The 72,089-nt window shown below is 36.9% G+C and overlaps 1 protein-coding gene across 5 annotated transcripts; it reads left to right on the top strand.

The window, feature by feature from the left end:
* The first annotated feature begins 42,513 nt into the window (after nucleotides 1–42,513).
* Nucleotides 42,514–61,645, top strand: MBIP (MAP3K12 binding inhibitory protein 1). Of its 5 annotated transcripts, none has more exons than XM_065906238.1 (9): nucleotides 42,514–42,710; nucleotides 46,347–46,466; nucleotides 48,221–48,445; nucleotides 48,535–48,631; nucleotides 50,976–51,041; nucleotides 51,269–51,421; nucleotides 53,903–54,000; nucleotides 59,079–59,117; nucleotides 61,112–61,645. In XM_065906238.1, exons 1-9 carry the CDS (start codon nucleotides 42,582–42,584, stop codon nucleotides 61,214–61,216), a joined length of 1,032 nt encoding a protein of 343 aa, XP_065762310.1. In that variant the 5' UTR covers nucleotides 42,514–42,581; the 3' UTR covers nucleotides 61,217–61,645. The 5 variants fall into 5 exon arrangements, with proteins under 5 accessions (XP_065762310.1, XP_065762309.1, XP_065762308.1 ...); XM_065906237.1 differs by having other exon boundaries at nucleotides 61,109–61,645; XM_065906236.1 differs by having other exon boundaries at nucleotides 61,103–61,645.
* The last annotated feature ends 10,444 nt before the right edge of the window (nucleotides 61,646–72,089 follow it).

Below are 72,089 nucleotides of genomic sequence, written 5' to 3'. Positions count from 1 at the left end.
ATCTTCTGGGCTGTGTGTATAAAAGTAGAAAGAAGAAAAAGGAAACTGTAGTTCCAACTAAAAAATATAAAACAGCAGAACATTTATAAAATCTGTCATTGAAGTGGTGGTGTTTTTTTCCTCATTCCTCTTCTCTTGACATTTTTTGGGATGGGGGAGGTATAGATTTTTTTGTTTGTATGACATAGCAGCACTCATGTCTAATTACAGAGGTCTTTTTTCATCACTCACTTATTAAATATATTTGCCCCAAATCCCCTTCACACATCAATGCTGAAATACTTATCTGGTACAATGGAATCACAAAGAATTTACTTTATCACCTTAGGCATTTTTTTTTTTTAACACAGACACGCACATACATTCCATTTTAAGGTCTGTGATCAATAATGCAAAAGTGGTTATTGGCTATATGATTTTCCAGTAAAGTAGAAATTCTGGACCAACTCCTGAGAAACCACCAAGATAAATACTTCAAGAGAATGATTACCATTGCTCATTTCTTCATAACTGCTTCAACTAACAACATTAACTCCACACTGCTGATCTATCCAGTTAGAGGAAGTATCAGACCTCAATACTCCATTAAGTCAGTGGCCCCATTATCATATATACAGGACGTTTTCAAATTAAATTAAATCGAAATTTAGCAAGACATTTTAAATTAAAATTTTGTGATTACTGCCTTAAGGTTGTTAAATATGAATTTCTATTTTATTTCATTTTCACTTCCATATTCTCACATCTATACTCAAAGTATGGAGCAGCTATAATGAAAAAACTAGGAACACGACTTAACAAAGTCATTAAATCCTCAGGGACTTTAGATTGACTAAATATGGCCCTTTAGATACAGTTTGAAGATGACCACACTGATGACCATAACTTTTCCACTGAAAGTCCAGGTACCATAAAACTCCTGGCAACAACAAAATCTGTAAACGAAATGCTTTGAGTTAAAGTACTAATTTTTCAACTAATTTCTTGAGTGCTACTTACTATGTTTGCTGCTGCTTCTTAAATAGATTGCATTGCGTACCACAGACAGTTTGGGGAAGTAGTTATTGTTGATAGTTTTTACCCTTAGGGTAGGAAGAGAGAGCTTCTACTAAGTGGAGTAATACAAACCAAGGACAATGAACACTTTAGAAATATAACACTACATTCTCTGAATTAACATTTATTTTCTTCTTTATTTCTTCTTTTTTTAATTTCTAGAATACAAATAAAATTATGAGGTTGACTTTAGTTAGTAGTTAGTGCATTGATTTATTAGTTTTATAATCCTTACGAATGTAAAGACAAGCTTTCCTTAAATTTAATTCAATTCAGTATTTAGTAACTGCTTATATGCAATCATTGCCATTATTGCTATCCTGCCTATTATATGCTAAGGATGTTATATGTGTTTTATTGTTTAATTTTCATAACAATTCTCTTAGGCAGATATAGTCATCTTCACCATTGAGGCTGCAAGATACAATAGTTGAACCTTCTTTGTTTCTCTACTAAGTTGTAGAGCTTGAATTGGAACACAAATCTGTCTCCTTCTAAAGATCATGCTTTTTCTATGAAGCCCTGCGCTTGCGCATTAAGTCATGTCAGTTGTGTCCCGACTCTTTGCAATCCTATGTACTGAAACCCTGGTTCATATTTTAACTAGTAGAACATGATATTTTTTACTTATTCATGATTTGAGAACACAATATGTTCTTTTATTAAATAGCATATTTATATTTTATTATAAATGTATGTGTTCAATCATTCTAAGTTAAACCAACTTTTGTCTTCAGGTAGAATCACCAAAACTTTTTGGATAGTTGAATTAGAATATTATTTATTGTTTTACCTAGGGAAAGAATTTCCATCAATAATCAAATTTATATTTGAAAAATTGAACCAAAGACTGCTTTTACCTCAAAGTCACAGTCTATCTCCCCAACCACATAGAAATGCCTTAAAGGTCTAAGAGGAACTCTGTATGTTGCCTGCTTCCTCAAGATGTTTTTGTGACAAAACATAACCTCTTAGGAATTTCTTCTTTAGGTATATCCTAAAAATTCCAACAACTTAAAGCACTTTTATTCTTTGGTTTAAGCCACCTGATGCTACCCATCAGGTCAAATATAAACACTTTAGCTTGATGTTCAAGTTCATAGAAAACCAGTCCCAAACCCCTAATCCCACCCTATGTTCCAGCTGAGCAAATCTCATCTCTTCTTCTTTCCTCATCCTCTTGTCTGGCCTCTTTGCTTTGTTGCTTTGTTTCTTTCTAAAAACACCCTCTTCCCTTCCTTCTATAAGTCTAAACCTAATATTCCATGTCCATCTAATGTTAGACATTCTCTAAGGAAATTTTCTCAACTCACTCTGCTCAACACTGATCTTTAAGTTAATTTCATCTGCCCCATTACATTATTATGTGGCCTGTCACCATTTGCTTGAATGATATGATAGAATGCCTCAATCTCCATTTGTTTCATGGACACTAGACCTGTAATTGTTTCCTTTTTCCACCAAATGATAACCTCCTTGGGGGCAAAAGAAGACTATAAATCCATAGACAAATGAATGAAGAGTAAAACAACTTACCCTAATGCTCCATGTAATATTCTCTCACATTTAGTCTCCAAAGAAAGTTGTCATCCATTGATATCCCTTCTAGTTCTACAGCTGAGAAAGGAATCCACCCTCCAATCTGGCTTGAACAGAGAATGAGTTAGAAGAGTTGCCATCTCCAATCTCTTATAGGTAGCTGTAGAACTACTGAATGTGCTAAATATTTTTGGTTTTTCTCCTTCTGAGCACGTGAGAGGATTACCCATGACCCTATTTGAAGTTAGTATGGCCATGTGGTTTGCTTTTGCCAACAAATGTGATTAGAAGTGACAAATATCACTTATAGGGAGAAGCTTCAATAGCTTGTGCTATTTGCCATTTTACTTTTTCTGCAGTGATTGTGAAAGAATGGAGGTAGAGCCCTTCCCTCAGCCAGGGTCTCTAAATGAGGATAATATATAGCAGAGTCTCCAGCCAACTCATTCAACAAGAGACTAAACACACTTGTCTTGTTTTAAACAACTAAGTTTTATTATTGCAGCATAGCTTACTCTATGCTCCCTTAGTAACAGCTTACTAAGTTCAAGATGCGGCTCAGAATGTCGTGATGAGAACAAGAGTGAAAGATAGAATGAGTGTCTAAATGAAAACATCTACAAATAGGAACCAGAAGTATGTAAGATTAGTCATTTCATTTCTTAAACTGATGGGTGAAGAATCAAGTTCAGTAGATCCTTAAACATCTTGTTGTTGAGTTGTTTACAATTTCTTTCCTTTCTCCTCTTTGGTATCCATTTTGCCTTTGAACTCAGCACATAATTTTGAAACCACTGACTCCACTAAAATCTTAATCACCACAAAGTTCAGTGATAGATTTCTATAACTTTTATGTATGTAATTATTCTTATTGAATATTAAAATATCATTAGTGTCCTTGTAGGTCCAGCTACAAAATGATATGCATATTTTGGCATTATTTTGCTGTTGGTGTTGTCCAGAGAGTCAAAATAAGAAATCACAGATCTGGCTTTACTAATCGACTTAAGAGTAGCTTTCACCTAGTTATGGCATAAATACACATTTAAAAATATTTATTGTTTTCTTATGTTTGTTTCAAAAAAGGAAAATTTATAAAAAGTCTCAAATATGAAGTATGAGAACATACTGAGTCTACTTATTTTGTTTTTACTTTTATTCTTTTTAATATACCAATATACTGACAGATACATTCTCCAATGAATACATTCTTCACCACACATAAGTACTGTATAGTTATGAATAATGAAATGATTAAAAAGTATAATGAAAGAACAGTACAACTGTTTTTTATTTCTCACTCTTGAGGACTCATTGCAATATTTCCTGCTCCATATTAAGTTTGAGAGCTTCTGAGAAGTATTCTTAGAATTCCAATCTTTTAGAAAGAATAATGATTCAATTAGAGTTTTTTTAATCATGATGATTACTTTATGATAATGATCTTATATGGCTAAGATGCTACACTTATATCGCACTTAGATGCAGCCTTTCATTTTAGCAAGTTCTAAGAACCATCCATGATTTTTTTATGTACCTGAATTTTACAAATTCTTTATCTAAGAATTTCTTCTTTCTTTGTTGAAGTGAGGATTCTATTTGATAAAGTACAGTGATAACCAGTACCAGCCAAAAAACATACAAAATGAAAAATAGAACTATTTACAAGCAAACCAGAAATCCCCATTTATAGTCTTAGTAATCCACTTTAGAATTATCTCAGAAACCAGTGTTTCAGAGGTAGTTTGCAATTCCCTTGATGTTTCATTGAAGAAATTGAGACTTTAATAACCTGTGTAATATTAAGGCATTAGTTTCCTCCCATAGTAGAGGAAGGGAACTAAGGCTATGTTCTAATATCACTATTTCTAACAATATTCTGCGAGCTAAAGATTGAAGCTAGCCAAATTGCTGACCATTTTATTCATTTGAGTAGCAAGACATGAGTAGAAGTAACATTAAAATGAATTGTTTGTTAGAGTGATTATAGAAAAAAAAGTTCATTTTGTAAAACGATAACTTTAACCATTTTACTCCTTTTGCCACCATGGCATTGCACAGAAGTGGAGGGAGGGGGCAGGTTAGGATGTATGTCATAGGGTCGGCACTGGCAATTCTGGCTCGTTCAAGGAAGCTATCAGTTAACAGGCCAGAGAAGGCTTAATGGGAAAGATGAATCTTAAGCTGAGTCTTGAAAAATAGGCGAGATTTCAGTTGGTATAGATAACATTAGTCAAATAGACAAAATGAATGCAAGGGAGCAGTGTGGGTGGCAAGAAGCTGAGTATACTGTAGTAATTGCAGACCACTTTAAGTATGAATATAGGATGTTTGTAGTCAGCAGTGTCAGAATTTTAACATTTGCTAATGACGCTGATGAAGGTTTCGGCAGGGAGAGGTGTATTTAAGTATTGTGAAGTTGTCCCCCTTTGAGAGTTGAATCAAGTTCACAGAGGAAGCAGAAAGGAATGGTATGAAGAGTTTAGACTTGGAAATAAAAAATACCTTTCCCTTTGAAATAGGAATCATCCTCCTTTTGTTGTTGTTGTCCAGTTACTCTTGTGTCCAACTCTATGCAACTCCATGGACTGCAGCACGTCAGGCTCTTCTAAGAAAGAATTCCTAGGGTCATAATATCTATTCTGTATTTTCCCTCTCTTCTTGAATGGTATTTTCTTTAGGAAATACATCCTATAGCATCTTAGTCTTTAGACCTATCTTTCCATCAATATGTACATTCATTTAGACATTTTTTGAGCACCTACTGTGTGCTGGGAACTGTGCGGGGCATGGTGCATACAAAGATCAGCCAACTACATCATTTTTGGCATATGATTGCCCAAGCACAGTGCCTGGCACGTGGTTGATACTCTATAAAATTTTGCTGCTTTAAGGTGGGAATAAGGAAAAATGAGAAAGCACAATCGATTATCTGTAAATTTCTCTGTAAAGTAGGATGGTTATTATCTGGTGATAATGGAATGGATAAGCAGTGAATGAGATGAGTGAGCAGACAGATGTGAAGCACCTGCTAAGGGAAGTGTGCTGGGGAATAAATGGGAGATCAATATCAAGACTGTCAAGCAGCAATGAGAAGCCAGTTGGAGTAGCACGGATTGATTTTGCAGTGGGCCAGGGGTATACATAGTGGTATGACTTTCTCTAAGAATACTATTTTAACAAAATTCTCTATAGTACAGGAGAAGACTCGGGGAAACACAAGGGGTAGGGTGGTGACTGATGGTGAGGAATGGCATGGCATAAAGATAGGAGTTTAAGGAATGCAAAATAGAGTTTCTCATTTTGCTAAAGGCAGGCCTCCTGTCCTCCATACAACTTGATTTGATATCACATGATACTTCCCTCATATTCTTAAACCATAAACAATTGCTTTGTTCTAAACTGACTACTCTAAACTGATTTCTGAAATAGTTGTACCATCAGTAAACCTGTTTTAGAATTGTTTTATTTATATCAGAGTGCCCATAGAATTATCCTCTTATGATAGATTCCTATCTTAAAGTTTCATAAAACTATGAATGAAGTTGAATGCAAGATGTTTTAAAATTAATATTAAATAAAAATACTTACCTTTCCATTGTGAGATTTTGGAAATTCCATACTATAAATTCTTGTTTTGAATAAATGGGAGACCCTTTCAGAGGACATTAAATCTGTTCAAATTAAAGAACAGCCTCTACTGATTTAGCTGCTATCGTGTTGATTTATGCTGCTCGTCATCTGGTCAGATTTATGTATTCCATGTGTCTGAATCAGGCTTCCCTGGTAGCTCAGCTGGTAAAGAATCTGCTTACAATGCAGGAGACCCTGGTGTGATTCCTGGGTCGGGAAGATCCCCTGAGGAGGGCATGGCAACCTACTCCAGTATTCTTGCTTGGAGAATCCCCATGGACAGAGGAACCTGGCAGGCTGCAGTCCATGGGGCCGCAAAGAGTCAGACATGACTGAGCAACTAAGCATAGCATATATGTGTCTGAATATTTGAAATGACTCTAAGAAAATATGACAAAATGGTATTCATTAGCTTATTAAAAAATGATATGGTTGAATACATCACTGTTCTAAAGCCCAGAGCCGAATCAGTATCTTTTATTTTAAGCCAATTTTCTGACACCAGAATTTTCCTCAGTTTAGATGGGTTCCTAGCCTTTGACGGAAAGAAGTTGACTGACTCTCAATTCCTGTCTTAAGGAAGCCAGATTGGTGGTTAATATAAATTGTTATGTAGTAGTCAAGAAAACATTCAGAAGGATAAGAACTCATGAAACTCTTCAAGTATAGGGAGTATGTTTTCCACTGGAAACCCTCAAATTCTCAGAATAGGACTGGACTCATACCAGACACTCAAATATGTGTGTGACTAGGCTCCATGCCACCCAAGGAGTCTGTGTCTGGCTTGTTCTCAGCTACATCTCCATTACCTACCAAAGGATCAGATATACAATTGGTGTTGAGAAGGAAGGAAGCCAGGAGGCCCAGGAATCAATTCAGTCGTTCAGTTGTGTCTGACTCTTTGCGACTCCATGGACTGCAGCACGCCAGGCATCCCTGTCCATCACCAACTCCCAGAGCTTGCTCAACCTAATGTCCATTGAGTCAGTGATGCCATCGAACCATCTCAGAAATGGTCCAGAGATGGTTACTTTCAATTGTAAGTAATATCATTCTCTGAGGCAGTATCTTAATGGATCAGGCACTGAACAAAACATCTGCATTTTAACAACTATCTTAATAATAGCGCATGTTATTAAACACCAAAGAACTTTTGGAACTACTCACATTAAAAAAAATTTAGAAAATTGCATTCAAATTATAGGCAATCTACATAGGAAATCACTTGCAGTTAATGTGTTGCTTAATAGGCATATGTTTCTTCATGTAAATTTTTGTATTTTCCTTGCCCATGATTTAACCAACTCACCTTTTAAAGAAAGCTGTTGTAAAACTGTATTTTAAATCTCAATAGTTTTAGCTTGTGGGGGGTGGGTGCTGCTGCTTCTGGGGTATAAGAAGAGGAAATAAAACCAGGTTAAAGAGTTTCGTTTATTGTCATCACTGTAATAGTTCAAAGCAAAACTAAGGAGATAATACCATTTTTATTATCTTCAGGGAGATTTTCCAAGTGTTTTGGAACCCCATCTATATTGACAAATATAAATTAGATGAAATTGACCAAAAAGAGAGCTCTCCAAATGAGAGTTCAGAAGATGAATTATATGACACTTCACTTATTGATAATAACAATAATTTACCTTACTACTTTATAGTTTACAATGTACTTTCACATACTTTGTCTCAATTGATTTGAGCAACTTTTAAGTTAAGTCATGCAACTAACCCTAGCCGATTGATTTTTTTCTATTTCCTTGATTATTCAAGCAATTCATAGTCATTGTAGAGAATTTAAATACAGGAAAATACATAGAAACCATCACTCTAAACCAATCATAGTCAATATTTTGGTGAATTTCCTTCAGTCTTCTTTTTCTATGTGCTATTCCAGTATTTAAGCTAACACTCCATACAAGTTTATTATTCCATTGTTTTCTTTTGACATTGTAACAGCCATTTTCCATTTCCTCTGAGTCTTTAAATATCATTTGAACAACTGCATAAGATAATTCTGATTTTTAAACATGTATACATAAAAAAAAGTTTTGGATATCTTTATGCTCAAAACATTTTTTGTGTGTGTTTCAGGGTACTTTTTCAGGGCAGATTACAAGATTATATTTATCAAATACTAGAAGCAGGCACAGGATCAGAAGGGGTTTGATTTGATGTAGCTAATCTTACTGCCTTTGAGAACAGTTCTAATTTTACAGTCCTTAAAAATCTATAGAAAGTTTTCTTTGCATCTTTTTTAAATGTTAGAGACAGGAGCCCTCAAATCACTCTTTTCATTATGTTCTCTGGTGAAGAAAAAAAAACCCAAGTTGTTATATTAGTAGAATGACTTATTTAAAGAATATTATTAATTTTAAGTATCATTCCCTTTAAAAAGATGAAGATGTTAATAATAACAGCCAACTTTACTGAGAACCCACTATGTGCATGGCATAGTGTTCTAGCATTTTACATGCATTCATTCAATATAAGATAATTGCATGATTGAGAAAAAAAGTAATTCATTTCAGCTAGGCATGAGAAATCAGTTTATTAACATGGTAAGTAGGTTTAGGTTTCCCTTAAATAAATGTAGAATATAAGAAAAGCTGCTGCTAGTCAATCAATAGATATACCAATAGACACTTTCTGATCTTGAGAAATGTTGTAGAATCTCTCAGAGGCAATTAAAAATGGAAGAGGGAAACAATTGGGAGGAGGAATGAGTGACGTGTACTTTTCATTTCTTTCTTTATAAAGTAATAGATGGCTGAAAAAGAAAGATTAGGATGTGAATACTAGAATCAAAGAAAGGAATATAGTAACATAACTTGAGAAAAATGTTTAAAAGAACATAGTAGACTGATTGTATGTACTAGCCACTTGCCTGAGAAAATTTTTATATTATCTAATTTCATGCTCACAACTCTATAAAGTAGGTGAAATTATCCCCATACAATCCAAGGGAGAAACTAACCAGCAGATGCTTGACAGAGTATAGAAGTCTAGGTTAGAAAATGTTAAATAAATACACTTAATATTTTCAAAGAGAAAAACAAAATCAACAAAAATAGGTGTTGAAACACACACATTAACCTAGTAAAGCAAAATAGCAAAAAAAAAAAAAAATCTTAGAAATAAAAACTACATTTTAAATTTAAAAACCTCAGCAGATGGGCTAAATGGCAGACAAAATACAGATGAAATGCAAATTAATGAACAGGAAGATGGAACTAAAGAAAACTCCCAGAACCAAGCTATTAAAAGACATAAAATATAAAAGAAATTTTAAAAGACACTTAGGACACATATTTTCAGGAAGAAAGACTAGAGAGAATGGGCATTATCTGAACGGAAAGTAACTATCAATGTGGGAGAAAAAATTGTTTTAAAGACCTATGCCTTCGTATTTTAAAAGCTTATCTAATGCTAAATGACATTAATTTTTAAAAACTTATATAAAAACTCATAATGAAACTTGTGAAAAGTAAAATAAATCATTAAACTACCATAAAGAAAACATAGAACACTATAAGGAATGAGAAAATATTGTCATTAGATTTCTCATCCATAACAATAGTTCTAGAAAAAAGTCCAAAAAAAAAAAAAACTTTCAAAGCACTGGGGGGGTGGGGGGACTTTGAACACAGAAATTTGATAATTCAAACTGTCAGTCAAGAGTGATGACAAAGACATTTTCAGATATAAGAGGATAGAAACTAACTCCCACAGAGCCTTGCTTTAAGATATTTGGAGAAGTGGACTTGTAGTTGAAGCAAACTTGGTATCAGAACCGCTCTTTTAAATGGTGTTAAATCAAACGCATGAACTTGGACATGAATTTGAGCAAACTCCAGGAGAGAATGCAGGACAGAGGAGCCTGACTGGCTGCAGTCCATGGAGCTGCAAAGAATTGGACATGACTTAGCAACTGAACAACAACAGCAAAATCAGCAAAATCAAAGTCAGGGAATGAACTTTTTAGAACAGTAGGAAATTAAAGGTAGAGATGTTGTCTGGGACATCCAGGAACTGTCTGTGTTTTGCCTAACACCCTCTTCCTACTCTTAGGAGAATGTAACCCTGCTGGTTCTATTGGCTGAGCTGGAACTTAGCTTTCTCCATTCTGGAGGATATTACTTTGGAGAATGTCAACCCACTGCCTGACTGCTAAGAGAACCAAAAGGTCAATAAAAGCTGTGATAGGTCTCTACTTCTGACCAAGATGGAGTAACAGGGTTCAGATCTATCCTGCCAAGTAAATACCTAGAAAAGAAATAAAATGCAGTAAAAAAGAAGCAGATACGTTCAGATGTTGGACAGTAGGAATCATAGGACTGTGATCCATGAAAGAAAGGAAGCAAGCAAGTTGAGCCCTACAATTGCACCAGTTTACTAGTAACCAGATAGTTTCTATATATATATTTTTTTTTAAAATAATTTTTACTTTATTTTTGGCTGTGCTAGGTCTTTGTTGCTTCATGGGCTTTTCTCTAATTGTGGCGACGGGGGCTCCTCTCTAGTTGCGGTGCTCCATCTTCTCAATGTGGTGGCCTCTCTTCTTGTGGTGAGGACATGCTGGTTTCTGTAGCTGTAGCACATGGGCTTAGTAGCTGCAACTTTGGGGCTCTGGAGAACTACTCAGGTTCAGTAGTTGGTGGCATATGGGCTTAGTTGCTCCATGGTATGTGGGATCTTCCTGGACCAAGGATCAAACCTGTGTCTGCTGCATTGGCAGGTGGATTCTTTCCCACTGAGCCACCAGGGAAGCCCTAGACAGTGTCTAGTCTGCAGCACAGGAAGGTGGAATGCAAATAAGTCTGATTTTTTCACTGGGTTGAAGAGACAATGAGCAGTGTTTGGGGAGGAAAGGAAGCTAGAGTTTGTAGGATGGAGAACCAGAAAAAAGGGAGTTCTGCAGAAGAGAGTTCTGGAGATCTACAGATCTTTGGCTGAGTATTGATCCAGGTACATGTGAGAGAGAACTATCCAAGCTTTTAAAGTAGTAGAGTACAGGATAGACAGTAATAGAACACAGGACTCACACAGGAATGAAAATATAATTGTTTGTGTTCTCATAGCATGAGTGGAAAGCTCTTGCAATATAAGAGGTCTTGATTAGAATACTCAGAATGGGTATCACCTTAGTTGTGGGGCTAAGTTAGTCCTGGCCTAAGGCTGCTCTGGACATGCCAAGACAGAGTTTAAAGACAATCCTCAAAAACATTAACTTATTATATGTACCTTAACTGCATATCAAAATCAAATCCTAATTAAATGGATGCTTCAAAATCCAGAAACCAACAGTGTAAAATTTACAGTGTATGGCAATCAAAAAATCAGGAAAATATGACCCATAGCCATAATAAAACTCATTCAGTAGGAACATACTCAGAAATAAGAGATGATGTAACTAACCAATGAAGATATTAAAATAAGGTCAGCTTTTAAAACATAAAAGTAAGTGGTTTAACTAGCAAAATCCACTTTATTTGGGAATAACAGAGAAATTGAAATTTGGGACATGGCAATTCATAGGCAAGTCCAGAGAACAAAGAAAAAGCATCATTTTTTACATAGGAAAGGAAGATGGGAGGGGCTGTTTTGAGTTAAAGCTCATTGGAAGAGAACAAGAGTTCAGGATTGTGGCAGCATCTTATTGGTTGAGTTGCCTGGGGTTTTATTGGCTGGCTGTTGCTGGGCAAGGAGAATATTTTCCTTCTTTCTGTTGGGGTATGTAAAGTAAGCTTCCTGCTGAGGTATGCTGTAAGGAATGGTATCTGTGTGAGAGCTCCCCATTCAGGATTTCCTGACTCAATTTTGAATGAGGTTTCCCTTTATTCATTTTCATATTTCACCCTTTTGATCTTTCGTCTAAAGCATCACTGATCAAGAGTCAGGTTTTCCATATTTAGTGGTTTTATTCATTTGATGCCAGAAAGAACCTTTCCTGGTTGTCATATCCTACTTTGGAGGGAAAGGATACTCTTCACACTTGGGTAACAAGAAAGGGTAGGAGAGAGAACTCTCAGGCATTTCTTATCAAAAGTCTGTATCTTATAGAAGTCATGTTGGAGATCGTCTTGAAGCACTAAGCTAGCATCACCTTGTTAGTACATTGTTTCTATAAGGGTTTGACAAGCAGTAGGTACAAAACTTAACAACAATTATGCAAAGCAAAATTAAAAGTTTATGACAAATCCAGAGTATATTATGGTTTTAAACCAGGACTCTAGACTTGAAGGTAGCGAACTGAAAACTGTTGTAACCAGTGCGCTATTCTCTGATCTTGGGTTTCTGCCCCTCCAGGGGCATCTATCCATGTGCAACAGGTAGTATTTGTTATTACACAAATGCTTCCTTGTTCACAAAGCAGGTAATCAAGAGCTGTGTGATCATCTAAAAATATTTTAGCCAACAGTTCAGTTCAGTTCAGTTGCTCAGTCATGTCTGACTCTTTGTGACCCCCATCAACCACAGTATGCCAGGCCTCTCTGTCCATCACTAACTCCTGGAGTTCACCCAAACCCATGTCCATTGAGTCGGTGATGCCATCCAACCATCTCATCCTCTGTCATCCCCTTCTCCTCCTGCCCTCAATCTTTCTGAGCATCAGGGTCTTTTCCAATGAGTCAACTCTTTGCATGAGGTGACCAAAGTATTGGAGTTTCAGCTTCAACATCAGGCTTACCAATGAAGACCCAGGATGGATCTCCTTTAGGATGGACTGGTTGGATCTCCTTGCAGTCCAAGGGACTCTCAAGAGTCTTCTCCAACACCACAGTTCAAAAGCATCAATTCTTCAGTGCTCAGCTTTCTTCACACTCCAACACTCACATTCATACATGACCACTGGAAAAACCATAGCCTTGACTAGACAGACCTTTGTTGACAAAGTAATGTCTCTGCTTTTTATTTTTTTATTTTTTCATTTATTTTTATTAGTTGGAGGCTAATTACTTTACAATATTGCAGTAGTTTTTGTCTTACATTGACATGAATCAGCCATGGGTTTACATGTATTCCCAATCCCGATCCCTGCTCCCACCTCCCTCTCTACCCGATCCTTCTGGGTTATCCCAGTGCACCAGGCCTGAGCACTTGTCTCATGCATCCAACCTGGGCTGGTGATCTGTTTCACCCTAGATAATATACATGTTTCAATGCTGATCTCTCGAAACATCCCACCCTCGCCTTCTCCCACAGAGTCCAAAAGTCTGTTCTGTACATCTGTGTCTCTTTTTCTGTTTTGCATATAGGGTTATCGTTACCATCTTTCTAAATTCCATATATATGTGTTAGTATACTGTAATGGTCTTTATCTTTCTGGCTTACTTCACTCTGTATAATGGGCTCCAGTTTCATCCATCTCATCGGAACTGATTCAAATGAATTCTTTTTAGTGGCTGAGTAATATTCCATGGTGTATATGTACCACAGCTTCCTTATCCATTCGTCTGCGGATGGGCATCTAGGTTGCTTCCATGTCCTGACTATTATAAACAGTGCTGTGATGAACATTGGGGTGCACGTGTCTCTTTCAGATCTGATTTCCTTGGTGTGTATGCCCAGAAGTGGGATTGCTGGGTCAATGGCAGTTCTATTTCCAGTTTTTAAGAAATCTCCACACTGTTCTCCACAGCAGCTGTACTAGTCTGCATTCCCACCAACAGTGTAAGAGGGTTCCCTTTTCTCCACACCCTCTCCAGCATTTATTGCTTGTAGACTTTTGGATAGCAGCCATCCTGACTGGCGTGTAATGGTACCTCATTGTGGTTTTGATTTGCATTTCTCTGATAATGAGTGATGTTGAGCATCTTTTCATGTGTTTGTTAGCCATCTGTATGTCTTCTTTGGAGAAATGTCTGTTTAGATCTTTGGCCCATTTTTGATTTGGTCATTTATTTTTCTGGAATGAGCTTCAGGAGTTGCTTGTATATTTTTGAGATTAATCCTTTGTTTCTTCGTTTGCTATTAGCTTCTCCCAATCTGAGGGCTGTCTTTTCACATTGCTTATAGTTTCTTTTGTTGTGCAAAAGCTTTTAAGTTTCATTAGGTCCCATTTGTTTATTTTTGCTTTTATTTCCAATATTCTGGGAGGTGGGTCATAGAGGATCCTGCTGTGATTTATGTTGGAGAGTGTTTTGCCTATGTTCTCCTCTAGGAGTTTTATAGTTTCTGGTCTTACATTTAGATCTTTAACCCATTTTGAGTTTATTTTTGTGTATGGTGTTAGAAAGTGTTCTGGTTTCATTCTTTTACAAGTGGTTGACCAGTTTTCCCAGCACCACTTGTTAAAGAGGTTGTCTTTTTTCCATTGTATATCCTTGCCTCCTTTGTCAAAGATAAGGTGTCCATAGGTTCATGGATTTATCTCTGGGCTTTCTATTCTGTTCCATTGATCTATATTTCTGTCTTTGTGCCAGTACCATACTGTCTTGATGACAGTGGCTTTGTAGTAGAGTCTGAAGTCAGGCAGGTTGATTCCTCCAGTTCCATTCTTCTTTCTCAAGATTACTTTGGCTATTTGAGATTTTTTGAATTTCCATACAAATTGTGAAATTATTTGTTCTAGTTCTGTGAAAAATACCATTGGTAGCTTGATAGGGATTGCATTGAATCTATAGATTGCTTTGGGTAGAATAGCCATTTTGACAATATTGATTCTTCCAATCCATGAACACGGTATATTTCTCCATCTGTTTGTGTCCTCTTTGATTTCTTTCATCAGTGTTTTATAGTTGTCTATGTATAGGTCTTTTGTTTCTTTAGGTAGATATACTCCTAAGTATTTTATTCTTTTTGTTGCAATGGTGAATGGTATTGTTTCCTTAATTTCTCTTTCTGTTTTCTCATTGTTAGTGTATAGGAATGCAAGGGATTTCTCTGTGTTAATTTTATATCCAACAACTTTACTATATTCATTGATTAGCTCTAGTAGTTTTCTGGTAGACTTTAGAGTTTTCTATGTAGAGGATCATGTCATCTGCAAACAGCGAGAGTTTCACTTCTTCTTTTCCTATCTGGATTCCTTTTACGTCTTTTTCTGCTCTGATTGCTGTGGCCAAAACTTCCAAAACTATGTTGAATAGTAGTGGTGAGAGTGGGCACCCTTGTCTTGTTCCTGATTTTAGGGGAAATGCTTTCAGTTTTTCATCATTGAAGGTAATGCTTGCTGTGGGTTTGTCATATATAGCTTTTATTATGTTGAGGTATGTTCCTTCTGTTCCTGCTTTCTGGAGAGTTTTTATCATAAATGGATGTTGAATTTTGTTAAAGGCTTTTTCTGCATCTATTGAGATAATCATATGGCTTTTATCTTTCAATTCGTTAATGTGGTGCATTACATTGATTGATTTGCGGATATTAAAGAATCCTTGCATTCCTGGGATAAAGTTCACTTGGTCATGGTGTATGATCTTTTTAATATGTTGTTGGATTCTGTTTGCTAGAATTTTGTTAAGGATTTTTGCATCTATGTTCATCAGTGATATTGGCCTGTAGTTTTCTTTTTTTGTGGCATCTTTGTCTGGTTTTGGTATTAGGGTGATGGTGGCCTCATAGAATGAGTTTGGAAGTTTACCTTCTTCTGCAATTTTCTGGAAGAGTTTGAGTAAGATAGGTGTTAGCTCTTCTCTAAATTTTTGGTAGAATTCAGCTGTGAAGCCATCTGGTCCCGGGCTTTTGTTTCCTGGAAGATTTATGATTACAGTTTTGATTTCCTTGCTTGTGATGGGACTATTAAGATCTTCTATTTCTTTCTGGTTCAGTTTTGGAAAGTTATACATTTCTAAGAACTTGTCCATTTCTTCCAAGTTGTCCATTTTATTGGCATATAGTTGCTGATAGTAGTCTCTTATGATCCTTTGTATTTCAGTGTTGTCTGGTGTGATTTCTCCATTTTCATTTCTAATTTTGTTAATTTGGTTCTTCTCCCTTTGTTTCTTAATGAGTCTTGCAATGGTTTGTCAATTTTGTTTATCTTCTCAAAGAACCAGCTTTTAGCTTTGTTGATTTTTGCTATGGTCTCTTTTGTTTCTTTTGCATTTATTTCTGCCCTAATTTTTAAGATTTCTTTCCTTCTACTAACCCTGGGGTTCTTCATTTCTTCCTTTTCTAGTTGCTTTAGGTGGAGAGTTAGGTTATTTATTTGACTTTTTTCTTGTTTCTTGAGGTAAGCCTGTATTGCTATGAACCTTCCCCTTAGCACCACTTTTACAGTGTCCCATAGGTTTTGGGTTGTTGTGCTTTCATTTTCATTCATTAATATGCATCTTTTTATTTTTTGATTTCTTCTATGATTTGTTGGTTATTCAGAAGTGTGTTATTTATCCTCCATATGTTGGAATTTTTAAAATTTTTTCCTGTAATTGAGATCTAATCTTACTGCACTGTAGTCAGAAAAGATGACTGGAATGATTTCAATTTTGGCCCAGGATGTGATCTATTCCGAAGAAGGTTCCGTGTGCACTTGAGAAAAAGGTGAAGTTGATTGTTTTGTGGTGAAATGTCCTATAGATATCAATTAGGTCTAGCTGGTTCATTGTGTCATTTAAAGTTTGTGTTTCCTTGTTAATTTTCTATTTAGTTGATATATCCATGGTTGTGAGTGGGGTGTTAAAGTCTCCCACTATTATTGTGTTACTATTAATTTCCCCTTTCATACTCGTTAGCATTTGCCTTACATATTGCAGTGCTCCTATGTTGGGTACATATATCTTTTTAATTGTTATATCTTCTTGGATTGATCCTTTGATCATTATGTAGTGTCCTTCTTTGTGTCTTTTCACAGCCTTTATTTGAAAGTCTATTTTATTTGATATGAGTATTGCGACTCCTGCTTTCTTTTGGTCTTCATTTGCATGAAATATTTTTTTCCAGCCCTTCTCTTTTAGTCTGTATGTGTCCCTTGTTTTGAGGTGGGTCTCTTGTAGACAACATATATAGGGGTCTTGTTTTTGTATCCATTCATCCAGTCTTTGTTTTTGGTTGGGGGCATTCAACCCATTTACATTTAAGGTAATTATTGATAGATATGGTCCCGTTGCCATTTACTTTGTTGTTTTGGGTTCACATTTATACAACCTTTCTGTGTTTCCTGTCTAGAGAAGATCCTTTAGCATTTGTTGAAGAGCTGGTTTGGTGGTGCTGAATTCTCTCAGCTTTTGCTTGTCTGTAAAGCTTTTGAATTCTCCTTCATATCTGAATGAGTTCCTTGCTGGGTACAGTAATCTAGGTTGTAGGTTATTCTCTTTCATTACTTTAAGTATGTCCTGCCATTCCCTTCTGGCCTGAAGGGTTTCTATTGATAGATCAGCTGTTATCCTTATGGGAATCCCTTTGTGTGTTATTTGTTGTTTCTCCCTTGCTGCTTTTAATATTTGTTCTTTGTGTTTGATCTTTGTTAATTTGATTACTATGTGTCTCGGGGTGTTTCACCTTGGGTTTATCCTGTTTGGGACTCTCTGGGTTTCTTGGACTTGGGTGGCTATTTCCTTCCCCATTTGGGGGAACTTTTCAGCTATTATCTCCTCGAGTATCTTCTCATGACCTTTCTTTTTGTCTTCTTCTTCTGGGACTCCTATGATTCAAATGTTGGGGCGTTTCACATTGTCCCAGGGGTCCCTGAGGTTATCCTCATTTCTTTTGATTCTTTTTTCTTTTCTCCTCTCTGCTTCATTTATTTTCACCATTTTATCTTCTACCTCACTTATCCTATCTTCTATCTCTGTTATTCTACTCTTGGTTTCCTCCAGAGTGTTTTTGATCTCATTTATTGCATTATTCATTTTTAATTGACTCTTTTTTATTCCTTCTAGGTCCTTATTGAACATTTCTTGCATCTTCTCAATCTTTGTTTCCAGGCTATTTATCTGTAACTCCATTTTGTTTCCAAGATTTTGGATCATTTTTATTATCATTATTCTAAATTCTTTTTCAGGTAGATTCCCTATCTCCTCCTCTTTTGTTTCACTTGGTGGGCATTTTTCATGTTCCTTTACCTGTTGGGTATTTCTCTACCTTTTTATCTTGTTTAGATTGCTGTGTCTGGAGTGGGCTTTCTGTATTCTGGCGGTCTGTGGTTCCTTTTTATTGTGGAGGTTTCACCCAGTGGGTGGGGTTAGACGATTGGCTTGTCAAGGTTTCCTGGTTAGGGAAGCTTGTGTCGGTGTTCTGGTGTGTGGAACTGGATTTCTTCTCTCTGGAGTGCAATGGAGTATCCAGTAATGAGTTTTGAGATGGGTCTATGTGTTAGGTGTTACTTTGGGCAGCCTGTATGTTGATGCTCAGCGTTATGTTCCTGTGTTGCTGGAGAATTTGCGTGGTATGTCTTGCTCTGGAACTTATTGGCTCTGGGGTGGTGATTGGTTTCAGTGTAGGTATGGAGGCTTTTGGATGGTCTCTTATTACTTAATGTTCCATATAGTCAGGAGTTTTCTGGTGTTCTCAGGTTTTGGGCTTAAGTCTCCTGCCTCTGGATTTCAGTTTTACTCTTCTAGTAGTCTCAAGACTTCTCCAACTATACAGCACTGATAATAAAACTTCTAGGTTAATGGTGAAAAGATTCTCCACTGTCAGGGACACCCAGAGAGGTTCACAGAGTTACATGAAAAAGAGGAGAGGGAGAAGGGAGATAGAGATGAGCAGGAGAAGAAAAAGGGGGACTCAAGAGGAGAGAGACAGATCTATGCAGTTCTCTGTTCCCAAAGTGTTCTCTGTAGCCCAGACACTCACAAAGAGCCACAGAATTGGATTGGGAAGAGAAGGGAAAAGGAGAAAATAGAGGTGTTCTGAGGTAGAAAACGGAGAGTCAAAAGTGGGAGAGAGTAATCAACACACTCCTGAATAAAACTGGGAACTGAATATTGGATTCTTAAATGTCCAAAATTTGTATCACATACTGAAAAACAAATATTAAAAATCTAGAGTAGAGGTTAGACTCTTAAAAATACAATATTAAAAACAAAAACACACAAAAAATTTTAGAAATATATATGAAGTTCGGTTTAAAAATAGGGCTTCTCTCTCTTTTTTTGCAAGGTTATAGTGAAATGAAGATGAAAATTAGGGAGTAATAGAGGACTTTAAAAGAAAATAAGAGAAAAAAAACCAAGAAAAAAAATTTTTTTCCTAGTTAAAAAAAGTCATAAAAATAAATGAAAATGAAAGTTAAGGAGTAATAAGGAATTTTAAAAGAAAATAAAAGAAAAAATAAGAAAAGAAAAAAATTTTTTAATTAAAAAAAAAAAAGGTGAAAATATATCTAGGAATTTCTCTGGAGCTGTTGCGGTCAGTGTGGGTTTGGTTTAGTTTCAGGTAGCTCCTCATTCCAGCTTACACGTCTCAATATCTATAGGTCCCTTCCTGTGTAGTCAGTGTTACCTACAGGGATTTTAATCTGTTGCACCAGTCCCTTCTGAATCAGTTCCCTTTGTTTATTTGGCTTCTGTTTGCTGGTCTCTTCAGTGCCTCATTTCCGCCCTGACACAGGCAGGCGGTCTCTTGTTCAGGTTCGCTAGTTCAGTCCTGCTGCGGGGAGGGACGGGCGCTGCAGACAGATATCGCTGTGTGTGGGGAGCTCTCACAGTGTTCCGGCCACATTGGTTTTGCCCCCGCTCACGGGTGTGTGCTCTCCCCGTCTACACTGCTCAGGCTCTCGGCTGCTCTATATGGAGCGTGCCCTGCGTTGCATGCAGTTCCAGTTTTCAGGCACTCCACAAAAGCGTGGACTTGGTTGCGCCTGCGTTTTGTGCCTTCCCCAGCCCAGGCAGCTCAGGCAGCCAGGAGCTTGATGGGCGCACTCTCCCCTGGTGCGGCGCCTTCTCCCCTCCGCGGTCCCAGCCTCAGTTTCCACCCGCACAGGTTGGGTGTGTGCGCCTTGTGTTTAGCCGCGTCCCTCCCGGCGGATGTCGACCATCCAGAATCTCAGGAAGTCTTTGGTTAGAAACTGGAGGCCTGTTTGCATTGTGGTAGGGGATGCCGTCTCTGGGGCAGAGTTTGCCCCTTTCCCCTCCCCCCTGCCTTCTGCCTCTGGCAGGGATGGGCCAGCTTGCTCTTCTCTGGACTTGCTCAGTCCCTTTGTCCTGTGAACAGCCGGCAGTGTGTTCCGCCGGTTAATTTTCTCTCTCTCTCTCGCTATCCCACAGTTTAAGTTGCTATCTCACGTTAGCTCCCTCCGATTGCCCTCAGGGCATTCAGGCCGGGTCCTTACCCTAAGCAATGCCGCCCGCTCCTCTCCGTTCCGCCCCCACTTGCTGGTGGCAGATGTGGGCGTCTGGGGTACTTTTCTGCTGGGAGTTGCTTTTAGGCACGTAATCTGTGGTTTTTATTTTTCCTCCCAGTTAGGTTGTCCTCCGAGATTCGAAAACTTCCCCCAGACCTGCCAGTGCGATGGTTTCCTGGTGTTTGGAAATTTCCTCTATTAAGACTCCCTTCCCGGGACGGGTCTCCGTCCCTAGCTCTTCTGTCTCTCTTTTTATCTTTTATCTTTTGTCCTACATCCTTTCAAAGACAATGGGCTGCTTTTCTGGGCGCCTGATGTCCTCTGCTAGCGATCAGAAGTTGTTTTGTGAAGTTTGCTCAGCATTCAATTGCTCTTTCAATGAATTGGTAGGGGAGAAAGTGGTCTCCCTCTCTATTCCTCCACCATCTTGGCTCCTCCCTCATGTCTCTGCTTTTTAATATGTTGTCTAGTTTCCTCGGTGTGTATGCCCAGAAGTGGTATTGCTGGGTCATATGGCAGTTCTATTTCCAGTTTTTTAAGAAATCTCCACACTGTTTTCCATAGTGGCTGTACTAGTTTGCATTCCCACCAACAGTGTAAGAGGGTTCCCTTTTCTCCACACCCTCTCCAGCATTTATTGCTTGTAGACTTTTGGATAGCAGCCATCCTGACTGGCGTGTAATGGTATCTCATTGTGGTTTTGATTTGCATTTCTCTAATAATGAGTGATGTTGAGCATCTTTTCATGTGTTTGTTAGCCATCTGTATGTCTTCTTTGGAGAAATGTCTGTTTAGTTCTTTGGCCCATTTTTTGATTGGGTCATTTATTTTTCTGGAATTGAGCTTCAGGAGTTGCTTGTATATTTTTGAGATTAATCCTTTGTCTGTTTCTTCATTTGCTATTATTTTCTCCCAATCTGAGGGCTGTCTTTTCACCTTACTTATAGTTTCCTTTGTAGTGCAAAAGCTTTTAAGTTTCATTAGGTCCCATTTGTTTAGTTTTGCTTTTATTTCCAATATTCTGGGAGGTGGGTCATAGAGGATCCTGCTGAGATTTATGTCAGAGAGTGTTTTGCCTATGTTCTCCTCTACCACTTCTGGGCATACACACCGAGGAAACCAGATCTGAAAGAGACACGTGCACCCCAATGTTCATCGCAGCACTGTTTATAATAGCCAGGACATGGAAGCAGCCTAGATGCCCATCCGCAGATGAATGGATAAGGAAGCTGTGGTACATATACACCATGGAATATTACTCAGCCGTTAAAAAGAATTCATTTGAATCAGTTCTAATGAGATGGATGAAACTGGAGCCCATTATACAGAGTGAAGTAAGCCAGAAAGATAAAGAACATTACAGCATACTAACACATATATATGGAATTTAGAAAGATGGTAACGATAACCCTATATGCAAAACAGAAAAAGAAACACAGAAGTACAGAACAGACTTTTGAACTCCGTGGGAGAAGGTGAGGGTGGGATGTTTCAAAAGAACAGCATGTATATTATCTATGGTGAATCAGATCACTAGCCCAGGTGGGATGCATGAGACGAGTGCTCGGGCCTGGTGCACTGGGAGGACCCAGAGGAGTCGGGTGGAGAGGGAGGTGGGAGGGGGGATCGGGATGGGGAATACGTGTAACTCAATGGCTGATTCGTGTCAATGTATGACAAAACCCACTGAAATGTTGTGAAGTAATTGGCCTCCAACTAATAAAATAAAATTAAAAAAAAAAAAAATATGTTGTCTAGGTTGGTCATAACTTTCCTTCCAAGGAGTAAGTGTCTTTTAGTTTCATGGCTGTAGTCACCATCTGAAGTGATTTTGGAGCCCAGAAAAATAAAGTCAGCTACTGTTTCCACTGTTTCCCCATCTATTTGCCATGAAGTGATGGGACCGTATGCCATGATCTTAGTTTTCTGAATGTTGAGCTTTAAGCCAACTTTTTTGCTCTCTTCCTTCACTTTCATCAAGAGGCTCTTTAGTTCTTCTTGACTTTCTGCCATAAGGATGATGTGATCTACTTATCTGAGGTTATTGATATTTCTCCTGACAATCTTGACTCCAGCTTGTGTTTCCTCCAGCCCAGCGTTTCTCATGATGTACTCTGCATATAAGTTAAATAAGTAGGATGACAATATACAGCCTTGACGTACTCCTTTTCCTATTTGGAACCAGTCTGCACCAGTTTAGCCAACAAGTAATTTTTGTTGAGTCATTTTTGCTTTGACTGGGGAATCAGACAGCTCTCCTAATGTTAGGGAAGGATTTCTGATAATATGTTCACTGGCACTTACTGTAACCTAAGGGAGAAACACTCTCCCTTCAGAGGCAATCTGGAGTCATGAATGCCTCCTAGAAGTTTCCATTTAAGACAGCCACAGAGGCTTAATAGGGTGGGACAGTAAGAGACTTCTGATTTGTTATGTATGTTAACGGAGACAGTTAAATGTCCTAATAAGCACTGGCCTCCAGTTCACCAGTTATATAAACATTCATATTCCCATGGGAGATGCTGTTCACTGAAGACAAAAATGAAACCAGTTGTAGTGCAGAGAACCCTAGCTAAGATCTAGTTATTGATAAACCCATTAGCTGTAATTTCTTGATTAACCTTTTAAGCCAAAGATCAGAGGAAATGGGATGACATTCTGTGAGATGCCATTCCATCCTAAAAGATCTTTCCTGGAAGCCTTTTAAAGAAGAGTTAGCCTGTTTGTATTTCCCTTGGATGCAGGGGGGACACATCATGTTTACATAAAGGAAAGATGTGGGGGAACAACAGTTATGTAATTAACAAGGGTGGAGGTGTTTAGTTGAGCTAGTATGGTTATGACTGGGGAAAGATTAAACCAAGCTTTGATCATAACAGCCTAACCTAGTAACTAACATCCATAGGCTCACAGGTATAACTGGCATTGGCATGTGGTACTAAAGAGAAATTGACTACATGAAAAACCAAGTGGTCTATGCCATAGTGAACAGAGTTTCTGGTGACTGATCTAACATTCAGGAAGATTCCTCCCTTTTGCAGTAGATTGGGAAAATGTGGATAAGAGCATTGTCTTTCCAAGAAAGAAAGGGAGAAAACAAGGTAAGAAGCAATAGTGAGGAGAAAATGTATGCAGATCTGGTACAGTCACCTTGCAAGAGCCACCTCCTTCAGCTGTCATCTGCTTCAATTCTCAAAAATCTTTATTTTCAGGTCAGCACTTGGTATACAGGCTCAGTCAAGGTTTGGTGCTCTGTTTAGATGTGACTCATGAGTCCACTCCCAGGAATGTACCAACATAAGGATTGGTTATCAGTATCCCACAGGGGTCTTTCCACTGGGGTTGATGAGAATTTTTCTGGAGGTATCTTTTCCGATAGATGAAACCTTTAGGCTGCAAAATGTGGTATTTGAGGTCTTCCTCTTTTGGGAGCATACTGTGGAAAGATTGCTGTGGAAAGATTGTTCTGCTAAAGCCTGGTTATTTTTAGTGCATGTGATTAGACCTTTGCAATATTGAAGTCTATCTCCTTTTATTAGTTGTGGACCAAAAGAGGCAGGACCTAGATGCATGGGGAACCCAGCAATTATCTCAAAGGGTGGGAGTTTATGAGTTCCAGAGAGGGTAGATCTGAGATTTAGAAGGACCAGTAGCAATGCCTTTGGTCAACGGATTTGGAGGGTTTCTATAAATTTTGTCAACTGCATTTTGATGACATCATTAGTTCTTTCATCTAGTCTTAAAGAATAATTTAAGAATGATTATAAGCACAGTGGAAAGTGCTATATAACTGGCCAAACAACACAGACTTGAAATAATATTTGACTAGTAAAATTGGTTCCCCAGTCACTATGGAGCTCAAGAAGGGTTCCGCAGCTAGGGATAACCTTTTATGATAGTATTTTAGCCACCAAAGTGGTAGTAGCTTATCTACATGGAAAGATTAACACCAAGTGGAAAAACAAACTGTGACTAAATCATATATTTATATCCCTGAGACAAAGAAGCTGCATAAAATCCATTTGCCAAACTTCAGATGGTCCATTTGGCAATTTACTCAGCAGCAGTGTGGACATGTTTCCCTGGATTATATTTTGGGAAGGCAGAGCAAGCAAAGTAGGCACTCCTTCCAGCCTTATTAATATTTCCCCACCAGTATTAATTCATAAATGTCATCACTTTATCCACAGACTAATGGTTTAATGTATGTGCAATGATCAGTAATGAGAATCTTAGAGTCTCTGGAAGGACTGGGTTAGTATTTGCCTCAAATCAGAGTTCTCTTTTTATTAGATTTCCAATAAATTCCAATAATTTTTTTTTTCTTTTCTGGGGTTGACTTTTGGGCGTGAAAGTGAAAGTGTTAGTCGCTCAGTTGTGTTCGACTCTTTGCAATTCCGTGGACTGTCGCCTGCCAGGCTCATCTGTCCATGGAATTCTCCAGGCAAGAATACTGACGTGGGTAGCCAGTCCCTCTTCCAGGGGATCTTCCTGATCCAGGGATCGAACCCAGATCTCCTGAATTACAGGCAGATTCTTTACTGTCTGAGTCACTAGGGAAGCCCCTAATCAAATTTTCTAGATTATCTAGAAATATCCCTTTGGACCATAATAGAGTTTGGTTGTTGGTTCCTTTGCGAGCAGAATGCTTGGTGGAAATATCAGTGAGGTGGTTTCCTTTAGCTTCCAGGGAGTTAAGTTTGGAATGCCTAGGGGCCTTAATAATAGCCAAAATGCCTAGTAAGATAGTGGCATCTAATAAGTTTTGGACATAAGAGCATTTTTTTTTTTTCCATTTTATTCCCATTAGAAATGAGGTTGAAACCTGTTTCCATAGCATTCTGAAGCCATGGGCTACTCCAAAGGCATACAGACTACTGGAATAAACATGTCTTTGCCCAGGGCTAGAATACAAGCTCAAGTGACAATATATGATTCAACCTATTGGGCCAAGATAGCCAAAGGCAAAGATGCTGCCTCTGTGACTTCAAAAGTAATTGCATCAACATATCCAGCTCGAAGTTTACCACTTTTCCACGTTAAATACAGAGCATTGGTAAACCATGAGAACTCAGCATTGGTTAGCCAAGTTTGCTGTAAATCATTGTGAGGGGTCAAAAAGTGATCTGTTAGAGTCTACCAGTCACAAGGAGTATAATTTTTAGAAGAGGGAAGGAGGAGGGCAGGGTTAAAGTATTACAGTGAGTTACATGAGGAGTGGTTAGCAAGAGGTGAGGAAGCTGGCTGAAAGGTGTTGAGTGTGCTGAGAATTCAAGAGGGCTTCTACTGCATGGGATACAAAGATGGTTAGAGAGGATCCATGGCTATTTCTTCAGTGGCCTTAACTAAAAGGACAGTGGCAGGAATGACTGAAATGAAGGGGGTATCCTTGAACCAATGCTATACTCTAGTACTTAATAGTGTACCTAAGAGCAGTACTTAACTGCTGACTGTAGTACTCTATGGGGCAATGGTAACCCACATGTTTTTGGGTAAATACTCCAAAGGTGCTTCCATCCTTCTCATATATGAAGAGGAGAGGGGGACGTTGATAATTAAGGTGTTCAAGGGCAGGAAATTTTTTTTTTCATTTTTACCACTAACTTTATTGAACAACGCATTCACGGCTTTGTTCCACTACCTTGTGCCATTTTTCAGGCAACTTCATAATTCCATCTTCCCAAAACTTTCTTTTTTTAAAAATTTATTTATTTTAGTTGGAGGCTAATTACTTTACAATATTGTAGTGGTTTTTGCCATACATTGATATGAATCAGCCATGGATTTACATGTGTCCCCCATCCTGAACCCCCCTCCCACCTCCCTCCCCACCCCATCCCTCTGGGTCATCCCAGTGCCCCAGCCCTGAGTACCCTGTCTCATGCATCAAACCTGGACTGGCAGTCTGTTTCATATATGATAATATACATGTTTCAATGCTATACTCTCGGATCATCACACCCTTGCCTTCTCCCACAGAGTCCAAAAGACTGTTCTATACATCTGTATCTTTTTTGCTGTCTCACACAGAGGATAATCATTACCATCTTTCTAAATTCCATATATATGTGTTAGTATACTGTATTGTTGTTTTTCTTTCTGGCTTACTTCACCCTGTATAATAGGCTCCAGTTTCATCCATCTCATTAGAACTAATTCAAATATATTATTTTTAATGGATGAGTAATATTCTATTGTGTATATGTACCACAGCTTTCTTATCCGTTCATCTGCTGATGGACATCTAGGTTGCTTCCATGTCATGGCTATTATAAACAGTGTTGCGATGAACACTGGGGTACATGTGTCTCTTTCAATTCTTGTTTCCTCGGTGTGTATGTCTAGCAGTGGGATTGTATGGCAGTTCTATTTCCAGTTTTTTAAGGAATTCCCACACTGTTCTCCATAGTGGCTATACTAGTTTGCATTCCTACCAACAGTATAAGAGGGTTCCCTTTTCTCCACACCCTCTCCAGCATTTATTGTTTATAGATTTTTGGATAGCAGCCATTCTGACCAGCATGAGGTGGTACCTCACTGTGGTTTTGATTTGCATTTCTCTGATAATGAGTGATGTTGAGCATCTTTTCATGTGTTTGTTAGCCATCTGTATGTCTTATTTGGAGAACTGTCTGTTTAGTTCTTTGGCCCACTTTTTGGTTGGGGCATTTATTTTTCTGGAATTGAGCTTCAGGTGTTGCTTTTATATTTTTGAGATTAATTCTTTGTCCGTTGCTTCATTTGCTTTTATTTTCTCCCATTCTGAAGGGTGTCTTTTCACCTTGCTTATAGTTTCCTTCATTGTGCAAAAGCTTTTAAGTTTAATTAGGTCTCATTTGTTTATTTTTGCTTTTATTTCCATTACTCTAGGAGGTGGGTCATAGAGTGTTTTGCCTATGTTCTCCTCTAGGAGTTTTATAGTTTCTGGTCTTACATTTAGATCTTTAATCCATTTTGAGTTTATTTTTGTGTATGGTGTTAGAAAGTGTTCTAGTTTCATTCTTTTACAAGTGGTTGACCAGTTTTCCCAGCACCACTTGTTAAAGAGATTGTCTTTTCTCCATTGTATATTCTTGCCTCCTTTGTCAAAGATAAGATGTCCATAGGTGTGTGGATTTATCTCTGGGCTTTCTATTTTGTTCCATTGATCTATATTTCTGTCTTTGTGCCAGTACCATCTGTTTTGATGACTGTAGCTTTGTAGTATAGTCTGAAGTCAGACAGGTTGATTCCTCCAGTTCCATTCTTCTTTCTCAAGATTGCTTTGGCTCTTCGAGGTTTTTTTGTGTTTCCATACAAATTGTGAAATTATTTGTTCTGGTTCTGTGAAAAATACTGTTGGTAACTTGATAGGGATTGCATTGAATCTAGAGATTGCTTTGGGTAGTATACTCACTTTCACTATACTGATCCTGCCAATCCATGAACATCCATTTGTGTCCTCTTTGATTTCTTTCATCAGTGTTTTATAGTTTGCTATATATAGGTCTTTTGTTTCTTTAGGTAGATATACTCCTAAGTATTTTATTCTTTTTGTTGCAGTGGTGAATGGAATTGTTTCCTTAATTTCTCTATTTTCTCATTGTTAGTGTATAGGAATGCAAGGGATTTTTGTGTGTTAATTTTATATCCTGCAACTTTACTGTATTCATTGATTAGCTCTAGTAATTTTCTGGTAGAGTCTTTAGGGTTTTCTATGTAGAGGATCATGTCATCTGCAAACAGTGAGAGTTTCACTTATTTTCCAATCTGGATTCCTTTTATTTCTTTTTCTGCTCTGATTGCTGTGGCCAAAACTTCCAAAACTATGTTGAATAGTAGTGGTGAGAGTGGGCACCCTTGTCTTGTTCCTGACTTTAGAGGAAATACTTTCAATTTTTCACCATTGAGGATAATATTTGCTGTGGGTTTGTTATATATAGCTTTTATTATGTTGAGGTATGTTCCTTCTGTTCCTGCTTTCTGGAGAGTTTTTATCATAAATGGATGTTGAATTTTGTTGAAGACTTTTTCTGCATCTATTGAGATAATCATATGGTTTTTATCTTTCAATTTGTTAATGTGGTGTATTACGTTGATTGATTTGTGGGTATTAAAGAATCCTTGCATTCCTGGGATAAAGTCCACTTGGTCATGATGTATGATCTTTTTAATGTGTTGTTGGATTCTGTTTGCTAGAATTTTATTAAGGATTTTTGCATCTATGTTCATCAGTGATATTGGTCTGTAGTTTTTTTTTTCCCCATGGCATCTTTGTCTGGTTTTGGAATTAGGGTGATGGTGGCCTCATAGAATGAGTTTGGAAGTTTACCTTCTTCTGCAATTTTCTGGAAGAGTTTGAGTAAGATAGGTGTTAGCTCTTCTCTAAATTTTTGGTAGAATTCAGCTCTGAAGCCGTCTGGTCCTGGGCTTTTGTTTGCTGGAAGATTTCTGATTACAGTTTCGATTTCCGTGCTTGTGATGGGTCTGTTAAGATCTTCTCTTTCTTCCTGGTTCAGTTTTGGAGAGTTATACTTTTCTAATAATTTGTCCATTTCTTCTATTTTATTGGCATAGAGCTGCTGGTAGTAGTCTCTTATGATCCTTTATATTTCTGTGTTGTCATGATTTCTCCATTTTCATTTCTAATTTTGTTGATTTGATTCTTCTCCCTTTGTTTCTTGGGGAGTCTGGCTAACGGTTTGTCAATTTTATTTATCTTCTCAAAGAACCAGCTTTTAGCTTTGTTGATTTTTGCTATGGTCTCTTTTGTTTCTTTTGCATTTATTTCTGCCCGAATTTTTAGGATTTCTTTCCTTCTACTAACCCTGGGGTTCTTCATTTCTTCCTTTTCTAGTTGCTTTAGGTGTAGAGTTAGGTTATTTATTTGACTTTTTTCTTGTTTCTTGAGGTAAGCCTGTATTGCTATGAACCTTCCCATTAGCACTGCTTTTACAGTGTTCCTTAGGTTTTAGGTTGTTGTGTTTACATTTTCATTCATTTCTATGCATATTTTGATTTCTTTTTTGATTTCTTCTATGATTTGTTGGTTATTCAGAAGTGTTTTGTTTAGCCTCCATATGTCTGAATTTTTAAAATTTTTTCCTGTAATTGAGATCTAATTTTACTGCATTGTGGTCAGAAAAGATGATTGGAATGATTTCAATTTTTTAAAATTTACCAAGTCTAGATTTATGGCCTAGGATGTGATCTATTCTGGAGAAGGTTCCGTGTGCACTTGAGAAAAAGGTGAAATTCATTGTTTTGTGGTGAAATGTCCTATAGATATCAATTAGGTCTAGCTGGTCCATTGTGTCAATTAAAGTTTGTGTTTCCTTGTCAATTTTCTGTTTAGTTGATCTATCCATAAGTGTGAGTGGGGTGTTAAAGTCTCCCACTATTATTGTGTTATTGCTAATTTCCCCTTTCATGCTTGTTAGCATTTGCCTTACATATTGTGGTGCTCCTATGTTGGGTGCTTATATATTTATAATTGTTATATCTTCTTCTTGGATTGATCCTTTGATCATTATGTAGTGTCCTTCTTTGTGTCTTTTCACAGCCTTTATTTGCAAGTCTGTTTTATCTGACATGAGTATTGCTACTCCTGCTGTTTTTTGGTTTCCATTTGCGTAAAATATCTTTTTCCAGCCCTTCACTTTCAGTCTGTATGTGTCCCTTGTTTTGAGGTGGGTCTCTTGTAGACAGCATGTCTTGTTTTGTATTCATTCAGCCAGTCTTTGTCTTTTGGTTGGGGCATTCAACCCATTTACATTTAAGGTAATTATTGATAAGTATGGTCCCATTGCCATTTACTTTGTTGTCTTAGGTTCAAGTTTATACACTCTTTCTGTGTATCCTGTCTAGAGAAGATCCTTTAGCATTTGTTGAAGAGCTGGTTTGGTGGTGCTGAATTCTCTCAGCTTTTGCTTGTCTGTAAAGCTTTTGAATTCTCCTTCATATCTGAATGAGATCCTTGCTGGGTACAGTAATCTGGGTTGTAGGTTTTTCTCTTTCCTCACTTTAAGTATGTCCTGCCATTCCCTTCTGGTCTGAAGGGTTTCTATTGATAGATCAGCTGCTATCCTTATGGGAATCTCTTTGTGTGTTATTTGTTGTTTCTCCCTTGCTGCTTTTAATATTTGTTCTTTGTGTTTGATCTTTGTTAATTTGATTACTATGTATCTTGGGGTGTTTCACCTTGGGTTTATCCTGTTTGGGACTCTCTGGGTTTTTTGGACTTGTGTGATTATTTCCTTCCCCATTTGGGGGAAGTTTTCAGCTATTATCTCCTTGAGTATTTTCTCATGGCCTTTTCTTTTGTCTTCTTCTGGGATTCCTATGATTCGAGTGTTTCGGCATTTCACATTGTCCCAGAGGTCCCTGAGGTTGTTCTCATTTCTTTTAATTCTTTTTTCCTTTTTCTTCTCTGCTTCATTTATTTCTACCATTCTCTTCTACCTCACTTATCTATCCTATCTTCTGCCTCCATTATTCTACTGTTGGTTCAGGGCAGGGAAATTTTTATCAGGTTTTTCTTTCTGGTATTAAAAGCTAGGTAATTTTGATCTTTTCAGTCAATATGGTCAAGTTTGGTGTTTTTTAGTAATGTATATAAAGGCTGGGCCAGGAGAGAAAAATTCAGAAATTGGTTCTGCCAACAATCAGCCAATCTGAAAAAACTTTGTAGTTGGGGCTTGATTTTGGTTTTTGGGAGATTCAGGATGCCATGATGCATATCTGGATCTCAGTTCAGTCCTTGTTCTGAGTGGTTGTTCAGTCACTGGGTCATGTCCGACTCTTTTTGACCCCATGGACTGCAGCATGCTAGGCTCCCCTGTCTTACACTATCTCCCCCAGTATGCTGAAACTCATACCCACTGAATCAGTGATACCATCCAGTCATCTCATCCTCTGTCATCCTTTTCTCCTCCTGCCTTTAGTCTTTCCCAGCATCAGGGTCTTTTGCAGTGAATCAACTCTGTATCAGGTGGCCAAAGTATTATAGCTTCAGCTTCAACGTCAGTCCTTTCTGTGAATCTTCAGGGTTGATTTCCTGATCAAACCAGGGTTGATTTGTTTGATCTCCTTGCTGTCCAAGGGACTCTCAAGAGTCTTCTCTAATACCACAGTTTGAAGCATCAATTCTTGAGCCCTTAGCCTTTTTTAATGATCCAACTCTTGTATCCATACATGACTACTAGAAAAACCATAGCTTTGACTAGACAAACCTTTGCCAGCAAAGTAATTTCTCTGCTTTTTAAGATGCTGTCTAGGTTTGTCTAGACATAGTTTTTCTTCCAAGGAGCAAGCAGCTTTTAATTTCATGGCTGCAGTCACCATCTGCAGTGATTTTGGAGCTCAAAAAAATAAAGTTTCACTGTTTCCATTGTTTCCCCATCTATTTGCCATGAAGTGATGAGACCAGATGCCATGATCTTCGTTTTTTGAATATTGAATTTTAAGCCAGCTTTTTCACTCTCCTCTTTCACCTTCATCAAGACTCTTTAGTGTCTCTTCACTTTCTGCCATAAGGGTAGTGTCATCTGCATATCTGAGGTTATTGATATTTCTCCCAGCAGGCTTGATTCCAGCTTGTGCTTCTTCCAGCCCAGCATTTCGCATGATGTACTCTGCATAGATTTAATCAGGGTGACAATATACAGCCTTGACATACTCCTTTCCCAATTTTAAACCAGTCCATTGTTCCATGTCTGGTTCTAACTGTTGCTTCTTGACCAGCATACGGGTTTCTCAGGAGGTAGGTAAGATGGCCTGGTATTTCCATCTCTTTAAGAATTTTCCGCCATTTGTTGTGTCCACATGGGCAAAGGTTTTAACGTAGTCAATGAAACAGAAGTAGATATTTTTCTGGAATTCTCTTGCTTTTTCTATGATCCAATGGATGTTGGCAATTTGATCTCTGGGTCCTCTGCCTTTTCCAAACCCAGCTTATACATCCAGAAGTTCTCAGTTCATGTATCACTGAAGCCTAGCTTGAAGTATTTTGAGCATTACCTTGCTAGCAAGTGAAATGAGTAGAATTGTGCAATAGTTTGAACATTCTTTGGCATTGCCCTTCTTTGGGACTGGAATGAAAACTGACATTTTCCAGTTCTGTGGCCACTGCTGAGTTTTCCAAATTTGCTGACATATTGAGTGTAGCGCTTTAACATCATCTTTTAGGATTTGAAATAGCTTAGCTAGAATTCCTCACCTCCACTAGCTTTGTTCATTGTAATGCTTCCTAAGGCCCACTTGACTTCACACTCCAGGATGTCTGGCTCTATGTGAGTGATCACACCATCATGGTTGTCTGGGTCATTAGAACTTTTTTGTATAGTTCTTCTGTGTATTCTTGCCCACCATCTTAATATCTTTTGCTTCTGTTAGGTCCCTACCATTTCTGTCCTTTATGGTGCCTATCTTTGCATGAAATGTTCCCTTGGTATCTCTAATTTTCTTGAAGATATCTTTAGTCTTTCCCATTCCATTGTTTTTCCTCTATTTTTTTGCATTGTTCATTTAGGAAGCCTTTCTTATCTCTCCTTGCTTTTCTTTGGAAATTTACATTCAGTTTGGTGTATCGTTCCCTTTCCCCTTTGCTTCTCTTCTCTTCTGAGACTAGGGCCCCAAATGCTAAAATTGGGTCTGAATAAACTGTAGTTTCTCCTTAGAAACTTTATGTTCCTTTGAGGCTAAAAGTTTTAACAGGTGACTGCCATCTTCTGGAGAGGAGACCTGGGAAACAGGGTGAAAGTGGAAGTTGCCAAATCGTGTCCAACTCTTTGCAACCCCAGGGACTGTAGCCTGCCTGCCAGGCTCCTCTTTCCATGGAATTCTCCAGGCCAGAATACTGGAATGGGTAGCCATTCCATTCTCCAGGGTATCTTCTCAACCCAAGGATCAAATCCAGGTCTCTGACATTGCAGGCAGATTCTTTACCATCTGAGCCACCAGGGAAGCTGGGTAGAGAAGCAAATTGTCTACATGTTGTAATAAAGTAGAGCTTCCAGGAAATTTATATCATCTCAGTTTTTAAGGTTCGAGAAGAAGGACTTTCAGTAAAACCCTGGGACCTTACCATCCATGCTTGTTGTTGTCATTCCCAAATAGAGGCAAAGAGATATTGACTTATCTTTATCCATGGAGATGCTAAAGAAAGCAATACATTAATCAGTCACAGTGAAAAATTTGCTTTCAGTGAGGATAGAGGCTCGTAAAATATGGGGATTGGGAACAAGGTGATGAAGGGTAGCAATATCGTTTATGGCTCAGAAGTCTTGAAAAAAAATCTCCATTCTTAGCCACTGAGTTCCTTGACAGGTAAAATAGGGGTGCTGCAGGAACTAGTATGGGGGAGGCCCTAGCCTTCTAGTATTCTGATTTTGGCTTAGCGGTATGTAGGGCCTCCATATTTATAGAATATTTATTACTATTAATTCTGGGGAGAGGCTTTGAGGAATCAACTTAATAGAAGTTGCACCTTGGATTATACTAATGTTTTAAGGATGTTGCCCTTAAGGAGGGTGGTAGTGGATCAATATAGACAAATAATTAGTCCTTAGAATTAGTTCTAGAATCATCAGAAACAGAACAAATAAAAGATGTTGAAGGATCATTTGTTTTGGCTCGTTGTCCATTTTCCTTGCTGCTATCAAATTCTAGAGTTATTTCCCCTTTTTGGAGAATGAAATTCCAGCATGGTATTTTTGTAAGAAATCTTAGTATTTGAGCACCAAGAGCATAGCTCCAGAGTCAGTAAAAACACAGAGAGATTCATTCCCAATCTGGAAAGTGGCTTCTTCAAGTTGACTAAATGGAAGTCTTGAGAAAACTCTGTAATTTCTGAGTCCTATCACTGGGAGTTAGGAGGGCATTTGAAAGGCTGGATAGAAGGCTGAAGGCACCTTGGCACTTCAGCTTGTAATAGGCTTTCTTCTAACATCCTTGCTGTTTGTAATGATGACAAAGAAGGTTTAAAGTTTGTTTAGGGCCCTCTATTTGCTAGAGTTGAAAATTGAGGATTTTAGTGGGCTTTTAGTTGAATCATCCGGGGTGTGGGTGAACTGGTTGGCTAAATTAATTAAATATGGAGAAGACGTAATTTCCCATTAATCCTGATGCTTTTAACTTGAAGAGGAAGATCCTGGTTCAGTCCATGAACCAACATAGTGTTAAAGGCCACCTGAATGGATTCAACATTCAAAGGAAGACTACAATTTTTTTTTTTTTAAGACAATTTGGAGCTGGCAATAACAGCCATGAACAGCTCATTGGGCTTCTGGGTACAAGTTTGAATTTTGTTTCTCTCAGCTGGCTTTGGGAAATGGAGTTATCTGGCAATTTCCTGATTCTGATCATATAATAAGCAACAGTGGTTTTCCCCCAGATTGTAATTTTAAAGACTTCCTGAGAGCATCACAATTAGTAATTTCCATTCAGTGCTGGATCTAGCCTTTACTGAACAAGCATAGGAACTAGCTGATATAAGTCAGAGAAATGAAACTGATATGTTTAAATGACTATGTTACACTCCTCATCAAATCTGTGGGGATACTTAGATACTTTAGGAAAATTTTTGACTGTGGCTCCTAGTTTTAGTTCAGGAAACATAAGAAACATTTGGCTCCTTAAAAGGTCTGATTTTAAAGGGACATAATTTTTAGATTCAGGGAAGGAAAAAGTCAGGAGAGGTTTGAGGAAAAATAAAAGTTCAATGAGAGATTTAGAATAGATTTAGTATAGAGGAGGTGGGGATGGCACAGAAGGGAAAGAGGAAGATGGCACCAGAGACAAAGAAGGTGGGTGAGGAGGAAAAGAGGCCTCGGGAAAAGAGGTCTCTTGTTTGCTTTCAAATGTAGGCTTGTGTTGGTTTCTTTAGAAACGGTATTTTGGCAAGAGGAGATTTTAGTATTGAATGCATTCATAAACCTCCGGTTTCCAATTAAGTAGGGATCCCATTCAGTCTGCTTAATTTTAGAGCTGCAGTCTTCTAATTTAGTGCTGAGAAAAACAAGTTTGGGGATGTTGAAATTTCCCCATAATGGCCATTGGAGTTCTAAATTATTTTTGGTTAGTCCATTTAGCTAAAAATGTACATGAGGAGAGACTAAATTAGCTGGGGTCCCAGAAGGAAGATCCTCTTGAGAGAATTTAGAAAATTGGGATTCCATACATTAAAGCCTGTGGTTCAGAAAACAAATGTATACTTATCAAAGAATGATGCTTTGATGAAAACAAAAACAGACACTGAATTAAGTTGGCGAACTTTACCAAAAGGAGGGAGCTTAAATCTCAGACGAGACTTATTGTTCAGTCACTAAGTCGTGTCCAACTTTTTGGAACCCAAAGCATCCCTGTCCTTCACTATCTCCCAGAGTTTGCTCAAACGCCTGTCCATTGAGTCAGTGATGTCATCCAACCATCTTATCCTCTGTCACCCCTTTCTCCTCCTGCCCTCAATTTTTCTGAACATTAGGGTCTTTTCCAAAGAGTTGGCTCTTCGCATTAGGTGGCCACACATATTAGAGCTTCAATATCAGTCCTTCCAATGAATAGTCAGGGTTGATTTCCTTTAGGATTGACTGGTTTGATCTCCTTGCAGTCCAAGGGACTCTCAAGATTGTCTCTTGGTAAGAAGTGACTTACTGAACCAAAAGGAAAAAAAAAGACATAAGGAAATCGAGTGCAAAGGGCTCAAGTGGGCAATGTCAAGGCACAGTATAATCAAAATTGCTGAAAACCAACAATAAAAAGAAAAAATTTTAAAGCAGTTAACAGAGACAGAGAAACAAGGCTAGTAACTATAGCACACTTCTCAATAAACTATGCAAGCCAGAAGATAATGGAGACCTATCTTTAAAGTAGTGAAAGAAAAAGATAGCAGATTTCTTTACCCAGCAAACATTAAAAACTGAAACCAAAATAAATTTTCAGAAAAATAAAAGTTAAGAGAAGTCATTACCAACAGATCTTCACTACAGAAAGAGTTAAAGGAAGCTCTTCAACCAAAGTGGAAATGATACTAGATGGAAATTTGGATCTACCCAGAGAAATGAAGGGCACCAGAAATGTTGAATAAATGAGTTAATGAAAAATACAATTTTTCATATTTTTGGTTTAAAAGATAATGGTTGGTTCAAGGCTAAATAATAATCATTGTTTGCGGGAAGATGTAACGTGTGTGGGTTTCCCTGGTATCTCAGCTGGTAAAGAATCCGTTTGCAATGCAGGAGACCCAGGTTCAATTCCTGGGTTAGGAAGTTCCCCTGGACAAGGGATAGGTTACCCACCCCAGTATTCTAGGGCTTCCATGGTGGCTCAAATGGTCAAGAATCTGGCCACAATGCCCAAGACCTGGGTTCGATTCCTGGATTGGGAAGATCCCCTGGAGGAGGGCGTGGTAACCCATTCCAGTATTCTTGCCTGGAGAATCCCCATGGACAGAGGAGCCTGGCGTGACTACAGTCCATGGGGTCTCAAAGAGTCAGACACCACTGAGCGACTAAGCATAAGCACATAACGTGTAGATTTTCCTGTAGATGTTTTGTTTATGTTCCCATATTAAATTTAACTTTAAAATGAATTTTCCAGATCTAGAAAAAAATATGTATTGGTATTTTATTCAAAGTATATTAACTTTGTACATTAATATGGGGAGAACTATCATCTTTATGATATTTAATTCTTAACCAAGAATGTAGGAGGTGTTTGAATTTTTTCGAGTCTACTATGTGTTTCTCAGAAGTGTCTTATAGTTTTGTTTAGGTAGACTTTTGTACATCAGTTTGGAAACCTAAATCTTAAACATTATGAACTACTGACTTATGAAAATGAATTAGAAATGTAGACCAACTACCTCTGAAAATAAAATACAAATCAAAGGGGAAAAGTGGGGTTAATTTTATAAAGCTTGATTTACATGATTTTTCAAAGAAAAAAATTTTTTAATATAAGGTGAGCATTTATAAAGTTAAATGAGGTAATTAACAACTATAATAAAATAGAAGAAATGTAAAATGTACTTTATAACTTTGAATGAGCCATGTTCTTTTAGTTGGTCTTTTCTCCTACTAATATTAGCAACTTTGACCCCATTTTTCTACTTTTTCTACCAATTACTGAGAGAATGGTGTTGAAGTGTCCAAATTGTGGTTTGCATCTTTCTCCTTTCAGTCCTATCGGTTTTTGCCTCAAATATTTTCAAGATCCGTTTTTAGTGTACAAACAAACAATATTGGTAAAAGTCTTTTTGATGAACTGACCCTTTCAACATTACATACTGCTCTTGTGGGCTTCCAGGGTGGCTCAGTGGTAAAGAATCTGCCTATCAAGCAGGAGACGTGGGTTTGATCCCTGGGTGGGAAAGATCCCCTGAAGAAGGAAATGGCACCCACTCCAGTATTCTTGCCTGGAGAACCCCAGAGACAGAGGAACCTGATGGGTACAGTCCATGGAGTTGCAAAGACCTGGACACAACTTAGCGACTAAACAGCAGCAGCAGCTGTTCTTGTGATATCCGCACTGTCTGATGTTAAAATAGTCCTTCTGGCTTTATTTCTCTTTTGTGGGTGTAGAGGATTACTGGAATTAAGGCAATAGAGGCAGTACAGTGGAAATATATAAAGTGGCTGTTAGAGTGAAATATTTGGTTTTTGGATTTTGGATAGGTTGCAGTTATTAGGAAAAGAACAAGGGCATACTATGCAGGTGAATTGCTGATGGAGAATGGATGGATTTATTTCTGTTGGTACTTGCATAGTGTATATTTTTCCATCTTTAACTTTTAAGCTGTCTCTGTCTTTATATTTAAAGTGGGTTTCCTTTAGTCAGCATATAGTTAGATATTAATTTTTAATCAGTCTTCAAATCTGTGTTTAGATCATTCACATTTAATTATTGATATTGTTGGATTACAATCTGTTACCTTGTTTTCTCATCAAATATTTTTATGATTCCTTCCCATCTCCATTATTAGCTTATTATTTATACTTATTTTAAAAAATACTTTGTTAGTTAACCTAGGGTTTATAATTTACATCTTTAATTTATCATAGTCTACCTTCAAATATTATGCTGCTTCATGTGCAAGGTAAAAATCTTACAACTGAATATTTACAATACCTCCCTCCCAACTTTTGTGCTATTTTTGGTCACACATTTCCTTTATATATGCTATAAACCCACAATAATATGCTACTATTTTTACTTTATACAATTAATTATCTTCAGAACAAATAAAAGAAAAATGTCTCCTATATCACTTTATTTTATTTCTTAACATATTCATTTTGTTGTGTAGATACTAATATTTTTCTGCTGTCATAGTCCTTTTGCCTAAAAAATTTCCTTTAACATTTCTTATAGTGCAGGTCGGCCATAGTGAATTATCTTCATTTTGTTTACCTTAAAAAATTCTTTATTTCTCCCTCAACTTTGAAATGGAGATTTGGAGCCTAATTTCCTTCTTCTTGGGTATGGGCCACACATAGTAACTTGCTACTAACAAGTAGAATCAGATGGAAATGACAGTGTGTGACTTGAGAGCTGCTGTTGCTGTTTAGTTGCTTCATTGTGTCTGACTCTTTTGTGACCCCATGGACTGTAGCCCACCAGTCTCCTCTGTCCATGGGATTTCCCAGGCAGGAATACTGAAGTGGGTTGCCATTTCCTTCTCCAGGTGATCTTCCCGACCCAGGGATCGAACCCACATCTCCTGCTTGGCAGGCAAATTCTCTACCACTGAACCACCAGGGAAGCCTGTGACTTGAGTCCGTCCTAAAGTCATCTGTGACTTCTCTCTTGCTGTCTTTCTCCAAAGTGGGTAACAGAACCACCATGCAAAGTCACTCCTGAATTTCTCATACAGAAATTTGGTGATAAGAAATATTTGTTGTTTTAAGTCCCTAAATTTGGGGATATTTGTTAAGCAGCAGTATATAATAGTGGAGTTCTCAGGGTTTCCTGGATCTGATGCTTTCACTATAGTGGTTTGATGCTTTCACTAGTTTTGGAAATTTCTTGGTCATCATCTTTTGAAATGTTTCTTTTGCCCCAGTCTCTGTCTATTCTTCTTTAGGGGTTCCAATATCATGTATATTAGACTGCATGATATTGTTCTACAGTGGTTGGATGCTCTATTTTCAGTTTTAAAAACTTGCAAAACCGGCCTCATCATGCCATCCTTAAGTCACCAATCCAAGCTGAGCAGCACCCCCTTCTCTGAGGGACTCCACAGGGATGTACCTCTAAGCTCCTAAATTTTAATAATTTCAAACTTTTCTCTTTGTTCCCATAGCTCTAGAGGGGTTAGCTATTTCCTGAATTTCCTAACAGTGTGATAGATTATTGTTTTCTTGTTATCTTTTCAGTTAATTATCATATGTAACAATTTCTATTAAAATTTTCTCTGTTGAAGTAGCAGTATGTTTTCTTAACCTTGAATGAATCACAAATCAGTATGGGAAGTCCCAGTAAACCAATCCTCAAAGCTGGAATTTTGAAATTGGTTTAGTTGTGTCCTTGAACTTGATTGTAGTGCTGAGCTCCTTGCTAATAGAAAGTGGAATGTTGTGATCTGTTGCATGCTATGGCAACACAGTCAACTTTACTCCAACTTCTTTGATCATGGAAACTTCTGTTGAAAAGCATCTTATAGGACTAGTATTCAGCAGAGCAAACTTTTGTGAAATTCTGGCTTCACCATACTTCTCTATTCAGTGTATCCTCCCTAAACATATCATGGCATGTTAAAGTTGCTGCTACTATTTTACCTAAATTGAGAATTTGTACTCATCATTCGAGCCTCAAAATCCATGTTTTATATCAAGCATTTAAAGCTTTTCCTGATAATGAATCCAAACACCTCTAATTGGTGTTTTGCTTTATCCATACCTCCAATATGATTGTTGTAACATTATATCATAGTTGTTTGTTTACATATATGCCTCACCCATGAGAACTGGAACTTTTTGAGAGACAGTCCTTGCCTGATTCATCTTTGTACCTTTGAACCTGGTCAGAGTCCCTGGCATACAGTTGGTACAATTAATTTTATGGGTGTCATTCATGAGAAGGTTATGGAGGCTAGCTGTGCTTATTCATTAAAGAAAATTTGAGCACTTTGAATTTGCTGTTCCAGGGGAGAATGAACAGACATGCCTCATTATTTGAAATGAATGGTTTATATCATTTTTACTATGTTGTACAATTTCCCCTCAAGAGTAGGAGCTTTTGTTTTTCCATTTTACAAATCTGTTCAACTTGGGCAAATAAATTCAACTCAACAAGCATATATATACTGAGCTTCAAGAATAGCTTCAGGATAGTAGGCTTCAAGAAGCCTCCTGATAATAGGCTTCAGGAAGGAGTAAGAAAAGTCCCTGGAAAGAAGAAATAATGCACAAGAGAGTTAATTTTCAAGTATTAGCTAAGTAATCAATACTATAAGTGGAAGTCTACATATTGAAATAGAGAATTTATATACAGATCCAATGGCCATCAATCAATTCTATATCAGAGGTTCAAGGGAAAAAGTAAAACTAGAAGTTTCAATATCAGTGATGGCAAAGAAAAGGATGAGCAGTATCTTATTAAAGATGGTGTTCTTATACAAATCAAGTTCCCAAATCTGTTTCATACCAGTGTCCTGAATATTGGGGGAATAAAAGAAAGGCCTCACATCTAGATGAAAACAAATGATCTGAAATTGGTTGCTAATATGTTACCAAACAAAAACTTCTAGTTACCTCATTAGAATTATTCTCTAATAAGAGAACCAAAGGCAGAGAAAATATGCTAACATTGCAGAGAATCGTGAATTTAGGTTATATATAAGAATGAGTGGCTTGAATGAGAAGGTTGCTTAATTTGGGATTAGATCTTTTTATTTGACATCTCTAGACATAGGCTGGATTATAAACTGTATATCTTGCTGTGAACAGGGACCAGACAAGATTACTGAAGATTCTATCAAGCCTGATGATCTTTGAAAATGAAAGTCTAATTAAGAGCTAGGGAGAGGTCAAAAGCTTTTTTTTAATCCCTATTGCTCTTAATCCCAGTTCCTTGGTGCCTTATTCCTTTCATTCAGACTACTCTAAAACTGAAGAATACATTTTGTGCAAGTTTCCACCTCTGCTTCTTCTAAAGGCATTAGATTATTAGAACATTAAATCCGTCCTCTCTTATCTCTAAACTGACGATGTTTATTGTTCAAGTGTGAACAATATGAATAGATTTATGAATAGATTTTAACACTAAAGAGTTTCAAAACTTTTTTCTTCACTTGCACAGGACAGAATTTTTAATGTTAGACTCTGTAATGCTACAAACCAAGCATCTTTTACCAAAGTTATCTGATAAGTAATATTTCGTCAATTTTCAATTCGGATTTGTATCTTCTGATTTCAGAGATTGTGTTGCATGCGATTGCTTACTTGGGTTAAATTCCTGTTGGGATCATCTTGACAGTGTTTCCCTTTATTGAAACAGTTTTAGGATGAGTGTCTCTATCGTATTACCCAGAGAAAAACAACTGATTCATCAGTTTTAAAACTTGACAGAATTACTTTGCAGATTTAATAACATTCCCTTGAGAGTAAATGAGGCATAAACATTTTTGTTTTATATCTTCTTCCTCTAATGAAAAATTAGTGATGTTAATTTGAATACGGATGAAAATATTCTATCCAGTATGACAATTCTCTGTGGAAAAAGTTCTCAATATTTACAAACAAGCGTTGGCAGCGCTGCATCCCTGATGAGCGGTCTTTCTCCATATCACTCCACAGGGCTGTGTTAAAATTTTAACTTATGGGACTAAACCACTAACATTTAACTATAAGTTTTCTCTAGCAATACTCATAACTAACATGAGTCAAGGTAGACTTCACGAAGCTAACCCTCTTTGAATACCGATTCCAATCTCCAGTGGAAATACTGTGGCCAGCCTCACGTAGGACGGCAATCTTCCGCTCGCGGTCCTTAGCGGAACCTGATTGGCGCAGGTGCTTGTCAGTCACACAGGTCCTCAAAGCCTTGGTCTAAAAGAGACGCAGTGCTTTGACATCATCGCGGAGCGACAAAAGCGATCGAGGGAGGGGTGGGTTGTGAGCGCACATTGGTCTTGGCGGGGGCAGCCTCAGAAAGTGTCATGGCTGCTGCCGCCGAGCTTAGTCGCCCGACCATCGGTGACAGGAACCTGGAGCGGAGCTGCAGCCCCAACCTCTCCCGAGACATAGTCTGTGAAGTCTTTCGCTCCTTGCAAAACCTGGCTGGACAAGTGAGTAATGTGCTGTGGGAGTAGGGATCTGGGACCCAGCCTGCCCCTCCCCCCATCTTCCCTTGTACGGAGGCTGGGGGCACCGGAGGCCTGCAGGGTGTGGGACCCCGCTGGAGTCGCAGAGGCCGGGGGAGGAGCGTGGGCCGGGTGGGCTGAATGAGGATGGCCGCGTGGGTTAGATCATGACCGGTGACAGGCTAGATTTGCAGCTCTTCTCACCAAGAGTGAATTAGGCTAGTGTATGTGAAAACGCGGCTCGGTACGAAACAGGCTTGGAGAGAATGGATACGGAAGAGCTTCTCTGATGGTTTGGGAGGCGCCTGGAGCCTCTGGATCGTTTTTCTTCCAGTTCATTCATTGTAGAAATTGATAGGTTCGTAGGGCCTGAGATTTCTGGAAAAGCGCTCTCCGCCTCTTTAGGGTGATTTGCTCTTATGAGTCACTTGCCTTTGTTTACTTTTTTCCTTCTGGCCGTAGCTTGCATCTCTTCCCCTTTAAAAGGAGTAGGAAAAGAAGAAGAATTAATCTAAACTGTTTCTAGCGTTAAGTTGGCTGAGTTACTCTTGGTCGGTACAGCTTGTATCACAACTTGTTTAACTCGTAATTCAACTATTTATTAGTTTAACTGGCTGGTAAATAACTTTTGTAGAAACGTCATAATGGAGCTTAAATAAAGGTACTCCTTAGCTGAAGGCACTGTTTCCTGATGTAAATGCAAAGCAAATTTTAAATGAGAAACAGCTTGAAAATATGTTTATCTGCTTTCAAAAAGAAATCTTTAAAAATAAAAATCTTGGACTTAGGCATTTGTGTTGAAGATAACGGTAACTTCCTTTATGAAAATAGAGCGTTTGATTTGTGAAAATTATTTTTAAAAACCTTGGGTAGATGGTGAATCAGTCTTTTAAAAGGTTATTTCAGTATTTTAAAAAATTTCAGTGTTTGTCATGACTTACAAAGAGCATTGGTATTATTAGTTAAACATTCATTTTGGAGTAATGGGATGCTTATTAATAGAGAGTCAGCTAAAAGTTATAACTTTTAAACTGATTAGTTTGTCAAGGACTTAGAACTTTTATTTATTTACTTTTTAAGACTTAGGGTAATTATTTCATTCTGAAGACTCAAGACCTGTAAATGGTTTAAAAGTTTGAGAACTTTCTATGGCATGGACATTGGAACTTTTTTTAATATCAGGATGAAAAAAGTTGATATAGTTTACAAAAGTACCCCCCACACCACTGATGAGATACTTTTTAAAAACATTAATTTAAACCTATCTTTTGAAATAATTTGCATACTAAATTTTTAAAATTCAAAATTTTTAAACATTCTGACATTCTGTAGGTAAAAATAGTGATATGGTTAAAATGTACTTATGTCACCTGTCAAAAATATTTAGAGTAAATATTTGGTTAGTTTTCATGACAGAGTAAAGAGACTATAAATAAGACTAAATAAGATTGTCAAAAAATGAGATTGTCTGATCAATTAAATGCTAGCCAATTTGGTGATACTCTTTATATCTTGAGATGTACTGTTAAAGATAATGAAAGCCAGAGTACTATACTAATAAAATTGTTCCTGGTGAAAATAACTATTTCCTTTTGAAACAAGATTAAGGAATTTAAAAAAATCTATGTTGTAAAATGCCTAGTTCCTTCTACATAGTATCATTGTGTTATTAGCTCTCCTCAATAGGAAACATAAAATCAGATGTTAAAAAAATTTTTTGTAGCCCAGACTTTGAATTTATTGAATACTGATTTTGTCTCTGGTTGCTGCGTTTTACCAAGCTGAAGAAATATTTATTGTTAACTTGGATTTTTGTATTAGTGTAATAAAGTTTTTACTGAAATGTGTATTTTAAATAGTCCGTATTAATGACAGACTAATACCTTTTTGACTGAATGGTTTACAAGTTCTATAGGTAAAAATGCACAGAATTCATATATTACTAATATGGAATTTGTTGAGTAATAGTTGGATGTGTTGGGGATAGTTTTAAAGTTAATTTGTGACATTGTTACGTGGTTTCTTCAAAGACCAAATATCTTGCACTTGAAAGCTTACATAATTCTGCTAAATTGAAATGAGAATATGATCCAGACATTCAATTTAATTTCTGTAGGTTATTTTTTTCTAGAAAATTTTATGCTTTGCTTTGATTGAAGGTTTGCCTGCATTATCCCCAAACTGTATTCATAAATTTGTTATAATCAACTATAGATTCTTTCAGAACTGTAAAAGTATAGTAATGGGTTACTTCCATGCCTAAGTTGTTGTCTAAGGAAACCTTTATAAGCATTAAAAAATAGAAATTAAGATTAATATGGTTATCTTAATATAAAACCTAAGTTAAAATAACAAACTAATTTTTGCCAGTGCATCCTACACAAAACTTATTTCTTTACACTTGTCTAGTATGGACTTTAAATATTTCTGGTCAACGGGTGGTAAATTTCTGTGATACAGCATTCATTCGTATAGTGCCTTTTGGGGAACTTTGGATCTCTTTCGGTACAGTGATTCATTTTTTTGTTTTATTATAATCATAGTTCATAAGATCTTAACTAATAGAACACTTGTCCTTATTTTGTTTAAAACATGACTAATTTTAAATAAATGATTTCTGAAAAAATAAGAATTAACTTGATCCTGCGATGCAGAATATATGCCATAACACATGTGTCCCTAAAAATGTTTACAGTGATTCACTTTTATTCACTTGAAATACAAAAGATGGAGGCTTTCCCTCTAAAATGTTCACTCATCTTGATATTAATTTTATATTCAGGTTTGTGGTAGTTTTCTATGTATATTTTATTGTAATAAGTCATACATAGCCAATTTATGAGAAATTTTCATATAATGAACTCTTATACTTTACTAGAAAATACTGTTTAGCAATGAGTCTGACCTTTCCATCTAGTCTCTGGCCATTTATTTCACTGTTGTGGAAAAGTATTTGTTTTTAAATTTCAGATATCCACAGCTAAATAATAGTTTAAGTTTTATTTGAAGTAAACATGCTGCCATGTATCCACAAACTTTATAATATATATGAATATGAATATGAATGTATGAGTTGATTTTTAAATTTTTAAAAATTGGGTAAAATTGAAAACAATGAAAATGTGATTTGGAAGACATCAGAGGAATGATATATTTGCTATGTATTTATGTGCATATTTAACAAAAAGAAATGCAGAAATTATGAAATCAGAACTTTCATAAATGTATTTCCCCCCTGTATTTAATGCTCTTAGCTAGAAACAGTAGGATTTTGAATAGGGAAAGCATTTGCTGGCCCCTATCCAAAAGTTTTTAGATAGTGAATTATCAAAAAAGAAGGCCTCATCTTTTCATCTTTCCTGGATAGTTTTACCTGTGAGATGGTCCCATTACACAGACCCAAGAAAAGAATTAGAGATGTCGTCTGCTTTTTTCTGAGAACTGGACCTTTCTTGCCTTCTTGGAGTGGTACTAGGTAGAGCACTTTTATGTATCATTAAAAACTTGAGAACTTTGAGCTAAATGGCATGTTATTCTATAGAAGTCTTATTTTTGTGACAATCTCATATGGACAGCTTAATCATGTAATTTTTGTGATATTGCTGGTTTGCCCCTTTGAAGCTTAACCTCAGAGATGATGTGGTGAAAATTACAATCGATTGGAACAAGCTCCAGAGCCTCTCGGCACTCCAGCCCGCTTTTCTGTTCAGTGCACTTGAGCAACACGTTTTATATTTACAGGTAAATTTCTTGTTAAAAATGTTAACTCGATATTGAAACTAGAAATTAATTGTAGCTAAATTGTACACTGGAGTATTTGTAGGTTCTGTCTTAACACCTTATTAATACTGTTATTAATAAAAGGTTACTTCAGCCAGATTGGATCCAAATCTGTTAATTTCCATAGTGATCAGGACAGTTACAGGAATATAGCCCAATGGGCTGATGTGGGTGTGATGACTGAATGAATGCAATTCTATTCGATTCCAGACTTGCACTGAAAATTCAATACAGTTGCATCTATGGTGGGTTATAATTAAGCAATAAGACACGGCAGGTGTGTGTCATGCTATGATAATGATTCCATGCCTTGGGTGAGTTTGGAGGCTCATGGAGTGCTTTCAGTGGTTCAAGAAGTGGCATTATCCCAGCATGATACATCCTGGAGTGTCTATTGCAATTAAACAGTTTCAGCATAGTTTTTAAAAAGAAAGTAATTTCTGTGACATTAATGTCTCATATTAGTAAGTAGCCAGTCACTATTTTATCGTCTTAAGAGTTTGAAATAATTCATTCTTTATATTAAAAGCCAACACTGAATTGTTAATCTATAATAGTATTGCTATTTTTTTTAATATTTCAGTTCAATAACCAAACACTATTATGACCTTGCTAGTTTCCAACTGAACATATTTGCAGTTATAATTGATACAAGGTTACAGTTTATCTGTAATCAAAGTATAAAATATGTCATAGAGGTTTGGATTGGTCAGTTTAGTGCCATTAAGATATCATAAGGATTCAGAAGAGTTTTTGGTATAGCAGACAACAGAAGCAAAATTATAGGTATAAAAAAATAATTGGAACTTTGACAAGTGTTGGCGTGTTTTGATCAGTGGAGTAGACAATTTTCAGCCCTCTATTCAATTACTTTATGGGAAATTTTAACTGTTTCATGTTAAAAGTAATAGTTAACCATAGTTTTGAAGGGTGGAAGCAATGAGCTATAGGACTCAGTTGAGGCCTAATTTTATTTTGTGTGAGTGTGTTGGAGGGGATGGTAGTATAATTTACATGATAGAACAGAGTTGTATTCCCCACTAGTTTTGTAGGCATCTACCTCTTTCAGCTATGGCTCTTGGTAGTTTTTTGTTGTTGTTGTTGTTCATTTTCTTTTTAAAAATTTAAATTCATGACCCAAGAAGATATCATATCATGTCAGGAAAAGCCTGAGTGTTCACTCAGCAGAACACCTATATATTTCATGTCTATGCTCTCTCATTCACTTTGGCCAACTGCAGTTTCAAGTGGAGAATCTCCAGTGATAACAGTGCTAATGCAGGGCTTTGCCGAGTGACAGCACTGGCTGTTGTGTTAAGGAGGAAAAATACTAAGCCTTAGTGTTCCGAGGAGGCATTTGAATGACATGTTAATTAAGTGGCATTGGTGCCAGAGGCCGAGGCTTTGATTTGGCACAAAATAAAAGATGAGTGACAGAATGATTCCCTCAAAGAAAATTTTAGATTTCCTCAGGTTTTCTTTCTCTTCTTTCCTTTTTTCTTTAAATAGATTTATAGCAAATGATATTGGTCACAATAATAGAGAACAGCAAAAACACTTACATGTGGTCAGATCTATGTATGATGCCAACTTTTTATATTTAGTTAAATGATACTGAATATTACTTTTACTTAGCTGAAATTTATATAAATATGGTAAATGTGATTAATTTTGATCAGTTTGAACCTTAGCAGATGGAATTGTGTTTTTCTCAGCCTTTTTTAGCAAAACTTCAGCCTCTGATTAAAGAGGAGAATACAACTGTTGTTGAAGAAATAGGAAAAACAGAAACAGGGAACAAGAATGAAGTAAATGCCAACTTTCCCATTGGAGACCTGGAAGAGGAAGAAAAGCACAAAGACTGTGATTTAGGAGATGTGAAAAAGACACAGATCCATTTTGATTCAGAAGTAATTCAGATAAAGGCTGGAAAAGCAGAAGTAAGAAGTTGGGTTTTGGGGGGCCAAGGCAGTATTTTTTTATAATTTCACTATGTTTGAACTAAGATGCAAATACTTATTGTTTGCAGATTGACAGACGGATATCTGCATTTATTGAAAGAAAGCAAGCTGAAATCAATGAAAACAACGTCAGGGAATTTTGCAATGTTATTGACTGTAATCAAGGTAACTACCTAGAAGAAGTTAATTTTTTTTAGGATTTTAATGATCTTTCTTTTTTTAAAAAAATGGATAACATTAAGAACACAGTGTAATTATTTCACAGGTTTATTTTGAAACTAAGACAGCAGAATTTTCTTCTGTTTAATAATAGAGTGTATTGCAAAATTGTTTTCATTTTGGTTATACAGAAATCAGATGCTATGGTAAAAAGGCCAATGTTTACCACAGGTGAAGAGATGGTTTTAAAGTTCCTTTAGGAAATGAAGATAACGTATGGATGACAGGGTTGCTCAGTCACACTAGTAATAAGGAGCTGAGCTATATAAATTTTAAGTCTAAAGGTACTTATGAAATTATGATATTAATACATGAAGTTAAACTTAGTAAAGTTAATACTCCTCAAGAGGGAGCAGTTTTCTCACTACTCCTTAGCTGTTTGAAAGGTTTTATGTCATGATAAAACCAATTTGTCATCAAGACTGTGGTATCTTATGCTTCTTCCGTTTCTTTCATACCGTGCATACATTTGCTGTTTTTCATCAGAATCTCCTTTCCTCTTCACATGATGCTATAGTGTATTTACAGATCTGCAGGTATGCTGCAGAATACAAAATTGCAAAGCACTGGCATGGATCATATTCAGGCATCATAGTAATAATCAGAACAAGTAGTTCTTAGAAAAAATTATGGAGAAGCGTTCCTAATTGGGATGAGGCATTTTCTTGTTGCCTCTAATATCTCTTGACTAATTATTATGAATACTGAATTGTCAGATGAACCTAGAATTGACTCATACCACATTGGTGCACTGATTCTCTTCATAATGAAGTAATAACAGGCTCAAGGTGGGTCCTAAATTCAGCCTTTCCTATTATTAACATTATACACACGTATCTTTAGATTTGATATATTTTACTGTTAGCTTTCCAGAACAGGTGCAGCAGTGGCAAAATCTCAGGTACTGCAATCAAACTGCAAGCAACCCATGAGAAAGGGTTTGTTGAGGGAGCAAGCACATGTGTCACTAATGTTATTCCTCTGTTCTCCCTGCTAACTCTATTATTATAAACCAGCAGGGGATAGAAATTGACAAGAATTGAAATGCTCAGCAGGATTCCTTGGCCCATTCAATCCCTTGCTGGCTTCCAAACAGTGCTGGGAAGAATTGCTGTGGAGAGTGACTAGCACTCATACATTCAATGTCTTCACACCATGCTGAATTTCTCTCTAATGGGTCAGTTAATCTATGTATTTGGAATATACCTCTGGAATGGATGATAGCTTCTTTTTTTTAAACCCTTAGCCCCGTGAAATGGTAGAAAGAGAATGGAGAGGTGATGGCCCTTTAAATATATTTTGAGGTTTCAAAAAGAAAAAGAAAATGACTCTTGTCTGGTATCAATATATAAAAGATAAGCAAATTTGGAATTTTATTCACACAGTTTGTGTCAGCAGAACTATCTCAAGGAAACTTCAGACTGAAAAAATTCAGATGTATTGTAATGTGTTCCTTTCAGGACCTCTCGACCAAAATACATACAGTAGGTTTTTTTTAAAGTCAGATTCCCTAGGGAAAAGAACTTTCTTTCAGTATCTTTTACCATCCATTTTTATTATAATCATGGGGAATTTTATAGTAAATTTACTGCAGTACATGGTTTTACTTAACATCATTTTAAAGATTATTTTATGTTTATATATTAATATCATTCCAGCTTTCCCCCCAATTTATTTGTTGATATCTAACTTGAAAGAAATTATACTTTTCTGCTTAGGAAAAATTTGCAACAAATTTTTACATGGTATCCTTCTTAAAATTTCATTTTCTGAAAGGGATAGTCTAGAAAGATATAGCTAGCTTTTGTGTTTAGGGATTTTAAAAAAATGAGTATTGAAAATCTAGGCAAGTGTAAAAGTATGTGTTGTAGGTTTCAAGGTCTTTTTTGTGTGGTATTCTGAAATACAAATGTATTAAATGCATTATCTTTTATATTTGATGTTCCCTAATTAGGTCAGCAAGCAATGTCACAAATGCTGTATTTTTTATATTTCAGTAAAAATACTGAGCTTTGCTTATTTCTATGTTGAAATTGAATAATATCTGTTTAGATTAGACATTTTTAGCTTTCTATAATATATAAAATTATTTTATCCAAAGACACAGATGGTCTTTAGGAATGTTGGTATTTGTTAAAAACTGAATGTTGAGGACTTTTCCGTATATAAATTGGACATTAGATAAGATTAGATATTCTCTGATTATGAGTAACATATGCATTATTGAAGGGTTATCAAAATGTACATTTGAAGTTAAGTATATACTTATACTTGTCTAAATTCTTTGTAGAAAATAGTTGTGCAAGAACTGATGCGATTTTTACTCCTTACCCTGGGTTTAAAAGTCATGTAAAAGGTAAGTTTCCACCACATAGTTTCATCATTGACAGAAGCTTATTCTTAATTATAAGCAAAATGGAATAGAAATCACTTTCCTATCTAAATTTTATTTATTTTAAAAAATCTTGCCTTTCTTCCTACTTGGGTTTGTGATATGAAAAGAACATACAAAATACTATTAGGGAGAGAGAATTTATAAGTTTTGAAATGTAAATTTAATAGACTCAAAGTTTTTGAACTTAGTTTCTAGAGTTGTGAATACATATGGACCACAGACTAGATCTGAAGGAATTCAAGGGTCAGGTCATAAACCTAACAGCATGCTCCGAGATTGTGGTAATCAGGCTGTAGAAGAACGACTACAGAATATCGAGGCTCACTTGCGATTGCAAACAGGTAAGCAGAGTGCTTGGCAGTGTCCTGTAGTGTACCTTTGCAAGTGGTTAAAGAAATTCCAATTCATTTATTCACCAAATTTTCATTGAGGGCTTGTCATATACAAAACATTGTTCTGATTAGTAGAAAAATGAAGAAAGCATAGTCCCTGCTCCTAAGGAATTTACAGTTCATGTGGTTGTGTTCCTTTTCCTCCCCTTACACTTCCATCAATTTCATGACTTAACCATGACCATCTTTCTCATTCTTATCACACACTGTGCTAGGTACAAAGTAATAAAAGGTCTGATCCTAGTCCTTTAAGATTTTCCAGTGAAGACAAGCATATAAATAAAGACATGCCATTGGGGAAGTGGCTAACATTTATTGGGTGCCAGTCACTCTGAAAGTATTATACGTATATCAATTCACTTAGCATTTAACTACCTTGTGAGGTGTTGGTGTTGTTACACTTGTCAGATAAAGAAACTGAAGTTCTGGGAACTCAAGCAGCATGCCCAATGTAGTAAGTGGAAACTAGAAATCATACCTAGAACTTAGCTGGCTATAAAGCCTCAGTATCCTTCCCCATTTAGTCATCAGATCCTGTCAGTTCTATCATTACGCCCAGAGGCACAAAATATGGTTCAGGGAATTTCTAAATCCAGTCTAGCTGGTGTATTTGTGGATGGAGGTAGAAGATAATGAGAATGAGTAAACCATTGAGGATGATAAGAGATTAGCATTCAAATTAATTCTCCCAGAACTAATTTAAACTGCAACTGTATACTAGGATTGACTGGTTTATTAAATCTAATAGTATCAAGTAGCTAATTTTGAGAAGTACCTGTTGAATGCCTACTATACGCAAAGCACTGTTTTAGACAGGAGGGATACTGAGATGAGGTAATCACAGTTCCTGGCTTCGAAGACTTCATAATTTATGGAAGAAAGATTATCAGTGACAGGGGATGTTAAAGGGATTGTGAAGGAAGGATATGGTGGAGCTCAGTGAGCCTCTTTGTGAAGAGATTCAGGCAGTGCTTTGTTGACCCAGTGCAGCTTGAACTGGTTCTTGAAAGGTACAGAGGTGCAGCAGAGGACATTCTAGGTAAAGGGAGCAGCAAGAGGAAAGTCAGATGAATAAGTTGTTCATTTTCCTTTCGGCAAGAGCAGGAAAAACCAAGCTCCTAAAAATTAGAAGTTTTCAGAAAAGAACATATTTTAGAGTTTTTGTATTTAACAAGTTGATACTTTGGATGTGAATATTCTTAATTGCATAACGATGATCTAATGTATTTATTCATTCAGTACATATTGAGTACCTGTGCAGTTTGTGAACTGATGCTTCCTAGGTTTGTGCCGTGCACAGGCCGCACAGCCATACTCAAGGAACAAAACAAAGCATTTTGCCTTCTTAGAGCTTATATTATTAGAGTGGAGAAACAGGCAATATACAAGCAAAATATATAGAATGTCAGTAGGTTACGAGAAAAATAAGGCAGGGGGTGCTGGGTAGGGGGAGGTGGTAGCTCTGGTATTTTTTAAAGAGCGGTCAGAGAAAGTCTGACTGATATAGTAACTGTTGCACCAAGACCTGAAGTTGGCAAGAGCTAGCCTTGTGAATACAGAGGTAGAAAGAACCACAAGGGCTAAAGTTGTAAGAGTACTTGACCTAGTTGAATAACAGAAAAAAGGGATCAAATAGCTGAAATGGTATGTGGGGACAATGTCCAAATTGTATAGGACTTTGTAAACTACTGTAAAGGTTTTGGTTTTTAATGTGAGTGAGGTGTGAATGTGTTGGAAGGTTTTGAGCAGAGAACTAACACTATCTGAATTACATTTTTAAAGGATCATTGGCAGCTGTGTTGTGAACAGACTTTAGGCATGCAAGGCAGAATCAACGAGACCAATTTGGAGGTTATGATAATCCAGGGAGAGGTGGTGCTGAGGGATGGAAGAACTTGGAATATAATCATAGCCTTGAAATCTCAGTAACCTTAATTTTACCAATCCCCTCCCTAAAAAGTTAGTTAAGAATTATGGTAAAATTCCTTTTTATAAAAAGTTCTTCAGAGTTAAAGGAGAAAAAACGGCATGTAAGAAGTTTAAATTGAAAAAAACATGACATATCGCAACCACTGAATTGTCAGTTGTCACTATGCATTTTTCTCCTCCTAAGTGTCAGAGTCTGTCAGAGATACAAGTTGTTCTGTATGGGAACTATTAAATATCTTATCAAATGAACTTAACATAAAACAACATGCCTAGCAACATAGGAGGCATAAATGTAGCTTGGGGAGAAGTGTGGTACAATAATATATCCAATAGTGTATAATATGAAAATGTTTGCTAAACATTTTATTTTATTCCTGTTAATTTATTTTCTTAAGTTTAAATAGTTCCCATTCTTCTGCTTAAGTGTCTTTGCATGATATTTTAAGGATAAAACTGTAAGAAGAATTTTCCAATAATATCTGTTTCTTTTAATGTATTTAGGTGGTCCAGTGCCAAGAGACATTTATCAGAGAATCAAAAAACTTGAGGACAGAATCCTTGAATTAGAAGGCATCTCTCCTGAATATTTTCAATCTGTAGTAAGTGTCTTTGCGAAAAAATAAATGTTATTTTAGGATTCTTTATCATATAACAATTCACTCATAGATCTGCTGTGTGCAAAAAACTGTTTTAATAGTTCAGTGATGAATGAACATAGTTCTGAGTAAAGAATTACCTAGTTCTTTAAAGATTGAGATTTTTAATGTTGTATTATGGACATAATTTTTTTGAAGAGTTACGTCATGGTACATTACCCAAATTCTCAAATTTAAGCCATTTTTTTGTGGCATAATAGAGCCGGAATAGCCCTACTGCTCTGAACTTGCTGTCTTGTAAAACAGAGGCTTCTTCTGGGGTCTTACTCTCCATTATCCCTTCTGTCTCTATAATCCCTCTCTCTGCAGACTTTCTGAAAGACTAGTCTTCATTTTTCTCCTTTTCCAAGAACATTAAAAAACAATCTGTGCTGATAAGTATTTTTGTCATATTAGCATGTTTCAGACAACTGATCCTGGGCTCGTTGTGTTCTTTTCCTCCGTCTTCTGGGGTGATTATACATAACACCTGCCTTTTCTGGGGCTTTGTGTGTGTTTTAAAGCAACACCATATTCAAAAGAATTAAAAGTGTACTAAATTTTTAATGAAATTTACTAAAACTCCTATTTCTGAAATATTATGTAAGATAACTCAATTAGCATGGATCATTATAAGTCACTGGTAAAAACAGGATTATTTTAGGAATAACAGTGATCTTTCCAAAGTTTCAAATTGGCATTAGAGTAAGATACAAAAAAGGAATATTTCCAGATGAACAAGGTAAATCAGATAACCAAAGTGAGCAGTGAATCTTAAAGCTCCGTAATTTAGAGAGTTTTAGTGATTTACTTCCCTCCAATATAAAATGAAGCTGATTAAAGTACTGAGGGCTGAAGCAAGGATTAAAGAAGATAATACCAGTCAGGCACCTAGCACGCTGTGTAGTGCAAGGTAAAACCTCAGTAAACATGAGCATTTATTTAATTTCAGAAACCATTTAGAGGTAGCTGTATAAACATGGGTAAGTCATACAACTCCTCTGGCCTTCTCTAATTTGAGATTTGTTGGTGGTTCCACGTAATTGCAAAGGACTTTCCATCTTGAGGATTTTCCTTAGCCTCTTCCTAGGAAACTTTATATTGTATGCCTTTTGCTACAGTAACACACAATAAGTTTTTCCCATTCAAACTGCCTTCATTAAGAAATCCTTAGGCAGGTTATTTTTTCTAGTTCAGTTTCATATCTTGTTAATATAATTCTTGTTAACAATAGAACTCATCTTAAAAGAGAGTATTATAGTATTACATACCTTCAGTGGCTCTTGGCCCTTCAATCTTTCTTTTTTCTCTCTGATTCAGATTTAAAAAGCTTAACATATCTCTTACTAAATTTAATTAACAAAAGAACAACCCCTTCAAATCATAATCTTATTTGGGGGGATTCTTGATACATAGGATAGAATGTTTGATTAAAGAGATGGAAATTTAAGGTTTACATGCTGTGGAAATTTTTGAGCTGTGAATTTTGGGATGTGACTTGTGCAAATGGTAGAAGATTCATCTGATACTGTTCTATAAGATATGAAAAGGGAGAGACTAAAGACAGTATTATCCTAGCTTAAATGTGAAATGCAGTCTTGAAACAAGGACATGACAGCGAGAATAGAAAAGATTAGTGCCATTGACAGAAGGAAAGAAAATTTGGCAAATATTGATAATTGATTGTATAGCAAGAATGATTCCAATCTTTGGTTGGAAAAATACTACTATCATTGGTAGAAATAAAATCTGGAAGAGGAGATATTTTGGGAGGAAATGTGGACTTTGAGTCAGCAGGATATGCAGTTAGAAGTATCAGGTAAGCTTTTGAAGAGGTAGGTAGGACTTACACTTGATATAATTGGGAGAGACAATATAGACATGATAGATAGAATGGGTAAGAACATTTGAGACTGTCAGAGGCCTGAGGTCTGAAACTAACTTCAGAGGCAGGAAGTGTTATAAATGTAAACAGGATTGGCCTGTATGTGTGAGGTTGTCACACTTGTAATAACACTAGTGCTGTAAAAGTTTTTTTTCCCAAATATATTAAACAACATATTTGATTAGAGGGGTCATTTCTGGATTAGTATTTGAAATGACATATCCAAGTTAATAGTGAGTTACAAGCACAAAACACTGAAATGTTTAAACAAACTGGTTTTGTCCTTAAGGCCTCTGAATATGTATGGTACAGTCTCAAAGGCAAAGATTTTACACCCACCCTTCCATAACAGAGGAATGTCCCAGCTACAGGAGCTGCATTCCTTTCTCAGAATGGAACCAGCTTTAGAGCTGTCGTGTGTGAGAGGAGAGTAATACACACCCGGCAGATGACATAGCACATTATTCACCACTCTTACTTTCCTCTTGCTGAGAGTACTCATAATGGCAATTGCATAATTCTACTTACATGTCTTTTCTGTAGACTCTTGAAGAATAGATTAGATATGTAGCACAGTCTTCTAGCTTCCAAAGGTAGGAAGTAAAGGAAAATTGAAGCCATTAAATTTCCTAAAGATTGAACTTTTGTTAGAAATCAAATTTATGAAAAGTTTTTAAACGAAATGTATCTAATCCAGATTCACATGTAGGTAAATCCTAAACACAGTTGGATAGAGATTATTATGGGTAACCGTGCAGCACAGCATATGAAAAGGGAAACAAACAGAAAATATAAATTATATTTGGTTCCTAAAAAAAAACTAGCTTATGGAAAGTTCTTTTCATTTATGAAACAGATATAAAACTCCAAAAAAGTTAATGTATATAAAGCAGGAATTACAACAAAGATTAGTAATTGTTTAAACTTTTAATGTGGTAGTTCTAAAGATTTTTACCCTTCACATTCAACATGGAAAAATTTGAATGTACTAATGTTTTAAAAATTTTGAGTGCATTGCTTAACAGACCATTTAAAAGATACAATCTTTATGAGTATTTCCAGAGAATTACTTACTGTTTTCCAGGGTCATAATTTAAAAATCAGTAAGTATAACATTCTTCATGAGTATATTTCCATAGCACTTTGTTCATTTGATAGCATTTATCACTTACATGTTTACGTGTCTGTTTTTCACACTATATTTTCAGCCTCTGAAGGGCAGGAACTGTCTTGTTCATCTTTGAACACAGAATGTAGTAGGCATTACATAAATGTGCAAATGAATGGATAGGACTTGGCCGATAGTTAACTATTGGATTTTTAAAGGTATGTTGATTTTGTTTGAAGGCACTGGTTAGATGGAATCATAACTCTAGTCCGTAATGGTTAAGTCCTGCTTCTAAAGGGAAGCATGGGGAGAAGGGAACACTGAGTTAATTTTTTTGAGAAAGAGAAACCTTGAATGGGTTTCTGTCTGGTGGCATTGTGAAAGCGTGAGTTAGAGTTTGGAGTCAAAGTTCAGAAGCATATCATTGCCCACGCCAGGGAGAAATGAAGGTCTGAAACAGGGCAGTGGGACTAGAAGGGACGAAACATTTAAGGCACTCCCCCTGTCACTCTTGACAATCCGTTACCCTTTACACCTGATTAGAAGTAAAGAAAGGGGTTGGTCATGAAGGAGGTCTCCTTACCACTAAGTTTCCTCAGAGCATGGGTTTCTTTTAAGTCATTGAACCACTGATGTCCTATTCTGATACTTCTCACTTTGATTTCATGATACATTAATCTGATTGCTCAATGACATGGAAACTGGCCATATTTTGCAGATTAAGCTGTTAGGAAAACAAGGGGAAGTGTGTTTTCATCTGTGTGTAATAAGCCACCTCTTGGGAAGGTCGGAGACTGAGTGGTGACCAAATGAAACATTAAGCCCTTACCTGCCTGTAGGCCCCACCACAGTACCCTGCTCAGTTTGACAAAGGAAGAAGCATGTTTATATAGGCACTTCCATATTTAATTATTCCAGCACTTACCGATTTCCCACTTACTAGAAACTACTGATAAGAGGCATACCTCAGTATTCTTTGAAAACAGCTTTAAATCTCCATGATTGCAGATGTTCACAAGAAAATTTTACCGCCTATGTTGACAGTTTCTTTCTTAGATATACTAATGTACTAATATAATTTGCCATTCAAGGCCTGTGAAACTAAGAACAAAGTCAAGCAATAATTTATTAGATCAGGGTTTAAAAAAATGCACAGCAGTATGTTGGTGAAAATGTTATTAGCTTCAAGTAATAGAAATTTATACTCAAACTGACTTAAACAGTATGGAAATAATCTTATAACACGGGAAGTTCAACAGTAATACAGTCTTCAGGGTAAATTGATTTATTGGGCTAAATCATGACTGTCAAAGAACTGAGCTCTTTTCCCTCTCAGCTCTACTTGTGCTGACTTTTGCCCCTGGCAGATGGTAAGATAGCTACCGTGCTTTCTGGTGTCCTGTCCAGACGACAGCAGTGTCCGGAAGAACTGCCTCCTGGATGGCTTTCTCTTAGAAGTGAGGAAGTTTTTTCCAGAAGCTCTTCCCTAATGCCCAGCTGACCTCTCCTCAATTGCTGGCCAGAATTGGGCCCTTGCCTGTTTGGTCACTGGTGACCAGTGGGGCTGAACCAGTATTTCCTGCGTCACATAGACCGTGCTCATTATAGTCGGTCAGGGGTGTGTGTGACTGTTTTCATCCTGCTGCTGGCTATTCCACATTCTGTTTCCCTCTGACTGTTGCTGCTTTACCTGTTCAATATCCTGGGATAGGAATGTTCTAAGAAAGGAAACTAAGTGGAAGATCCACAGAGCTCCTCTTACCACAATCACCAAGCCTCAGTAGAAGGCGGAAATTAACGGCAAATGTATAGTTGTGTATAGCCAGGGACAAGCATGTTGTTCTGACATTACCACTTATACTTTTAATACCATCTTTGGAGGGCAACTTCCAAAGTAGAAAAAAGCAGGTGTCAGTTACAGATAGTGCTCAGTGAGTTTGTGGGCTTTATTTCTGCCAGGGTTCTCCTTGTTTTGTTCACTCTTCTATAAAGAAAAATTATTTAGATTTTCTAACTATTGATTACTTTTTTTTTTTACTTTTAATCTAGAACTTTTCTGGAAAAAGAAGAAAAGTTCAACCACCTCAAGTAAGTTACTATATTTTTATTTTGGTTTCTGAAATAGTTTAGTTTTATACCCTTCTTATTAATAAAAGTTTCTACTATGGTTGCTTTTAGGTCCTATCCTGGGATTTAGGACTGGAAAAAAAAGGGCAACATAAATTAATGTGTTATTTTAAGGAATGATGCAGAAGGATCAAATAACTATTAAAATCTATCCAGATGTTAACTGTAGAAGAAAGTATCAATTACAAAATGCTGAAAAATAATAAATGTTCGATTTAAATCTCATCTGCAGACACTGCTAATTAGCATCTAAGTCAAAAAAGTTGTCTGGCAAAGTTGACTTTAGTCTACCCCTGTTCACAGTACTACTGTATTAATTGAATCTTAAAAATTTTATGTTTATCCAATATTATCATTTCAATATTTAATATATTATTTTTTACAGGTTATACTCCACTTAGTTATTATAAAATATTGGTTATATTCCATGTGCTGTGCAGTATTTCAATGTAGCTTATTTCATACATAGAAGGCTGTACCTGAGGCTCCTACTCATATCTTGCACCTTCCCTCTCCCCACTGGTAGTTCATTCTCTTTATCTATAAGTCTGTTTCTTTTTTGTTATATTCACTAGTTTTATTTTCTTAGACTCCACATATAAGTGGTGTCATACAGCAGTTGTCTTTTTCTGTCTGACTTATTCCACTTAGCATAGTACCCTCCAGGTCCATCTGTATTGTTGCAAATGGCAAAATTTCATTCCTTTATTGTGGCTTATTTTTGTATTTGTCCCAGATCTAGTGCAAAGGTATGGAGGAGGCTAGAGCATGGGGATTGTAGGAACTGAGGTGGCTGCCTTGCTGTCTGGGATTTGGACTTCCTCTGTGGCTCTTCTCTTAGTGCCCAGAGCTCAACTCTAAGTTGCAGTGTGGAGTGGACATGCTGGGGCACTCATGTTGGGAGACAAACCACTGTGTTCCCGAGTCCTCTGATAGTGGCCACCTCCTTCCCACCCCGATCATACTCTTGGCACCCTTTTCTGTTTCTGCATAGCTGAACCGAGTCTTTTCCCAGTGTTTGGTTGGCCCAGATCTTGCAGGCTGTGGTATGGAGTGAACAAGGCTGCTGGTGTTCACCCCTTTAGATTGAGAGGTCTAGCAAGGCAGCATCTGCCAGTGCAAGGCTCTCTGCACCCTGATTATTGGGAAGCCAGCACAAGTGCTCCTCCTCATAGAGTCTAGGCTTCACCAGCCCTTCTGTCTGTCACAGTGGATTTCCCAGCAGGCGTGGGGGCTTGCCGCCCCTGTGCAGGACCCCAGGACTGGAATTCCCAGATTATGGCTTAGCCTGCTTGCTCCCTCCCCAGTGCCAGCGTTCCTCCCTTGGAAACCTTCTCTTCCTTACATATCCATCCCAGGGGCACAAGTCCTGACCTGATGTTTGGTTTTTCTGTCTTACCTGGTTTCATAGAGATCTTTCTTGCAGCTTTGGTTGTATAATTCTGCCATTTCCAGTGAATTTTCTGTGATAATTGTTCCACATGTATATTTTGATTGTTTGCAGAGGTGAGCTCCATATCCTTCACAGTCTTGATCCCCTTCTATTTTTAATTGTAAAACTTTGAAATTTGAGTGTCAAAAAAATTTTTTTTTTTAGATTAACTGCAATCAACTACCTTGGGTATCAAGAGAATTCCAGTTATTTTAAGCAATTAAACTAAAATGTATTTTTTTTTTAATATTGATTATGAGAATAGGCAGTTGACCCTTTCAAAGTATAAAAGGTTCAAGATAGCTTAGTCATTAGAAAATCAAAAGTAAGAAATACTTAAGCTTTGTTATTTTATGTCTTTAAATTACAGCATAGTCAACATATATGGTTCAATTTAAAAATTATACTCATGAGAAAAAAGTTATTTACCATGTTTTTGGATATTTTCTGTATTTATAGTACATTTAGTACTTTACCTGCATCAAAAGTCTTACTCAGCAGTTTGTGTTATTGGTTACAGCAGAACTATTCACTGGCTGAACTTGATGAGAAAATTAGTGCCCTCAAACAAGCTCTGCTCAGAAAATCAAGAGAAACAGAATCCATGGCGACACGTCACCTTCCATGAAAAACTCCTCTCATTGTTCTCATGGTCATTTTATTTTTTTAGATATGAGTGTGTACCTTACATATCCATTTAATTAATTGCAGTGTTTTTATTAATAGTAGACTTACCTCTGAAATCAAGGTTTATTTTCATGTGAGTCCACTTTGTAGCAAGCAGTCTTTAAATATTCCAGTATACTTTAAGATAGTTAATGCGTTGAAAGTAGCATTGTTGGAATTTATTCCCTTCTGTTTTAAAGGAGGTATTTTGAAAATTGAAAACCTTAATTAGAAAGTACATCTTTGTGTGTTTGTGTGTTTATCACAGAAAGGAAGATTTATTTTGAATAGTGATGTTTAAGACTTTATATTTTTAATGTTGATGTTAACCAGTTTTAGTTTAAAACAGTAATTTGTACATAATAGGCATTCAATAAAAGTTTGAAATGAATTTTAAGTGCATATATTCTTTTCCAAGTGTCAATTTAATCTAAATAAATAGATCATACCTTTTAGGGGCTTCCCAGGTGGTGCAGTGGTAAAGAATCCGACAGTCAATGCAGGAGGCTCAAGAAAGGTGGGTTCCATCCCTGGGTTGGGAAGATCCCCTGGAGAAGGAAATGGCAACCCACTGCACTATTCTTGCCTAGAAAATTCCATGGACAGAGGAGCCTGGCGGGCTACAGTTCATGGGGTCTCTAAGAGAGTCAGACATGACCGAGCACAACACACACACACCTTTTATCCTCTTATTGACTGTGTGACCTTAAGCAAGTTACTTCATCTTTCACTGGGCCTTAATTTCCTTATCTGTAAAGTGTTAGGATAATATATCCTACATTTGTAATGAACAATAGTTGAGATATGAATGTACAGCTTTTGAACCTGTCTGACATAAACGAAGTGCCTAGTAAATGTTATTACTGTTGACTAAAACTAAGTCTTTGGAAAGTAGTTAAGATGTTATAACTTACACAGTCCCTTTTCCTTGAGTGCCTTCCCTCTTTGGACTGCCCCAGTTTTATATTAGGCATTTAAATGTTTAATTTGCAACTATGGAAATAAATGCCCACATACCTATGATCAATTAATCAATGACACAGGAGGCAAGAATATACAGTGGAGAAAAACCAGTCTCTTCAAGTGAAACTGGAACATTTCCTCATACAGTATACAAAAATAAAAATGGTTAAAAGGCCTAAATATAAGACATGAAACCATAAAACTCTGAGAACATAGGTGAAACAGTCTTTAACATAAGTCATAGCAATATTTTCTTGGATCAATCTCCCAATACAAGAGAAATCAGAAACAAACAGATGGAATCTAATTAAACTTACAAGTTTTTGCATAGCAAAGAAAACCATCAACAAAAAGACAACATATGGAATGGGAGAAGACATTTGCAAAATGATGTGACTGACAAGGGATTAATATTCAAAATATCTAAACTGCTCTTAGAACTCTTATCAAAATATTCAGTCAAAAAATGGGTAAGCAACTTGAACAGACATTTTTCTGAAGAAGGCAGATAGCCAACAGGTGCATGAAAAGATACTCAACATTGTTATTTCTTAACTAATTATTAGCAAAATGCAAATCAGAACCACAGTGCGATAACTCACCTGTCGGAATGGCTGTCATTAAAAACACAAATACTGGAGAGGCTGTGGAGAAAAGAGAACCTTCATACACTGTTGTTTGGAATGTAAATTGGTGTGGTACTGTGGAGGTTCCTTAAAAAAACTAAAAATAGAACTACCATATGATCCTGTAACTCCTCTCCTGGATATATATCCAGAGAAAACACACCAAAAAAGATACACGCACCCTAGTGTTTACAGCAGCGTTATATACAATAGCCAAGAAATGGAGCAACCTAGGTGCCCATCAACATACTAGCTGAAGATGATGTGTACATATACAGTGGAATATTACTTAGCCCTAAGAAAATGGAGTAACTGCCATTTGCAGCAACATGAGTAGACCTAGAGAATATTATGCTCAGTGAAGTCAAATACAGACAAATACTTAAAATATCACTAACGTGAAATATAAAATAAATAAATAAATAAATGAATATATACAAAACAAACAGACTCACGGACCTAGAAAACAAACCTGCAGTTATCAAAGGTGAGAGGGATGTGAGAAGGGACAATTTAAGGATATAGGATTAACAACAGATGGGAACTACTATGTGTAAAACAGAAGCAATAAGGATAAGTTCCCTGTACAGCACGGGAAACTAGACCCATTATCTTGTAATAACCTATAATGAAATATAATGTGCAGATGATCACTATTCTGTACACCCAGAACACAATGTTGTAAATCCACTATACTTCAGTTAAAAAAAAATTTTTTTAAAGCAGCTATAATCAAGGAGCAGATATTTCACTCAGGAATTGTTTGGTTGTAAGAATCCGAAATCTGCCTAAAAAAGCTTGTAAAGCAAAGTTATTAAAAAGGATCAGAAATATGGAATTTATTGCAGGAAGTATAGCTTGACATTGTGGCATCCAGAAAGTCACCAGCGGATTCCTTCATCTCCTTCGCTGTGTCTCATCTGCCTCTGGCTCTGTCTAGTTTTGTCTGTCTCTGCCCTCCTTGCTCTCTGCTCTCCCTCTCCGTCTCTTGCCCTCTGTCTTCCTCCTCCTCATTCCTCTTCTCTTACTTATAATCACCTATGCATCTGTTTTATTCTCTGTGAACTGGTTCCCCTGAAGGCCTCTTCATTTCTGCTTCCTCACGCGGGTGACCTGTTAGCCCTGTCCCCATGACCTTTGAACTTCCATGGTGCACGTTCTGGACCCAGCTCTGTAGAACCTCACAGTTCCATGGACCGCTGCTTGCTTACCTGTCTCTGTTTTTCTTACCTTTAAGTCCTTTAGAGGCTGAATGTCAGTGTGATCAGGAGTCTCAGTCAGTTGTGGCCAGTCGATGGGGCAGGACCTCTTCATAGGAACATGCTGTGTACACACGACCTTGCACCACCGTTTGCGGAAGCCTTGAAAATGGGATCACCTGGTTAAAAAAAAAATGGGGCTTTAAAACCATTCACAAGAACTGCACGTGGATGAGCTGTTTCCACTAATGTCTATAATCTTGCCTAATGTGACCCAGTATTACAGGAGCAGCGACAAATGCCTGCCCTTCAGTCGCTATCTGGTGTTCGTAATCACCATCCTGCCAGAATGACCACCTCTGGGCTTATTGGCACGTTTTATTACCATTACATCAGCAATACAATAGGAGAAACCTCAACAAAAAGGGATCAGTTAAAAAAGGAGGATGGGTTTTGTCATACATTGACATGAATCAGCCATATAGTTACATGTATTCCCCATCCCGATCCCCCCTCCCACCTCCCTCCCCACCCGACTCCTCAGGGTCCTCCCAGTGCACCAGGCCCGAGCACCTGACTCATGTATCCCACCTGGGCTGGTGGTCCGTTTCACCATAGATAATATACCACTGAAATGTTGTAAAGTGATTGGCCTCCAACTAATAAAATAATATTAAAAAAAAAAAAAAAAAAAAAAAAAAAAAAAAAAAAAAGGAGGATGGGGGGATCGGGATGGGGAATACATGTAACTCTATGGCTGATTCATATCAATGTATGACAAAACCCACTGGGAAAAAAATAAAATAAAATTTAACAAACAAAAAAAAAGGAGGATGACTTAAGAGGTGGGGAAGAAACTTAGAAAATAGGATCATATACTGATCACTGGTCTGCCCCTAAAGTAAATAACCCAAATCTGTTTCTTGGCTCTTAGCAAAGTAAGTTCCTAACTCACACCTGCCAGTCCTAGGATCTGGCCATTAGAAGGATTTCCTTTTTCAATTGTCCTTCAGACCTGCTCTTCAGAAGGACATTAGAGGGTCCTCCTCTCTCCAGTAAGTATTGTCTGGTGCCAGCATGCTTTTCTACTTGAGTTGGAGCCTCCAGAAGAGGCCAGGATGCACTGTGTCGGTATGAGTTGGTATAACTGCTTAAGACTGCAGTTCTGGTGGTAACTGCCCAGTATGTTAGTGGGCTGTCATTCATTGTCTTTCTTGAGTGTGTCACTGACTGATAGGTGATGCCGGGAATTTCTGAGGGGAATAGGGGGTGGAGTAAGCTTGCTCCCTTCATCACCAGGCCACCTAATGACCATTCCTTCTGGATTTTTGTTATTCAGCTCTTCTTAGACCCCATTATTCTTAATGGCTCTGTCCTCAAGAGAATAAAGGAGCAAAAGTGACCTGAAAGAGGACTGTAGGACAGGAAGCACTTCTTCCCTAGTCTACCCTTAAAACCCCCTCCACAGTTACATTCCAGTCTAGGGACATGTTTTACTAGGGATTGGGAACTGGGGACTGTGGGGGTGATAGGCAAGCTCATCCTGTGGAAAAAGGCTAAGCTTTCTCAACTATCGTCCTTTCAACTACCAGGCTCTCGAGACATGAGTTTTTCCAAATTAATGAATAATATCTGGATCTTATCTTCAACAATCTAAGCAGAAAAGAATATGAAATATAGATACATAATTACCTGCTTTTTCAAATCTACTTTTAGCCAAGCAACCTGGGACTGAGAACTCCTAGACACTGACTTTTACGTCCATAGGGAATTAACACATTCCCACATTTCAACATCCGAGAACTTATATCTGAGGCTTTGGCTTTAGTGAAACGAGGCTTGGGCTCAAGAGATTTGGGGCAGTTGTTTAGGTATCTTGCCACCTCTCACCTCTACGTCACCCGATTTCTATGGGACTGGGAATCTCTGCCCCCAATGCCTTTACCCCACCCCTCTGCCTCCACTCCACAGACAGTTCTACATTTTTCACTCAGAGCCTAATACAATCCTATTTCTGGCACTGATTTCTGTTTTAGGGATTTCGTTGTTTCCAAGAAACAGAAAACCAATTCTGACTTAAGTAAAAGGGTGTTGTTATAAAGAATGTGAATAATTCAAATTGCAGGAAGTTCACGCAGGATTGGTCACCCTCTCTCCCTCACAGGGGCCTGTTATCTGGATTCTGCATACCTGTCTGTTTTGCTCCGTTTGAAGTTTGGCTTCAAAGATGTCTTTGCAATCTGGTTTTGCTCGAGACTTTGAGCTCCATGGTGCTGTTAGTTTTGACCCAGTCCTTTGGTTCTGGTGTCCTGAGTTTGTTTCTTATGAGTCAAAACCTGGGGGAAAAAAAGGAGTTCACATTCTCAAGTTGGTCAGCTATCCACCCTGGATCAATTTTCTTTGGTTTGAGTATTAGGATCTCCAAAAACAAACACACTGGCCAAGCCTTATGTGGAAAGAAAATATAGACTCAGAACTTTGCCCCTGTGATCTCTGCCACATTATAAAGTTTTAGCTCTTTAAGATATCCTTCTTATCCTGTAACTTTAACTGAAAACATTTTCTGATTGTTAACCCTAGAGATACTAGTTGGGATCACTAGACAAAACTGTAGCTTTTTGTTTTCTTTTGAGCATCTATTTGTAAGGATTGATATTTGATGACTTTTAGTTTTTCTTAATTTTTCTCCCAGGGATAAAGAGAAAGTTTATTTTTTACAAATAGGATACAATCCATTATATCTTTCAGTCCCCATGAGAATCCATTGGACCCTTTTATTACTCTAAGATACATTATGAGATCTCAGTGATTTAATTTTATTCAATTTTTCTTACATCGTTTGAAATATTTTACTTTTTCATTATCTCAGGAATTATTTATTACCAATCAATTATTCCCATGTAACTATTTTACAATAAATGATGATGACTATTGCATCATCCTTAGTTTCCATATTGTATTTCCCCCAATATTAACATCATCTTTTAAGAAGATATAAAATTCTAGAAAGATACCATCTTTTGAGCTTTTTTTTTTCCTTTTTTTTAAGGCCTTCAATGAATCCAGTTGAGAGTTTAGATGAGATCGGGCACATTTAGGGTGGTATGGCCTAGACCACAGTTTAGCGTTTAGAATATTTCATTTTGACTATAATGACAAATATGAATAGGAGAAAATCAACAGAGGAATCTTCACAGTTATTAAGAGAATCAGAGGTGGATGCAAAGAGACAGAGGGTTGTCAAGATCCTAATGATGTTGATGAAAGTGATCACTGAGGCAAAACCTCAGACTATGAGCCTTCAGGTGCATATTCTAAATAAGTTTTCTCAGACTCAAGAATGGATGACTGAATCAGATATTTCTAAGAACAACAAGGAAATATGGTATTCTCATCCACTTACTCAACAGGAAGGACTTCATTATGCAATAATTTAAGACAAGGACTTGGAGCATCTAATTTTGCTAAATGGATAGTTTGGAAGTATTCGTCCACCGTTTTTGATGTTTAGCCACCAAAATTTACTTGATATAGTTCCCAGGTGAAAAATGCTAAACATAGACACAGACTTCATTTTCTTGGGCTCCAAAATCACTGGACGGTGACTGCAGCCATGAAATTAAAAGACGCTTGCTCCTTGGAAAAAAAGCTATCACAAACCCAGACAGATTATTAATCCTGCATATTAAAAAGCAAAGACATCCCTTTGCTGATAAAGGTCCATATAGTTAAAGCCATGGTTTTTCCAGTAGCCATGTACAGATGTGAGAGTTGGCATAAAAAAAGCTGAGCACCAAAGAATTAACGCTTTCGAATTGTGGTGCTGGAGAAGACTGTTGAGAGTCCTTTGGACAATAAGATCAAACCAGTCAATTCTAAAGGAAATAAACCCTGAATACTCATTGAAAGGACTGGTGCTGAATCTAAAGCTCTAATACTTTGGCCACCTGATGCAAAGAGCTGACTCATTGGAAAAGACTCTGATGCTGGGAAACATTGAGGGCAGGAGAAGGAGGCGACAGAAAACACAGAGGATGAGATGGTTGGATGGCATCATCGACTCCATGGACATGAGTCTGAGCAAACTCCTGGAGATAGTAAAGGACAGGGAAGCCTGGCATGCTGCAGTCCATGGGGTTGCAAAGAATTGGACACGACTGGGTGACTGAAGAACACCACAAACATGACTAAAGATAAATAAATGATGTAGAAATGAAAAATTACTGGACTTGCATTCTAATTATTCATACCTATAAATCTAAAAATTAAATTTTTTTCCAATAATTGCCATCCTTCTTCAGAAAATTATGTCAAAGTTTTTTTTAATGTACTGCAATTTGGTAGTGCACATGCAAGAAGAATCAGAGTAACAATAAGCCAGCATCTAATTGAAATGTATTTGAAATCTGGAGTCACTATTTACAAGATGGGTATTTTCCAGATTCATGCGTGGCAGGTAATTACCAGTTAGTTACCTTCAACTGACACTGTCCATTTTAAGGGTCTATAACTTCAAAGCCAAAAAGAAAAAAAAGAAAAAAAAAGGAAATAAAATATTGTGTTCACTATGCTTAAATTTTCAAACTTTATACTTCTGTAAAATTATTCATAAAGTGACTTAAATATATATTGTTAAATTTTAAGATTAATCAATGCAAATGGTATTTTTCCTGGTATACTGAAAGTTAAGATCTATTTTTCACATATGAAGAGCTTTGTAAAATTCATATGCCTAATGGTAACTTTATAATAGTACCAAAGTAAAAAAAGTAATCATATATTTAGATAAGAATATAAAATCACTTTACAAGATTGTTTTTTAAATGGTTCCAAGAAATTTAAAGACATGAGGTCACTTTCCCACATACTTTCTCTAGGAAACTTCAGTCAAGAGGAATAAATAAAACCATGAGAAAATCCTTGAACTGAAAAATATTGACATGCTTCTGTTTTTTAAAAAAGTAAACATTTAAGTTGCTGGCAAACTGCTTTCTCTATGGAAAAGTTGGGATACTTTAAAAAACAACCCATCCTTGTAGGACAAAACGCTTCAAATGTTCTTTACTTATTTTTTATAACTTGCACTTCCTGGTAAGCACAGAACTGGCTGAGAAATTTGATTTATTCCAAGTACTATTTTCATGTCTTTAAGTGGCCTTTCTGGGATGACCTTAATCTACACTTCTACAAACCACTAGAAAAAGTTTTCTAAGTTATAATTAAAAGTCTTAATATTGATATAAGTTTAGACTATCAAGCAGAAGGGGTTAAGATAATAATAGATCTTTGTCATTCCAAAATTGTGAAATTAACCCCTTTTTAAAAAAGGGATGAACTATTTCAAGCATACAGAAAAATACAGACAATAATATATGAATCATTTCCCACCACTCAGAATTAACAGGAGTTAACATTTGCCATACTTACTTCAAGTTTTTATTTTTAAAGGAAAAGGCCAAGTAGAGATATAGTGAAAATCAAATCAATCTCTCTCTCTCACAGAGGGTGCCACAATCCTAAAGTTGGTATGCATCATTTTCATGATATTTTAAAAATACTGATTTGTTTTTAGCATGTTATGTTAATCGTATCCTACTTAAAACTTGCTACTTTTAACTGAACACAGTTTTGAGTTTTAACCATATTGACTAATATATATCTACTTTACTTATTTTAACTGTTAATTAATATTTCAAATATATGAATAAACTGGAGTTTATATGTTCATTTCCCAAATGAGGGATATCTAAATTGCTTCCACTCTTTTCATGTCTTGGTGGATACCCTCATTTATGTGTGGCAGCCTCTGGCATGGGTAGGTTTCCAAAACACATAGCTTCCAACCTTGGAAAACAAGCTATCCTAGGGATATGTTGGAATATAATTTTAAAAGAGGGATGTAAGTTAACCAGTTATTTAATATAGGTAGAACCAGATATTTCAAGTGGTATACAGGAAAGTTTAACCAAGCATAAAACATATGCTCAATTTTTAACTGTGAAAATTCTGTTTCTTCTTGTACCACTCTAGTCGATTTAAACATTTAGAGCTTAACAGCACGGGAAATGCCCTTTAAATTCACTGTTATTAAAGAACTTCAGCCTTCATATGGCAGCCTATTAAACAGCTTCTACTCACCACCTCTTTTTTATCCCTTGTTCTTGGAATTGTGATCTCATTTTATCTATTTCAATAGAAAGATAAGTATAGATGACCTCTCGTGCCAATTAACAGATCTGGTGGGGGAAAAAAAAAAATGACTGATGCTTGAAAAGTCATGGCCTCTACTTTTATTTGCCTTTATAAACAAAATCAGAAAAAAAAGGAATTGAAAAGACATTCTGTTAACCTTATTCTCTTGCCTGAGATGCTCAGCCTAATATAACATTATGATATAAAAGGAACTGTGGAAAATTCATTTATTCACTCAGCTTGTATTTAAAAACAAGCACTATGAAGGGCCTGGGTATATAGTGGTGCACAAAACAGGTGGAACTGCTGCCCTCAGAAACCTTAAGCAGTATATGTCCTTATACACTGCATTGACAACAGTCCCAGTTACTTCTTTTCAAGAAAACTCGGGGGATCTGGAATGCCAAGAAGCATAACTAACATGATCAAGAGAATGAAAATAACCAGAAAAGCTAATCATTAGGGTTTGTGTATCTATTATGCTGCTTTTGTATACAAATTACAGAAAACTTCTACTCAACTGACTTAAACAATGAGACATTTGTTATTGCACAAAAAGAGAAGTCCAAGATTGGTTAATCCATTAGTTTCATTAAAGAGACAGGTTCTTCCCATCTTTCTGCTGTCACCCATAAGCCTTCATGGGGGCAAGAGGGCTGCCACACTTACAGACACATCCAGGAAAAACAATGTAGGTAGGACAGCAGAAGATGTTGTCTTCTGACACTCCTCAAGTGTCTCTTTTTACTGAGACTTCCTCTTTTTACATTTCATTGACCAGAACTACAACACATACACCTTCCTAAACCCATCACTATCAAGAGGAATTATATTTGCACAAATGGCTTAGACTAATTTAGTTCAATTTAAAATACTGAGCACCCACACGCCAAATGTTCTCTATTCTTAGCTAAAAAAAATAAATGAACAAACCAAATAGACGACAAGTATTGTGTAAAGCTCAGAGACATACAGGCAGTGATGCAAATGGGAAATTAAAATCCCTGTGTTAAATAAATTGATCAAGAAATTTGTTTTTAATGTTTCCATGTGACTATGCTGGAAAACAAGATCAATGTTGGGAGATGCCTTTGTCTCCATTAAGTCTTTCTTACAATTGCTTGCTCTCAGAAAAATAATTTCAAGCCTGAAACTTTAAGTGAGAAATAATAAGATTTTAAACTCTTATTCATTTCATCAGTTAAACATCATTACTGAAGGAACATTTTCTTCCCTCAAGAAATAAAAATATGTCCCTGACTCTGGTTTATATTGTGTCAACAAGCCAAATTTTAAGTTTTATGTCAATGATAGAATAGAAAGGATTATTCTTATATTAAATAATACTGCTAAAATAAATAAATAAATAAATAATACTGCTGACAAGAGGGAAGTAATCTCTTTAATTTATGTTTTCAAAGTACCTTCTCATACAGTAATCTGAACTGTACCACATTCTTACTCTAGAAAGAGGTAACATGAGGCTTGATTCCTCATTTTTTATATGTAAGAACTGAGATTGTTGAAAGTTAAAAGATTTGCCCCAAGGGCTTTATGACCAAGTAGTCACAGAATCAAGATTAAAATCAAATTACTTCATTCCTAATCCAAAGATTTTAGAGTAATTTAACAAAGTTTCATGTAACTTAAAATTATGACACTCTAGAAACCCTTTAAAAGATTGTTTAAAAAAATCCAGAATTTCTCTTCTGAATAAATTCTAATATAATGTCTTCTTTAAGGCCATATCCTCTTCAATCTAGCCCCAGCTATTAGATCCCTGAAACCTAGGTACTTTGGATATATTAGGTTCAGAATGCTTTTTCAAATGTTGCTATCACCTTCTCCTTATTAG

Source organism: Muntiacus reevesi, chromosome 15, assembly GCF_963930625.1.
Source record: "Muntiacus reevesi chromosome 15, mMunRee1.1, whole genome shotgun sequence".
NCBI classification, from domain to species: domain Eukaryota; kingdom Metazoa; phylum Chordata; class Mammalia; order Artiodactyla; family Cervidae; genus Muntiacus; species Muntiacus reevesi.
This window is presented reverse-complemented; position numbering and strand designations above follow the sequence as displayed.

What these genes read in the sequence shown, in the direction of transcription:
- MBIP (XM_065906236.1), top strand. Translation starts at nt 42,582, where the DNA reads ATGGCTGCTGCCGCCGAGCTTAGTCGCCCGACCATCGGTGACAGGAAC. An exon ending in AACACGTTTTATATTTACAG is followed by an intron (nt 46,467 to 48,220) that starts GTAAATTTCTTG and finishes TGTTTTTCTCAG; the next exon opens with CCTTTTTTAGCAAAACTTCA. An exon ending in TCACTTGCGATTGCAAACAG is followed by an intron (nt 51,422 to 53,902) that starts GTAAGCAGAGTG and finishes TAATGTATTTAG; the next exon opens with GTGGTCCAGTGCCAAGAGAC.